General features: G+C 35.8%; 7 protein-coding genes across 9 annotated transcripts; 4 read left to right on the top strand and 3 right to left on the bottom strand.

The window, feature by feature from the left end:
- Positions 1–7,901: 7,901 nt before the first annotated feature.
- LOC104090444 (uncharacterized protein At3g28850-like) lies at positions 7,902–9,581 on the top strand. The gene has a single exon (XM_009595542.4). It carries the CDS (start codon positions 8,176–8,178, stop codon positions 9,316–9,318), a length of 1,143 nt encoding a protein of 380 aa, XP_009593837.1. The 5' UTR covers positions 7,902–8,175; the 3' UTR covers positions 9,319–9,581.
- A 3,612-nt stretch (positions 9,582–13,193) lies between these two features.
- LOC104090443 (uncharacterized) lies at positions 13,194–27,932 on the top strand. Its single transcript, XM_009595540.4, has 10 exons — positions 13,194–13,334; positions 13,451–13,604; positions 16,699–16,759; positions 16,879–17,011; positions 17,252–17,375; positions 17,807–17,863; positions 17,975–18,071; positions 19,970–20,177; positions 27,316–27,376; positions 27,481–27,932. The coding sequence occupies exons 1-10, from the start codon at positions 13,246–13,248 to the stop codon at positions 27,553–27,555; spliced, it is 1,059 nt and encodes a 352-aa protein (XP_009593835.2). The 5' UTR covers positions 13,194–13,245; the 3' UTR covers positions 27,556–27,932.
- A 2,165-nt stretch (positions 27,933–30,097) lies between these two features.
- On the top strand, positions 30,098–35,209 carry LOC104118650 (uncharacterized). Of its 3 annotated transcripts, XR_011407992.1 has the most exons (3): positions 32,201–33,493; positions 33,612–34,617; positions 34,704–35,209. XR_011407992.1 is itself a non-coding variant. In XM_070175252.1 (2 exons), exons 1-2 carry the CDS (start codon positions 33,112–33,114, stop codon positions 33,887–33,889), a joined length of 660 nt encoding a protein of 219 aa, XP_070031353.1. In that variant the 5' UTR covers positions 32,201–33,111; the 3' UTR covers positions 33,890–35,209. The 3 variants fall into 3 exon arrangements, 1 of the variants encoding a protein (XP_070031353.1); XR_011407993.1 differs by lacking the exon at positions 32,201–33,493 and adding an exon at positions 30,098–30,849 and having other exon boundaries at positions 33,612–35,209; XM_070175252.1 differs by having other exon boundaries at positions 33,612–35,209.
- A 6,261-nt stretch (positions 35,210–41,470) lies between these two features.
- Positions 41,471–42,342, bottom strand: LOC138893054 (uncharacterized). The gene is made up of 2 exons (XM_070176823.1): positions 41,909–42,342; positions 41,471–41,813 (listed from the first exon to the last, which is right to left on the bottom strand). The coding sequence occupies exons 1-2, from the start codon at positions 42,340–42,342 to the stop codon at positions 41,471–41,473; spliced, it is 777 nt and encodes a 258-aa protein (XP_070032924.1).
- A 2,930-nt stretch (positions 42,343–45,272) lies between these two features.
- On the bottom strand, positions 45,273–45,716 carry LOC117273057 (uncharacterized). Its single transcript, XM_033652151.1, has one exon. The coding sequence runs from the start codon at positions 45,714–45,716 to the stop codon at positions 45,273–45,275; it is 444 nt and encodes a 147-aa protein (XP_033508042.1).
- Positions 45,717–47,722: 2,006 nt separating this feature from the next.
- Positions 47,723–52,416, bottom strand: LOC104118651 (uncharacterized). The gene is made up of 4 exons (XM_009629952.4): positions 51,844–52,416; positions 50,069–50,230; positions 49,299–49,979; positions 47,723–49,111 (listed from the first exon to the last, which is right to left on the bottom strand). The coding sequence occupies exons 1-4, from the start codon at positions 52,183–52,185 to the stop codon at positions 47,996–47,998; spliced, it is 2,301 nt and encodes a 766-aa protein (XP_009628247.1). The 5' UTR covers positions 52,186–52,416; the 3' UTR covers positions 47,723–47,995.
- A 9,451-nt stretch (positions 52,417–61,867) lies between these two features.
- On the top strand, positions 61,868–62,452 carry LOC104118654 (uncharacterized). Its single transcript, XM_009629955.1, has one exon. It carries the CDS (start codon positions 61,868–61,870, stop codon positions 62,450–62,452), a length of 585 nt encoding a protein of 194 aa, XP_009628250.1.
- The last annotated feature ends 8,970 nt before the right edge of the window (positions 62,453–71,422 follow it).

Genomic DNA, 71,422 nt, shown 5'->3' with positions numbered 1-71,422 from the left:
TTTTTTCTATAATCAGACATGCTCACACAACTCATAATATATCATAATACAATACAGTACACCTAAGAAACCAATCATCATACTATAGTTTAGGGGTACATAGGTCGGGTTAGTTCGGATTTTTCAATTATCACATCAAATCAATGGTGTCGGGTTTTTAAATTTATAAATCAAACCAAACCAACAAAGTCGGGTTTTTCAATCTCGTTTTTTCTCAGGTTTTTCGGATTTTTTTCCGGTAAAGTCTTCATAGCATAAAATATATAACTTGTACTCCAAATATTTCTTAAGTCCTAGTAAAATACAATTATATAATGTATTTTCCAAGAAACTAACACAATAATATGAGATAAGTCATAGCATTATACTAAAATATTCAATAACAAAGATAAAATAATAAAATTATATAAAATAAATATTGCTAATTAATAAGCGATAATGAAAATTAACATAATCTAAAAATACTATATAGGTCATGCTAAAATAAGTATAGCTAATAAGTACTAATATTAATTACATAACTAAGCACTAAAGAAAAAGATAAACTAAATTATGCATTTTCATTATAAACCAATATAAAACTAAAATGATTATCCAACACTATCGTCATTCCTAGTATTGAATTGAATTTCTTTTGTTAGCATTAGTATTAATTTGAACTTTGTTTGAGTTACTACATTTATGGGATTTAAAATTTATTTACCATTCAAGAATGTTAAGTCTAAACTTGAAATAATACATTAAAAGATAAAACTGTGAAAAAGTTTTAAAAATATTTATAAATTACATTACAATATATATTTGCATGTATAAATATTTTTAAAACTTATATAAATGTACTATCGGGTTGGTTTGTTTTCGGTTTGACTTTTTTTAGTTAAAACCAAACCAAACCAATTATGGTCGGGTTTTATTTTCCAATACCAAACCAGACCACATCGAGTTTTTTTTCCAATTTAACTCAGATTATCGGTTTGATACGATTTATCGGTTTTCCTTGTACACCCCTACTATAGTTGCATTTAGATTGAGACATGACTATAAATCAATGACTATGTAGTGATGAAGAAGAAAGTGCCACTATATACTTAACTTGATGTCTTAAAATCAAAGTAAAAACACTAAGATAACACCAAATTCAAACCATCCAAAGATATAACTCCATTGTAGGTTACAAGATCAATCTTAACAGCAAATAAAGCTAATGAGAGAGAGACCAGGAAAACAATATTTGGTTCTAGTGAAAGAGGTGAATTCAGGATTTAAATTTTATGGGTTCGAAATTTTAGAATAGGAATCTCAAGGGGTTAATTTCACTGAAGATTATCCAACTTATCATTTATTTCACAAAAGTCATTTATCTATTTTTCGTCACTTAAAAGTCATTCAACTTTACGTTTGTAACTTAAAAGTCATTCTAATTCAAAACCTATAAAATATCCAATAAAAAATATGACATGGCATTACATTTAATTAAAAAAATCTAAAAATAATGCCACATAAGCTTAAATAGATCATATCTAAGCTAGACCCATTTCTTCCTCAGCCCGATTTCTGTCGGTTTTTTTGAATATTAGTTTTAACTTATTTTATATGAAAAACCGACCGATTTCAATCGGTTTCTTAAAAAATAAATTTTGCAGGCTTCTAAAATAGTTTCCCGCATTTTCGCCAAAAAAAAAAAACCGACCGAAATCTGTCGGTTTCGTAAAAAAAATTAAAAATTAAAATATTTTGGAAAACCGACCGACCTCAATCTCACATAACATATAAATGTACCACTTATAGACAAGAACAACAAGCTAATAAGAACTTATTTTCACAAAAATACGGGAAATTATTTTAGAATCCCGCGAAATTTACTTTTTAAGAAACCGACCGAAATCGGTCGTTTTTTCTTATAAAGTAAATTAAAACTAATATTCAAAAAATCGACCGAAATCGAGCTGAGGAAGAAATGGGTCTAACTTAGATATGGTCTATTTAAGCTTAGGTGGCATTATTGTTAGATTTTTTTAATTAAATGTAATGCCATGTCATATTTTTTATTGGATATTTTATAGGTTTTGAACTAGAATGATTTTTAAGTTACAAATGTAAAATTGAGTGATTTTTAAGTGATGAAAAATAGATAAGTGACTTTTGTGAAATAAATGATAAGTTTGATGACCATATGTGGAATTAACCCGAATCTCAAGTACTAACAATTAGGTTTGGAATTTGATATATTTATTCATATTTTATGGATTTCTTAACATATACATAGATCTAACTTTAATTAGCTACTGAGTTTGCTGAATCCATACATTACACTCTATATCGGTCCCTGCCAACAAAAGGTGGCAGGCTAACTCGGGGGAGGCGAAGGCGAATTAGGCGATGGTGCGGAGTTGGATGAGTAGTTTTGAAGGACAGTGACACCCAATTTCTGGCCTAAAGCACAGTAGTTTAAGATGCTACACATATAGTAAAAAACCCCTGGCTCCATCAAAGTAATGTTGGCTGGACCATCTGTGTAAACCTTGTAAGGGTGATTAGCAGTGCAAAGTCCGTATTCTCTTCTTGATACTTGCATCACATTGTAAAGTTCTGGATCAAAGTCAAAATCTGCATGCCCCAAATAATAGAAACATAAGATAAACAAATTCAGTACTACTCCATATTTAACAACAGCGAACAACAAAAAATCTAGTATAATCCCACAAGTGGGATCTGGGAAGGATAGTGTATACGCAGACCTTACCCCTACCTTGTGAAGGTAGAGATGTTGTTCTCGATAGTTACTCGGCTCAAGAAAAAATAAAAAAGGAAACAGCAAACAACAAGTAGTGACAATAGCAAGACAAGATGATAAGGAAAACGAAGCGGAAAAAATAACGGATAGCTAGTAGTAAGGATCTAAGTATAAGAAAATATGAGAATAATTCTAATACTACAAATCCAGTAATATTCGTCTATGAATTAATTATATCTTCACAAAATAAAAAAAGCATTCTGTAAACTAAGAGTTAAAAAATTGAGGATTACACAGAGTATCTCCAGGGAAGAAAACTTGGGAAGAAGACCAGTTGGTGTAGAAGTTATTCATAGGAGGGATAGTCCAAATAGAGTCCCCTACTAAATATTGCATAGCGTATGATTGATGCAATAATAGTGCAAATGTTATCAAATAATGGTAATTTCGCATTTCCATTGATATTTTTCTTGGGGAAAAAGAGAAGAAAGATGAGAAGATGATGGTAAATATTGATGATGTAGCGGTTGCGAGGTTATGTAGTGGGGATTAAGAAAATGAGAAGTTTGAGTGAACGTAACTGTTTGTGCTACACTTGAAAAGTCAATACATAGTCCCAAAATACATAAACATACATCTTAAAGAAGTCCCTTCAATTTGAATGTATTAAAAATAGAGAAAAAAGCCGAATATAAAAAGGCAGACATAAGCTTATTTCCTGAATTTTTATCCAAACAAACAACTAAGTAGACGTTTGGACATAAAAATTATAATTTAAAAAATAATAGCATTTGGAGTTAAGTTAAAAATTAATATTTGGTCATGCATTTCACTTGAAAAATTATTGCAGTTTTGTGAATACGGAAAAAGAGTTTGATTTTTGAAAAACTCATTTTCGAATTTTTTTCAAAAACTTATAAAATTTCACGGACAAACATATTTTTGATAAAAAAAATTCTGAAAAAAAAATCTATGGACAAATGGTCCTAAGTAGAATAGAAAGCTAACTTGTAACATGAGTTTAATGTTGGCAAAGAGTAAAGCAATTTAAAAATAAAAGATGAGGGTCATGTAGTGGAGGAGATAAGAATTACATCTAGGGAATTCAAAAAATACTCTTGTGTGTATAGGACATTCAATAATTTATATATATAGACAAATAAAAGAATTGCCACCTACGTATATAATATAATATTATGACGAAGAGAATTTAGTTGAATTCCTTTGGTAAACACGGTTGTGTCACTGACCAATGCATTCATTTTGGAACCAATTACGTTTTCATTTCTAAAGACAATGAATTAAGATGTTAAAAGTCCTTCCTAAAAGGTTTATTTGCATTTATGCTTTTATGAGTAATTTATAAATTCAAAAGTTGGTAGCTTCCATTTTTGACAGATTGATAGCTTCATATCTCTTTTCTGTTTTATATTGTAATAGCGAACGAAAAATGATGGTCACTCCCTATCAGGGGTCATTACTTTAATAAAAGAGGCTAAAATTAAAAGGCAGCAAAGTCCCCTCAAGTAGTATTATGACCGTTATCACAGCCTCCAACAAAGTCAAATGATCTTGCCATATACTTGCCAGCTAGGGAAGTCACTCCAAGTTTCCAATTTTTATTTTTTTTTTTCTTCTCAAAAATATTTTTTTTTTCTTAACTTGAGATGTTTAGCCAAGCTTTTTTGGGAGAAAAAAGTATTTTTGGGAAGAAGTTGAAGTAATTTCTGAGAAGTAGAAAAAAATAGTTTCTTCCCAAAAGTAGAAACACAAGCAGTTTTGACTTATCTTCTTACCAAAAATACCCTTAACAAAATATAGTATATACCAAAATAACTGTTAAACCTAATACTTAGGATATTAATGTATAAATATTTCTTATTATTTTTAGGATAACTTTCTAATATATAGTGACTTAATTTAGGGGTGGATGCTTTTATATTTGTTGAATGAATTTTAATATATTTAACTTATATTAAAAGAATTAAGTACTTTTAAATTTTATTTTCATATTTTACTTAAATAAAATGAAGAAATTTAATTATTGCCTCTAATAACAAATTTTTAAGATTATTTATTTACTTATAATATTAACTATTAAGTAAATCTATTCATGTCCTTATTCGTAATTTGATACTTAAAAGTACTTTCTGAAAAGCTTGGCCAAACACAAATTATTGCTCAAAAGTGCTTTTCAGAGTGATTAACCAAACACAAAATGCTTCTCTCCAAATGTACTTTTTTCAAAAGCACTTATCAAAATAAACTGATTTCTCCAGCTTGGCCAAACAAGCTATAATTTAGATTTACGTCACGACGTCCATATAAGGAAAACCGTTTTTTCCGGAATTGTCCATCACATCCCTCATCGATAGAGAAGACATAATGGCGGATCTGTATGCAGGGGCGGCTCAATGATATTTGTGGCCTAAAGCCAAACTTCAATAAGGGCCCCTAAGATTTTTGTTATAGAAGAAAACTCATAATTTTATTTGAATTTATTTTTCTAGCTTTTTGAAATGCGAAGTTATTAATAATTTGTTTATAATCGGTTTCTTCTAATAATTATTTTCAATTGATAAAGAATATGTTTACTAATCAATATCAATAGATCTCTCAACTTTGTATCTATACTAGTCCATTGACTAGGATCATATATGTTCCTAGGAGTATAATTATCCAACTTATTTAGAACTTCTTGTTTTTCTTGAGGATATATGTTAGGTTTCTCATCAGCTTCTCCTCCTTCCTCTTCTTCTTGAATTTTATTATTATCTATCTCAATTATATTAGCGATTTGTTCATCTATCATAAAATCTTTCACATTTTTTGATTTAAAATTTTTACTATTCGCTACAAATTTATCAAGTGCTCCTTTTGGGATTGTATTAGAGTTTCAATCCTTTTCCTTTTTTGACGTTTTGAACGTCGAGATTCATATTTTCTAGTTGACATATTAAAACTCTAATAAATAACTAAAAAGACAATATATACTTACAAAGAAAATATATCCAAAAAATTAAAAAGTAGATGTAAATAATAAAATATAGAACAATCATAAGCTTTTGCTACTTCAAAATTCTTGATGTAACGCCAAAATACTTGAGAACAAATAAAACATATGGTACTTGTGTTCTGCTATTTTATTTTGTGATAGTGACTCAATGAGATTGGAATGTAGAGAAGGCCAAAGGGACAATAGAAGAGTAAAATTTACTCCATCTGTTTCGATTTAGATGACACACTTTTCTTATTAGTCCGTTCCAAAAAGAATGGCACGTTTCTATAATTGGAAATAATTCAACTTTAAATTCTTCATTTTACCCATTATACCCTTAATGAGAAGCTTTTATAACCACACAAATGTCATGGCCCCACAAAACTTTTACCTCTTAAACTTTTAAAATCACAAGTTTCAAAAATCCTTTTTTTTGGTCTTAAACTCCGTACCGAGTCAAACTACCTCATCTAAATTGAAACAGAGGGACTTTTGCAGAGAAAGATAAAAAGAGATAAAAAGAATGTAGGCCCATTTATAATAATGATGGTACATAAATGGTAAAAATTGCATGGGGCGCCCTATTTGGTCGCATCTTTTTAACTTATACCCGTTTTATTTTTCCGTTTGCATCCATACCCATTTATTTTTGTTAAAAGCGTTTTAAAAAGATGATTTTGCCCTTTTATTATAAAAGACTATTGATAAACTGCAGGACAAAAATTTAAGCATGTTTAGGCTGAAGTTTTAGCAAATAAATTAAAAAAATTCAGCTTGTTTAGCCTGAAGTTTCGGATAAAACTCAGGACAAAATTGTAGACTGCGTTACAAAACTTCAGCATGTTTTGGTATGAAATTTTAGCAAATGAACTAAATAGCTTAAGCATGCATTAACAAAAACTCTTTAGAAAATTACATACTGCAAGACAAAAACTTAAGCATGTTTAGTCTGAAGTTTTAGCAAATGAACTGAATAATTTCAGCATGTTTTGTCTTAAATTTAGCAAATGAACTAAATAACTTCAGCATGTTTTGTCTGAAGTTTTAGCAAATGAACTAAATAACTTTAGCATGCATTAGCAAAAACTCATTAGAAAATTACATACTACAAGTAAAAAACTTAAGCATGTTTAGTCTAAAGTTTTAGCAAATGAACTAAAAAATGTAAGCATATTTAGTGTAAAGTTTTAGCAAATGAGCTAAATAACTTAAGCATGTTTAGTCTGAAGTTTTAGCAAATGAACTAAATAACTTAAGCATGTTTAGTTTGAAGTTTTTGTAAACGAACTAAATAACTTCAACATGTTTAGACTGAAGTTTCAGATAAAATTCATGACAAAACTATAGACTGTAGGATAAATAACTTCAGCATGCATTAGCATGAAGTTTTAGTTTCAATGTGAAACAACTTCATGCTATATTAGCATGAAGTTTTAGCTTCAACATGAAACAACTTCATGCTTCAATTGTTCTCCAGCGGCCCCCTTTCCTTGAAACTTTAATTTTTTTTCCTTTTCAAATACTTAATATTGTTAAAAAAAAAAAAAATAGACAAATACATTAACTGTTAGAAAATTTTTGGGCCCCTACAAATAAGGGACCCTAAGCAACGGCTTTACTTGCTTGGCCATTAGGCCGGCCCTGTCTGTATGGAGACTTCTGGGTGCTTAAGCACTCATTGCTTTTGACTAGATTTAGTAGATTTACATAGGTAATTAACAAAATAATTTAGATTAATATTGAGTGAGCACCCACAATTAAAATTATTCCCTCTTCTTTTAAAAAATTTATCCACTCATGACTTTTAAATCTTGGATTCACCATTGAGAAGATACTATTGTTAATATGGGAAGACGTAATTCTATTTGTTTCCTACCTAATTAAATACTTCGAAATAGCCTATTCTTTACATACTTACACCAATTTATAAGTGTTGTCTTCACTAATTGAGGCGAGTAAGTTTAAATTTTCGTTTTTCTTTCTTGATAACGAATTCTTATTACTTGTATGAACGTTGAACCTTTTTATTCTAGTATACAAATTGTCCCTTTTAAATTGCTTACGAATAATATGAGATGTCACTGTTTAACAGAGTATAAAGTAAGTGAATAAAGACAGAGCACAACACAAAATAACACATGTAATATAGTGGACATTATTTAGCATAGGACTAGGTGTCAAGGGTGCATAATTTGCTACCGTGCACCCTAAATCAGGATAATAATTCCTCCCCTCAATTAATTTTCAAATTTAAAAAGTACCACTCAACAGTTTCTAGCCGTTAAGACCAAAGCATCATCTTTCTCCTATCCCTCTCACTCCCCCCCTGGGGCTATCAGCAAGACAAGATTTTCACTTACCAAAATCAAGATTTTTGCTTCCCAATTTCACTCATTCTTATCCCCAAAATCTTTCTCCAAAGCCCATTTTCAGATTTCAAGAAATGAGGGCTATGAAGGGAAAGCTACTCAAGAAATTGAAGACAATAAAAACAATTGGGTATTTGAAGCCAGAAAGAATCCTCCATTCAAATGCATCAGATGGGTATATTCAGTACACTTCACCACCTCATTCAAATTCTCAATCCCACTTTCACTCTCCACTAACCCCAATTCAGGTCAATGAAAATCCCAAAAAGAATATTCAAAACAATGTACATGAACAAGACCCTGAGATTATTGATGTTTGTGAGCTAATGAAAGATCTTGATGATCAAGAAATGGAGCTCGACGACGAAATGGACGATAAAGAGAACATTAGACCTGATTTAAAGGTGAAAAAGTCTGAACCTTTGAAAGAAAATGTGGAGAATTTCAGCTCATTGAAGTCAAAGGTTGAGACTTTTGATGAGAAAGTTGCTCCTTTTTCAGAACTTGATGTGTTGAATTTTAGGCGGCCGGATTTGGATTCAGGTACTCTTTTTGATCCCAAACTTCTAGCTGCATTTGAGGAAGCAGTAATGGTAGTAAAAGCTCAAGAAGCAGAAAGAAAAGCCAAGAATGAGGAAAAGATTTTCAAACCTTTAGAAGAAAAAGAATTAGAAGAAGACGAAGAAGAAAATGAACCGCCTTTAAAAACACGAAAAATTGAGGAAATTATAGACCCCTTATTGGAATTTGAAGAGAAATGTCCCCCTGGAGGATGTGATTCAGTAATTCTTTACACAACAGGCCTTAGAGGGATACGAAAAACGTTTGAGGAATGTCATAGTATTCGATTTTTGTTAGAGAATTTTCGTGTTATATTTTTCGAGAGAGATATTTCTATGCATTCGGAGTTTAAGGAAGAATTATGGAGAATTTTGGATGGGAAAGTTGTGCCGCCGAGGCTGTTTATTAAGGGAAGATATATTGGTGGAGCTGAAGAAGTATTGACATTACATGAACAAGGGAAGTTTAGGCCATTACTTGAAGGAATTCCAATTGATCAATTTCAATGTCCATGTGAAGGTTGTGTTGGAATGAGGTTTATTGTGTGTTTTAAGTGTAATGGGAGTCAGAAAATTGTGGTTGAAGATGGGGTTGAGGCAATGAAATGCCCTGAATGTAATGAGAATGGATTGATTGTGTGCCCTTATTGTTGTTGAATAGTAATTCAATTGATTGTTTGTTCCTTTTTGTATTCCTCATATTTTGAGGGTGTAACATTCTTTTGTCTTTGTGTTTTGAGTTGAAATGTTATTTTCCATTACATATTTTGGTAGAAAGATTACTACCATCTCCAAGTGGGAAAAATAATATTTGGTTTCTTGCCTTGTGTGTTCTCTTTCTGAGATTTTTGGGGCATGTTTGGTGTTTGGAATGAAAAATGAAGCCTATTCGTTAATTGTGTAAAAAAAGAGACTATGTCTGATAGGAGTATTACTGGTAATTGCTAAGGTGCTTTATGAAGTATGCTCATTTCCAGCTCTGTTTCCAACCTTTCATTTCGTATATTATTTTCGATACCTCTTGTTTAATCTTGATATAAGTACAAACCTTCTCCCATTGATAGTTGGACTATTCAATGAGGTTCTTGTAGTTTTCATAATCGAAAGAATATTTTTCTCACGATTGGGTTGATGTTAGATTGTGGCAACAATTCTCAATATTTGAGATGTGGAAACTAAGTTTGTGGCCATCTTGTTTGGGGGAACCGAAATATTTTGCCTAAACAGATCAGTAAAAGGGAAGTGAAATTGGCCAGTAGATACCTTTAGAGTTTAGAATCAAGTAGGGGTTGCCCTTTAGAAATAAAAATTGCAAAAAAGTCACACTTAAAATTCAAAGCTATGGCATAAAGAAGTATTTGAGTCATTTATGCCACTATACTAAAAGCTTTTCTTATGTCCAGATGATTAAAAAATGTAGAAAGACAATTTATTTAGACATAGGTAAAGACAAATATCTATCTGTGCTTGTTTGTTTTTTATTGGCACAGTTAGAGAAGGACCACGTGTTTAACTTTATATATACATAGCACAAGAAAGAGAAAGACTGAACGTTAATGACGTTCCATGATTCTTGTTTTTGCATCGAACCTAGCTTTTCTATCTCTTGTTTTATCTTTCAAACATACCTTTTACAACAAAAGTTTGAATATTCTAGTAAAAATAAAAGAAAAAGGAACTCATTTCGTGATTAATGTTATAACAAAATACACTGAATGTGTGATCTTTAATCACGCCTTTGGTTGTTTTTTTTTCAAATTATACTGAAGGTGCAATCTTAAGTAGTGCTTTCAATATATCAAAAAGTTGCATTTTGCTGTTTCGAGCTTGAACTTTCTCCTGTTTCGTTTTTATTTTATTTGGTCTTTGCTTTATTTATTATTTTTCTTGCTCTTTTTTTGTTTGGACACGCTCTCTTCTTATTCTCAATTTTGTTTCAATAGCCTGGTGCCAACAATAACAAACAAAAAAATTTAAACCCAAAAAAAAAAGAAGGGAAAAGATCTAAAGGTGCCCATGCCGTATTCAATTTGTCTTATAAATATCTTTCGTTAATTTATTGGCTCATAAAATTTCTCATTGTTATTTTTTGTCCTAATTTTACCCCTAACTCTAACGGCCTTCTATATTGGTTTGAGGAGGCTTTTAGTTTAAAATAAAGGTACAAATTTATAACAATAACAACCTAGTGAAATCTCACAAGTGGGGTCTGGGAGGGTAGGATATATGCAGCCTTACCCCTACTCTGGGAGGGCAGAGAGACTGTTTCCGATAGACCCTCGGCTAAAGAAGATGGAAGAAGCGTTGATAGTAATTCATAGCAAGACCATATATTAGGAGACTAAATTAAAGAGAGCAATAAATAATATGAAAGAAGTACCTATAGCAAGTAATAGCAAGACAATCTATTCCGGCCCTTCCTCGGACATCGCGCATAGCGAGAGTTTAGTGCACCGGATTGTCCATACCTATAGCAAGTAATAGCAAGACAATATATTTAGAGAAACTAAATCCGAAGTCTAATAGCAATAGAGAATATGAAAGGAGCACTGATAGTAAACTAAGGAAGTACTGGTGACAAGTAATAACAGAATAAGATATGCAAAAAGAGCAAACTCAGGGTAAAAGGCTACCATACTAACACTAACACTAACGAACTACCGAAGACAAAGGGAAACAGATGATTACCTACTAACTTTCTATCTTAATCCTCAACCTCCACATCCTCCTATTTAGGGGCATGTCCTCGGTTAGCTCAAGCTACCCCATATCTCGCCTGATCACCTCTCCCCAAGACTTTTTTGACCTATCTCTACCCTTTCTCTTACCCCCAAGGCCAACCTCTCACACCTCATGACTGGGGCATTTGTGCTTCTCCTCTTAACATGCCCGAGCCATCTCAACCTCGCGTCTCGCATCTTTTCCTCCACATGGGCCACTCCCACCTTGTCCCGAAAAACTTCATTCCTAATTCTATCTAATCTAGTATGCCCACACATCCATCTCAACATCCTCATTTCAGCTACTTCCATCTGTTGGACATGAGAGTTCTTGACTGGCCAGCACTCTGCCCCATACAACATAGTCGGTCTAACCACTACCTTGTATAACTTACCCTTAAGTCTCAACGGCACATTCTTATCGCACAAGACACCGGAAGCGAGCCTCCACTTCATCCACCCTACCTTGATACAATGTGTGACATCCTCATCAATCTCCCCATCATTTTGAATTATAGACTCCATATACTTGAAACTCTCGTTAACACCACTGCGCGTCTCATCAATCAGAAGTATGTTATCTGCAAATAATATGCACCAAGGCAACTCCCCTTGAAAGGTACAAATTTACCCTTTAAATATACGAAATAAGCTAATTTTACGTCGGTCAAATGTGCTAAAAGAGCTTAAATACCCTCATATTTACTAACTTTTGAAGAATTGAGGCTAATTGACCTCTAGTCTTAATGTTTAGCACCAAGAATTAGCATGTGACTCATAATCCCACAAAATTTTAATTTTTCTTTTTATATTCTCATTCTCTTGTCCTATTGTCCAATCCTCGAAAACCAAACTAAGAGCCCGCTTGGATTAGCTGATTTGAAGTAGCTGATAAGCATTAGGTGCTGAAATGTACTTTTAAGTGTCGAAACTGATTTAATAAATAACCAGTTATATGTTTAGATACAAGTGCTGAAATTGATAATAAGGTGCTGCAGTATTTGATAAAAAAAATGTTGATAAGCTCTTTTTCTGTTAAAATGACTTAAATAACCTTAGAATTGTTTACACTTATAAGGGCGTAATTTCTTCAAAATTTTAGATTCTAGATCGATTCAAATACAAAATATTATATTTGTCATTTTATTTTAAATACAACTGTGCTTTAATAAGTTAATTTTTATTATAAATATAATTTATTTCATAATAAGCATATAATCACAAGTTATAATAATTAATAAATTGACAAGAGTTTCTCAGAAAAATAAACCTAAATAGGATAAAATATTTGAAGAGAAACAAACATTGTTTTCATCACCACAACACTTAGAAAGCAATACACCAAAAAATTAATATGTCCTTATTTATTACATACAGCTCAAAGATTAATACACAATTACATTGATACAAATATGCAAAGGAATATAGGATTTGCGTATCTTAAATAGTCAATGAGAATTGCAGACTTGAAGAGGTGGGGGGTTTAGGTTGAAAAAATACTTGAGTCAGAGATTATCAATGTATGAGTTTTGTTCTAAAAAGGAATATTTTAAGGATAAAATAGTAAAAATTTTGGTCAAATTTAAAGTGCTTATAAGCTAAAAATTTATAAGTTGGGGGTGATCAGGTTATGACTTTTGACTTATTTTTGACTTATAATCATTTGACTTATAATTAATTTTAATTTTAACAAACACGTGAGATAAGCCAAAAAAGTGTTTATAAGCTAATTTGACCTTTTATAAGCTCCCGCAAGCACCCTCTAATTGACAAAAAAGATTAAAAAAGAGTGACATAAAAGGCATTCTACAAAAGCAAGAACAACAACGCAAGTATTACAGACTGAACCTCTCAGTCGCTCCCTATGGGTTATCGGCTTCATCATTATAATCACATTCTCCCCATTTATTATAACCCTTTTCCTCGCCTCTTCTCTTTTCGCTTCAATTTCAGGTAAATTCTTTTACATTCACATATATACACCTTATGTTTATCACTACAATGTTAAACATACGAAATGCATGTAACCAATTTTTTCTTAAAATTGATGACTCTTTTTAATTAAACAGAGTGTGGTGTTGCAGCCAGAGTGGTAAAAATCAGGCACAAATGGAGCAAGTAGTTGTTAATGGTTCAGAGTCACATTTAGTTGTTGTGGATAATCCTAATTTGTTGCAAAAGAAAATGTCTGCAATTCGCCTTGCCGGTCCTGCAAAGCTCCAGGTTTTGTTCCGAGTTTTTATTTTTGTTGGGTGACGAATTTTAATTGAGAACAATGCATTTATTCAGCTTCAGTCCCCAAATGTCTTTCGTTACATATGTTTGTTCACATTACTTTTAGTTTGTAAAAAAAAAAAAAACTATTTAGAAATAATTTAAATTTGAATTTTCTATTTTACCCTTAGCGAGACGATGTATAACCACACAAATATTTATGACATGTTTTATACCACAAGTTTTAAAAGCCGTTCTTACTCAGTCAAACTGCATGACATAAAATGGGACAAGAGGAGTATCATTTTTTTGGGGATAATTGCACTTTTGGGTCCTTTAGTTATTGGTAAATTCTGATTTTGGTCCTTGTGATATTTTACTGATCATATTTAACCTTGAATTGGTTAAGGTGTGTGTTTTCGCTCCTTTTACGTAGTAGATATGTTATATTTAGATTCTTTTGAGACCGATATTACCTTTAAAATAGAGTAACAATACAAATTTAACATAATGCATAGTTAATTAAATAGGTTAACAGTTAATGATTTTCGGAATCTGTGAAGATTCACTACCAGAAGGATCAATATTGCACATTTCGATTAATTGAAGGTTAAATGTGTCTAACCAGATCAATATTGCACATTTCGATCGTTCAGGGACTAAAAGTACAAATACAATGACGTCTGAATTTAAGACATTGCTTGTTAATCCGATCAATGCACTTTTTCATAACTTGTATGATAAAATGTTTTCCCTTGAAGAAAGTTGTTATCTATGGAGCATTGCTGTTAATCTTGGGTATATATGTAGAATTTCCTCAATAACTTATTATTTTCTTGGTTAAAGCTTCATTCTTTATCTTGTGCGCGAGGATGAAGTAGCCTAACATTTCCTGCTTCTTGGCTGCGATGTTAAATTTGTGATTGGGTAAACTTGTAAGTGGTTAGTTGAAAGTTGAAACTGTACTGACATTTACCAATCTCTAGGCCCTTATATAAACTACAAGGAAAGTGCGCATCTGAAATATTGGTTGCTTGCAAGCAGGATATACTTTTAGAAGTGAAATCTAATAGGCTACAACAACAACAACAAAAAACCTAGTGTAATCCCACAGGTGGAGTCTGGGGAGCGTAATGTGTACGCAGACCTTACCTTGTAAAGGTAGACATCCTGTTTCGGATAGACCCTCGGTTCAAGGAATAATGAAAATAGAGTAACAAACAATAGTAACAACAATGCAATAGGAGCAAATGGATCAACATGTAATAATAAAGAATCATGAATAAGAGAAATACAAAAATAGTACTAGTACCACTGGTAAGACTAAGAGACACTAGCGACTACCTGTTACCCTTCCACTCTAATTCTCGATCTCCACCCTTTCCTATTGAGGGTCATGTCCTCGGTAAGCTAAAGCAATAACATGTCCTTCCTAATCACCTCACCCCAGTACTTCTCAAGCGTACCCTTACCCTTCCTAAGACCCGCCATGGTCAACCTCTCAAACATCCTGACGGGGACATCTACGTCTCTCCTCTGCACGTGCCCGAACCATCTTAGCCTCGATTCCCGCAATTTGTCCTCCACCGAGGCAACACCCACCCTTTCCCTAATAACTTCGTTCCTAATTTATCTTTCCTGGTAAGTTCACACATCCATCTCAACATTCTCATTTCAACTACCTTCATCTTCTGGACATGGGTTTCTTGACGGGCCAACACTCCGCTCTATACAACATAGTCGGTCTAACCGCCACTCTGTAGAACTTGCCCTTAAGTCTTGGTGGCACATTCTTATCACACAGAATCCCAGAAGCGAACCTCTATTTCATCCACCCCGCAGCAATCCGATGAGTAACATACTCGTCAATCTCCTCGTTGCCTTGGATCGCAGACCCACGATATTTGAAACTATCCTTTCTGGGGGATGACTTGTGTATCAATTTTCACTTCCACTTTTGCTTCAGGCATCCCATCACTGAACTTGCACTCCAAGTACTCTATTTTCGACCTGCTCAACTTGAAACCTTTAGACTCCAACGTCTGTCTCCAAACCTTCAACCTAGCATTAACCCCGCCTCGCGTCTCGTCAATCAATACTATGTCATCAGCAAATAGCATACACCATGGCACCTCTCCTTGTGTGCGTTGCGTCAACACATCCAACGCCAGGGCAAACAAAAACGGGCTAAGAGCCAATCCCTGATGTAACCCCATCCCCACTCGGAAATGTTCCGAGTCACCACCCGCAGTCCTCGTCCGAGTCTTAGCTCTCTCGTATATATCCTTAATCACTCTAATGTACGCTACCGGAACGCCGATAAGGCGCTAACCTCCAAACATCTCCACATAACCTCCCTCGGAACTTTGTCATAGGCTTTCTCTAGGTCTGAAATTTAATATGCTGGATTTTATAAATCATGGCATGCTTCCTGAAAAGTTCTGTTATTGAGGATCAACTATAACCACCTTTCCCAAAGTTTCTATCTGAATTTTAACTTCTTTTAAGTGGTCAAAATTATTTAAGATTTGGTTAATTAAGGGCTACATGTGACGAGCTTATTGCCTCTGGTACTTCCTGGACGTGCTTGCTTAATTGCATTTGGAAAACAGAGGTTAGATCTGATATCAAAGTAAACACTTTTATGGTCTTGAGTTTGAACTGATACTGTTTGTCGACTTGATCTTGGTACTGGTCCGTCTAGATCAAAGTAGGAGCAGATAATTATATAGGTAATTGTAATAGAATGGAGATGAGAAACACGAGGATGCGTTAGGGTGCAGGACATACAATTATTAGTCCTGGTTATTCCAGCCTAGTGCTATATCAATCTTTTCTTGTGCGCTGTTTAAAAACAAAATTATGGATGAATCTTATATAGAATCTACTTTTCAGCTCCATATGGTTTGGTAGGACGCTACAACGGTTGGCTCCATGTTTTGTATGACCTAAGTCCAGAACCATGAGCATTTGTTAATGGAAATTACTTCTCTTAGATACAGACATACAGTCTCAAACATGTGTGTGCACACATACCCATGCACATTTCACCTTGTTCTAATTGCTTTTTCCGTTTACGTACTAAACTATTTCAACATCCTAGGTAATTGCAGATTTTGATGCCACATTGACAAAATACTGGATCGATGGTTGTCGAGGCCAAAGTATGTTATCCACTTCATACAACATTGTCCTATTATGATAGATTGGCTGGAACAGACTGCATATTCAATAGCATACAATTCGATATATGTTCCTTGGCTCAGGAAAACAAATTTTGTAGGCAGTCATAACCTTTTACAGCAGGAGGATCCTGAGTACAATGTCAAGAGGCAGAAGTTATATGATTACTATCATCCCTTAGAATTTGATCCAGCTATTCCCCTTGATAAGAAAGCAAAGCTCATGGTAGAGTGGTATGTGTTATGAATTTGTACAGCTATAATCGGGTTAGACTCATATGATATATTGCATTTTCTTGAGTTTTTGACAAGTGAAATGTGAAATACATAAATTTGAAGTTTCAAGGATAATATTTATATTCTTGTAGATTGTACGAGTACCATGGCCTATGTGTTAATGCAATTCAAATCGGTGAATTTTAAAGGGATTGTAGTACATGGCCTATGTGTTAATGTCCAACTTATTTTCTGCAGGTGGGAAAAAACACATGCTCTTCTCATTGAAGGAGGCCTTACATACAATGCAATTCAAAATTCAGTGGCTAAAGCCACAATTGCATTCCGAGACGGTGTAACTGAACTTTTTGAACTTTTAGAGGTACAGTATAGCCACTATCAGCTGTTGTTTTCTGAGACTTCTTGAGATGATGTTTGATGAATGTCAATGCAACATATATGATCCATTGGGATTTTCTCGTGTGATTTGAAATTTCTATTAGAAAGAAAGATGATGGGTTAGTTCAACGAAGAGCTAAAGTATAGATTATAGGACCAATCTAAGATGTTAAGAACCTTATAGGAAATGCTTTTATTTCTGTTTTTGTTTTTTGTTTTTCGACCTTTGAAAGTCCTAGAATATCAGGCTTAACCACAGTTCAAATTTTGTTTTAGAGAAACAAAAAGTTGAATGCTGATGCCGAAGTTGTTAGTCAATTATCCTAGAATAGCTCTTCTCAGAAGAGTTTCCTTTTGACCCTCTACTCTTTCCTGTGATTGCTTCATAATGACTTGGATCTGTTTGATATGCAGGAAAAAGGTGTACCTGTTCTTATATTCTCTGCAGGTTTAGCTGACATAATAGAGGAGGTTAGTTCTTCAGGCTTGTCAGTGGTCTTGATGCATAACAGGTGGATGCGATTGTGTCACATTTGTCCAATTTAGCTTTAGATACGAAGTCTCATCTTCTTGATTTGGCAGGTGCTGAAGCAGAAAGTTCATAGATCTTTCAAGAACGTTAGAATTGTCTCCAACAAGATGGTGTTTGACGAAAATGGTCGCCTACAGTCATTTAAAGGTATCACCTATCGCCATTAGAGGTGTTCTTTTTGCTTACTTTAAAGAGTGCTTTAAGCAGTTTCTGCTGATGTTTTGATTCATAATAAATCTGCATGGGCTACCAAATTTTACCTATTCCTCAAAGTTTGCGAATTGCCTTCAGGTTGTAAGTTTAAGCTTCAATGGAGGCATAAGCTGCTCTAGTTATGCCTCCTTGGAGGAACAAGTAGATAAAGAGTTTTATTTTCTTATATTCTGACAATATAAAGAATATAAAGTATTTAAGCTATCAGGTTATTTAACGACCAACCACATTTGATTTTCTGTAGTGTGGATTAGTAACTTAAAAAAGAGGGTAGTTAGTTGTTACTACGGATCAATTAGTCACTTTTTTACATTGTTGGTGTATATAAGACCTTATCAAAAAGAATAAATCTAAAATTGGTCTATATAAGTTAAATTCACTACTTAAAAGTAACACACTTGCAGTAATGTAGAATGAAAAATACCTTTGTCATTTATGTTTAGTAAAATATCTTGAAACATCTGAGTTTACTTGTAAAAAATAGCTTTCTCCTTTTTATCTTTATCAAATTCTTGAATATAGAGACATTTGAATATAAAAATTTATAGTTCAAAATATTATTAGTTATACTGTTTTGACTCAAAACAAATGCCACGGTTATCCAAAAAAAATGCGGGTCAAACAGTCTAATTTTTGGATTTTTGGATACATGGATATCCTTTAAAAATAAAACAGTCTAAATAAAGTACTACAGTCTGACCTTCTTGAAGATTTAAAATATTTAAAGAAATATTTTAACTCTTCGTCAAGAAAAGTGCAGTAATTGTGTCATAAAATTGGGATAAGGGTGGTAAAGTTCTCTCTTTAAGGAAAAAAATTATTTGTTGCGTCCTTGCATTTTTAATGTATTTAATAAGATTAAAATAATAAATAGCTAAATTATTACAAAATGATGATATTCCAATATATTTCTCTATAATGACAATTATTTGATAGTTCCATCTGACTAAACCATGGTAGATAAAGTGATTCTGTACTTGTGCCGGTAGGAAGCAACATGTAACCTGGTGAATTAGAGGAGGTGTGCACGAGTTGGCCTAGATAGCAGAGTTTTTAAGAAATGAAAAAAGGAAGATAGTCCATATTCTTATACTGGATTACTACAACACTATCTTTAGTTTATTTTGTACCTACAATTATTAAAACATAATTTCACTGACAAATAAACTTAAACCATTTATTATATTTTTTCCCAATCAAATAGATAAAGAAGATATCAGTTGTAATTAAGATTTTGGTATTGCTACACTTGGTTGGGATAAGTGTAAATTTAGAGTCTCACAAGAGTCAGAGAGCTCTTAATTTGCCTTAAACCACATTACTCCAATATCACTATGAAATATGTCCAAATACAGCAGACTATACAGAGGATTCAAATCAGCGACCTCAAGTAGATTGGTACATTAAGACAGTTGATTGACTAATTTGATTGATTGAAACAAATAAGGACGAATTCTTTTATGATTTTTTCGAATTTTATTTTTTCCAATAAATGCGAGTTTGTCCTCCATAGTTTTGGGCATTTATAAGGCAAATGTAAATATGGAAATCTAAATCATGAAAACACATGAACACTAAAAGACTACATAATTAAGACTCTTCTATGTAGTATAGATTAGTTTAGGAGTGGAGTTCAAGCTCTGTAACGAATTGATTAATAGCTGATCATTGGCTGAACATCTTGATCCTAGTAGTTACTGGTAGATACTAAGCTTCTACACATATTTGGTCTGCGGAGGCATATCAAGCAAAGTAAATTGCATGGATATTTCTTGTATTGTTGGTCATTTACATCCTTTTTCTAAAATTAAGAACACTAACTGAACCTGCAGGTAAGACAATCCATGTACTCAACAAGAATGAGCATGCACTTGACATGGCTGCACCACTTCACGATCACTGCGATGACCTGAATGGACTGGGCGATGAGAAATCTTCATTAAAGAAGAGAACTAATGTGCTACTCCTTGGTGACCACATTGGAGATTTGGGAATGTCAGATGGCTTGGATTATGAAACAAGAATATCTGTGGGTTTTCTGTAAGTATCTCATCATGTTTTCTTATTCATCAAATTCGAAAAAAAACTAACAGAGATATCAGATAACAGAGAACATTACACTGCTCATAGAATGAATATATATATAAGAATTAACACAGTTGCCAATACCTCAAACCAATTAAATAAGCTAGAGAGAGAAGTAGAAAGTTTGAGAATGTGTGAGAGCCAATGTCTCACGTCATGACCTCAAGTTGGTGCATGCGATATCCAAGCTTATTGATTGTAATTATAATTGTTGTAACCCCATAGTTAGAGAAATTAGGTGCTCACGTCCCATAATCGAAGTAGGAATGTGTCACGACCCAAAATCCGACTAGTCGTGATGACACCTAACCCAACCCGCTAGGTAAGCCAATTATCAACTATCCAATTCCAATGAATTTAATAAGACAATTAATTAAAAGAAAATACATGAAACCAATACATTTCCCCAACAACTGGTAGCACAAATCATGAGCTTCTAAGAATAAAGTTTACAAAGGTGGTATGAAATAAATACATCATCTGTTTGAAAGGTACATAAATAGAGTTTTATGAATCTAAGGCTACCATGAACAAGAGGCAGTTGTGACTGGATCGCATGTACATCTTCAATGCTAGTTCTCGCCATGTACAACATCAACATCCAAAATCTGCACGCAAGGTGCAGAAGTGTAGTATGAGTACAACCGACCCCATGTACTCAATAAGTAACAAACCTAACCTTAGGTTGAAAGTAGTGACGAGCTTGTACCAAGGTCAGGGTCCCGCTCCGATAACCAACAACAGTTCATAACAACATGAAGCGAGTAATACAAGAAGTAATTCAAAGAATAAACGCTCAGCTACATCATGATTTCTGAAAATAATTCTGCCTTTCCAGTGTATCAGTGAAAATCCAAATCGTTTACCAAAAATATAAGTAAGTTTGAAAACATTAATTTTTCCCAAAAATCCTTTCAACAATGATAAGATGTTTTATTTTCTTTCCAGATAACCAGTGATAAAATGCATCACTATGCCCATATGCCAATATGTGTGAGAAGTCATGAATGACGTGATACCGTACAACATGAGGAAAATGCATCTCTATGCCTGTATGCCAAATGTGCATGTCAATGCGATGCAACTCGGTGATAAAATCATATGCATACTCTCAGAGTATCATTTCACTCCGTCCTCCCAATCACTCAGTCCTCCCAGTCACTCAGTCCTCACAGTCACTCAATCCTCCCAAATCACTCGCCATTCGCGCTCAGCACTCGTACTCGGCACTCGCGCTCAACACTCGTACTCGGCACTCGGTAGGTACCTGCGCTCACTGGGGGTGTGTACAGACTTCGGAGGGGCTCCTTCAGCCCAAGCGCTATAATCTGCACGGACAACTCACGTGCTGCACGGACAACTCATGCGCTGCACGGACAACTCACGTGCTATAGTATCAATATCTGTATCCGCACGGACAACTCACGTGCTATAGTATCAATATCTGTATCCTCACGGACAACTCACGTGCTATAATAAGCCAATCTGGCCTGCTGCGGCGTGCAACCCGATCCCATAATAATAAAGTATATAAAGCCAATATGGCCTGCTGCGGCGAGCAGTCCAATCCCATAATTATCCTCACAATCAGGCCCTCGGCCTCACTCAGTCATCCATCTCTCCAGTCTCTCGGGCTCACAATGTCACAAAACTAGACCAAAAATGATGATATGATGAATCAATAAATAGCAATAGAGACAGAGAGATGATATGAAATGAATGAACATGAGTGAGTATGAATTTACAATTTAAACAAATAAATTACACCAATATGACCTCTGTGGGTCCCAATAATACTGGCACATAGCCTCAACATGATTTTTAATATGATCCTCAGCTCAATTTCTTTAGCACATAAAACTACATAGAAAATGCCAAGATTATTTGACTACAAAATTCCGCGGAAACAATTATGTCACAATTTCCATGGTGCACGCCCACAGGCCTGTCACCTAGCATGTGCGTCACCTCCCAATAATTCACATAATACATATATTCAGGGTTCATACCCTCAGCTCCAAGATTAGAAGAGTTACTTACCTCGAACAAGACGAATCCAATGTCGAGCAAGCTAAACAATGCTCCAGAAATCCCATTCTGCACGTACCAACTTCTGAACGGCTCGAATCTAGCCACAATTAATTCGATTCAGTCAATACCAATTATTGTAATCAATTCCATAAAGAAATACTAATAAAAATCCGAAATTAACTCAAAAATTACCCGTGGGGCCCACATCTCAGAATCCGACGAAACTCACAAAATCCGACAACCCATCCAATTACAAATTCAACCATACTAATTTCACTCAAATCCGACTCCAAATCAATGTTCAAAACTCGAAATTAAACCAAGAGAGTTTTCTAAAATTTTCAACTTAATTCACCCATTAAATGATGGATTCAAAGGCATAATCATGGAAATTAATCAAAAATGGATAAGAATCACTTACCCAAAACACCCACGCAAGAATCTCTCCAAAAATCGCCTTCTACCGAGCTCCCAATTTGATTCTGTGTTATGAACTCAAAACTCCCGTTTTGGAACTTTTAATTCTGCCCAGAAATGCCTTCATCGCGTTCGCGACCATAGCTTCGCGTTTGCGAAGCACAAAAATGTGCTACCAAGATTCCTTCTTCGTGTTCGCGATCTCCTCATCGCGTTCGCGAAGCCTTCTGACCTCTGCCCTTCCCGTTCGCGAGACACGAGCCGCATTCGAGAAGGCTCAACGCCAGGCAGGCCCCCAACTCCCTTTCCTCTCCGCGTTCGCGTCCGCCCACTCGCATTCGCGTAGGCTTTCCCCGACTCCCTTTTCGCGTTCGTGTCTCCTTCATCGTGTTCGCGATGGGAAAATCCCAGGAGCCCAAAATCCTTCTTCGCGAACGCGTGAGACCCTTCGCGTTCGCGAAGATCAACACCAGACACCAGTTCCAGCAGTTGCAAAACAAGGAAAAATGATCCGAAACCATCCCAGAACTCCCCAGAGCCCCCGGGACCTCAACCAAACATACCATCAAGTCCCAAAACATCATACGAACTTAGCCGAACCCTCAAATCACCTCAAACAACACTAAAACCACGAATCATACCCCAATTCAAGCTTAATGAACTTTGAAATTTCAAATTTCTACAAACGACGTCGGAACCTATCAAGTCAAGTCCGATTGACCTCAAATTTTGCACACAAGTCATAAATGACATAACAGACCTATTAAAATTTTCAGAATCGGATTTCGACCCCGATATAAAAAAGTCAACCCCCTGGTCAAACTTCCCAAAAATTCGACTTTCGCCATTTCAAGCCTAATTCCACTACAGATCTCCAAATAATTTTTCAGACACGCTCCTAAGTCCAAAATCACCATACGGAGCTATTAGAATCATCATAATTCGAATCCGAGATCGTTTACACATAAATCGACATCCGGTCGACCCTTCCAACTTAAAGCTTTCCATTAAGAGACTAAGTGTCTCAATTCATTCCGAAATCTCTCCGGACCCGAACTAATTACCCCGGCAAGTCATACAACAACAATAAAGCATAAATTGAGCACTAAATGGGGAACATGACTGTAATACTCAAAACGACCGTCCGGGTCGTTACAGAATGGTGCCACTATCAATAAAATTTGCAATCTTTTTCAGTCATAAGGCTTTGAACCTTCCAAGATAAGCTTCCATTGAAGATTTCTTCAAATTTGTCAAGTCATTAACAATAAGATGAAATGAGTTGATACTGATGACATACAAAGGTTTGTTCCAACAACAAACAGTTAGCCCAACTCTCTAAATGGATAAAAGCTGAAGTAAAGAACTTGTGACCGGAAGAAATACACTGGTGAGCATCAGTTCTCTCTGACGCACTTTTTTATTCTCTGAAATCGTGAAGAGTTCTAGTTAGATGGTTGACAACTCCTTGTCCTATGTATCATTTTTCAATGGTAAAGAAAGGACTTACCCCATTGCATGAAGTGCTCCCTTGCTAACTAGTTTGGGGTAGGAGAGATTGAAGGCATATAGTACGAAGCCTTCCCCTTGCATTTGTGGCTTACAAGGTTTTACCCTTCGAATTTGTGGCTTACAAGTTACCAAAGGAGCAATTTTACTATAGTGCAAAGGCTCGCCCTCAATTATAATTCGATTGATCAGACCGCAAAGTAGTAATTTGTAACAAATTACTCTTTTTTGTGATAACTGAGAAATATATTATATCCAAATTCAGAACTTGATGGATACTTTACCCTTCTCCACTTAAATACAAGACCTGATTCATTCATAACAGGATTCAAACTTGTAACTCACGCCTACCACACATCCCATGTTGTACTACCTTTGCCATTGAATCAAAGGTCTGGGCACAATTTCCAACAGATTTTTTTAGTCGCGCTTGCAAGATTACCATAGATATGAGGATATGTGTAATAGTACCAAGAAGCCATCGGTAAGGTGGGGATAGCAAGAGTGGATTGGAGTGACTGATTTGCCTAACCTATTATGAACTGATAAAATTACCCCTTCATAAGAAAAGCAAAAATATCAAATTGCTTATTGATGTTTTTCTAATTCAATGTACAGTAGATTCTTCTTCCTCCTTTTTTTCCTTTTAGATGGAAAAGTCCACTCTCAAACCCCCCTACTTATTAGCCAATGGTGGCTCTTATTCAGCTTTGCTCTTGGAGGTTGAGGACCTTTACCCCTAGGATGTCCATCCCTTGATTTCGATGGGTAGTAGTTCTATTGTGGAAAAGATTCCTACCGTGATGTATTTAGCATCTGAATATGTGTGATTGCAAAATATGACTTCTTAACTAAGCCAAAATATTTGGTCCTTTCATGCATATCCATTGTGGAATCATCTTCTTTTTGAATAAAATATATGTTTACAGATGAATTGGGTTGTTTTATCCTAAACACTACTCAATAAAAGCTTCCAGTGTCTGTCTTTCAATTTGCAGCTTGGGTCCATACCATAAGCTCCTATATCGGTTTCAACTTTCTTGAGTATTTGTTGCGACCAAACACACACGCAAGTATACGTGGTTATCAAGTAATAAAGTAGTGAGTAGAGTATCGTTCCCACATAAACTTATGATTAACTTTTGACTGATTCAAACTCAAACAAATTATCTATTCAAGAGATTTTTCTCAAAATGAGTAGGCAATTAATTAATAACCAAAGAAAATATCAAACAGTTAATTAAACTAGAGATCAACTAAAATACGTAGGCAATTGCGAATAACAAGCAATAGGAGAGGAAATTCCGGGGTCATAGGCTAGCTAACATTCTTGTTGCGTTCTCGGCTTAAACTGACTAATTGATTTATCTGGTTTGTTGATTGACAAGGTTAATGTTGCTCGTAAGAATCTGTCGAGTTCTTACTCGCCTATTCAACTTAACTTAATGCCTATATGTCTATGGAATTAGAAAAAAAGTGTATTTGGTGCACCCTTAGCAGTGAAGTCGGGCTAAGGCACCCGCCTTAGCATCCGCACATCAGAGATGAAGGAACAGGGGGTGGAGCATGCGATGCTGAGAAGCTGAGGCGGATGCGAAGCATCCACCCCAGCATCAATCCCTGAAGCTGAGCCGGAAAAGGAAAACTTTGGCTCACGACTTTTGTACGCAATATATAAGCAAAAAACGCCTCTTTTAGGTCATCTAACACACGAGGAAGCAAAGAAAAGCCATCATAAGGTTTGGAAACCACGAAATGTTGACGTTTGAAGTTTGAATTAACGAGTTTGATTTTATCATATTGGGTTGTTTATTTAATTCTGTTTTAAATTATTTTGCTGCGTAGCTAACAGTGGAATACTATTTATGAATCTAGAGTTGAACTCAAAAGTATGAATTCTAGATTGTATATAGGATTAAATAGAGCAAGTTTTTGAACCCGGACATCGGGGAACGGATTCGCAATTAGGATAGAAATATATAATTGTCTTGCTTGGTTGGAAACACATGAAGCGTAAATGCGTTCTTGTTAGTCTTAATTCCATAGACATATAGGCATTAAGTTAACTTGAATAGACGAGTAAGAACTCGACAGATTCTTTCGAGCAACATTAACCCTGTTAATCAACAAACCAGATAAATCAATTAGTTAGTTTAAGCCGAGAACGCAACAAGATTGTTAGCTAGCCTATGACCCTGGAATATCCTCTCTTATTGCTTGTTATTCACAATTGCCTACGTATTTTAGTTGATCTCTAGTTTAATTAACTGTTTGATATTTTCTTTGGTTATTAATTAATTGCATACTCATTTTGATAATTTGTTTGAGTTTGAATCAGTCAAAAGTTAATCATATGTCTCCGTGGGAACGATGAACGATACTCTACTCACTACTTTATTACTTGACGACCACGTATACTTACGTTTGTGTTTGGTCGCAACAAGTTTTTCTTCTCCTTATTTCAACCTGTGATGTTGTAATCAAGGGTGGAAGGGTACTTCAGCCTAATTTAGGCGTCAAACCGTACTTGTAATCTTTTCATAGGTCAATAAGCTTCCAAATTATACTTTTCATTATTTTGGAAACAAGAGAAAATTGTTAATTTGTGGATTTTGTAGAGTTTGTAATATTAGGAGATTGTTCACTGATTGCCTGCTGAAGTTCGAATAGATATACTTTCCCAAAGTCTTTGACCTAATGGTTTGCCAAGATATTTTCTTACAACGGGAACTTCTACCGGAGTTTCATATTAAAAATTTTTGTAACGTTGTTTCTTCTTTGTCAGAAATTGCCGACATGTTTCAGCTATACTTAATATTGGATTAACAATGCAAATCCTCAAAATGTTATCTTTTCTTGATATATGCTGTCCAGTTTCCATCTTCTATGTCTAATGCAAATGGTGAAAATCCCCTCTTTGTGCATAGAGGCAAGAGCTAATAAAAATAGTGCAGAACTCAAAGCATAATGAAGTTTGCTCCTATGGAGTTTCACAAAGCATGAGCACAAGACCAGACTTACAGCTGTGTGACATTTTAGTCATGTTGATTTAATGTCTTATTATCTTAGACCAAGTTGCATATGATGGCAGACTTTAATGTGCTATAGTCGCTAAACTTACTAGAGATTGTTGCAGGAATGACAAAGTAGAAAACTCTCTAGAAAGCTACCAAAAAGCTTTTGATATTCTGTATCTGGTAAGAAATTCTTTGATGAACTTTAAGTTTGATCATTCTGCTATTATAAATTGCTTGTCATTTCCCTTGTCCTGTGTCCTATCACCTTTTTTCCTAAATTGTAGAATGATTCATCAATGCACGGAGTAGTCAAGCTAGCGTCTCATCTCTGTTCAATGGAAAGCAATTGTGTCTCCTAATATCGTGTCTTGGATTGGCATAAAGCACGAATGGCTGCTACATTTATCGTGTCAAGAAAATTTTCATTAAAGAGAATAGGAAGGGAAATGCATAGTAACTCTCCTAATATCAACAGCTTCTCAACATCTGTTGTCACATGAAGAAGGTTTTAATGGTTTCTCATCTTTTACCTTATTATATTTTTACACCTCAGGGATTTTCTATTGGAATAATAAGCTACAATTTTGTATTATTTTAGACCTTGCACTCTTTTTACATATGTTGGTTCCAGAGGCGGATCCAGGATTTAGAGGCTCCGGGTGCCACAAATTTTGAACATATCCATGTTACAGTTTACATTATTTAAATAAAGTATAAATTTAATCGGTTTGGTTTATTTGGATTTCGGTTCGCGTTATTCATCTTTAGGGTTAATATAGACAAATCGATCGAGCAAAAAATATATGTAATAATTATAATAAGTTGAAAAAAAGCATAAGATTCAACTGGAGTATGCATTTTGTACAAGAAAAAGGCTTGTTATCAATTTATATTTGGATACTCAAGGCAAAAACTTATACTAATAAGTCTAAATATTAAAATAGAAGTAAGCTTATAGGCATTATTCAATTTACTATTTTTTATAAAAATTAAGCTCACTCGATGTTATATACAATTGTCCTACTTTAGAGTATTTTGATAACAAAATAAACTTTCATTCTTGATTAGAACCATAACTTATTCAAGGATTTCTATTTATAGTTTTTGGTTTCGGCAATTAGATTTACGGAGTTGTACTCCTGGAGAAAAGATTTTTTTTTTATCATCTATTCATAAATCACGGAGGAGTTGGGAAAGCGCAATAGTGGGAATTTTTTTTCCACGAGGAAAAAATAGATTTGTGAAAGATTTTTTTTTATATTTAATGTTTAAAGTAAAAAAAGGAGAAAAGAAATTTTAAAACGAACTAATAAAACCAAAGAAGAAACAAAGGAATTTGTATCGGTTAAATGCATCGAAGAAAGGCTTCTAAAAAATTTGTGCCAAGCTAGACTTGATCTCCCGCCGCAGGGGTGGAAATGACAGTGCCTTTCCAATGGCACCTTGTATTTTTTCCTTATATATATACATGCATCTATATATACTATTGTATAGTCTCGGCCAAACCTTGCGGGTGGCGTACCACCTCATCCCTTACACATAGATCCGCCCTTGGTTGGTTCCAAATGAAATGAAAGGTTATTGTATACGGTCAAAATCGGTTTCGACCTTCGTATGATTGGTGAAGATGGACCGAAGAGCGTCTTCATAATATCGAGATGAGATTTGAAGAAGGCACGAACGAGCTTCGAGTTTCGGGGTCAGATTAAATACCGAGCTCGATGTCATTATCGAGCTTGAGCCCAAATCGCGCTGTAATGAGAAGCGATGGTATCAAGCTTCAGAGCCAGAGACCAACCGACACCGAGCGCGAGTCAATACCGAACCCCGAGTTAATATCGAGCTCGAACCCACATCGAGCTCTCCGATCAAGATCGAGCCAAGAGACAAGAGCCGTTACAGCCGCACTAAGAAAGGGAATCTCGGCGGAAATTAGGGAAAGCTGATTTATCATGGGTTCCCCACTATGTATTTTTTATTATGCCCATAGTAGGATCCCTCCACTATAAGAGGGATGACTATTATTCCTGCAAAAGGATCAAGTCATTAATACACTGTAACTCAAATACTGTTAAGATATTCCCATATTAAAAGATTATCCTTTTTAGTTACCTACATAATTTTATTTTGCTTGTTCATAAATCATCTCATTTCAACTCGGTTTGTATCCTTTCTTTATAGTCAATATTTGATATTTCTACTTACTCTTATAATTTGTGTCAAGTTATATCACTTACCTTTAGAACTACGTACAAATTCAACTCTATCCGTTTTCGGGTAAACAATTATATTTTTTGTAACTGAATTGATAAATATTTCACTGTCTTGAGTTTATGTATCATGTTTGCAAATTTTTTTTTTTTTTTTGTTGTTGGTATCTTTCGCGTTTTTAAATATGGATTGTAGGAGATACATCATATTCTCTTTAGGCTAATTATTCACATAAAGATAATTATACGGCCCCTAACGTACTATATCTAGTGGAGCCAACAATAAGGTCTCGGAATACGTGAAATACATAAGGAACCAATTGGAAGAGGCTTGGGTGGGGGATAATTAAGGGGAAAAAATGAAACTATACAGCCTCTCTCAAAATTGTAGCATATAATTTTTTTTATATATATATATATATATATATATATATTTTTTATATGTTATATACAAAAAATATACGTAAAAGGCCTAAAAATGCTACTCAACTAACAGAAATGGCCTATCTATGCCATCCGTTAAAAGGTTGATCCATTCATGCCACTAATGTTATACTTTTGGCCCATTCATGCCACTCAACTAACAGAAATGACCTATCTATGCAATCCGTTTAAAGATTGATCCATTCGTGCCACTAACGTTATACTTTTGGCCTATTCATGCCATTCAAGTAACATAAATTACCTATCTACTCATTCCGTTTATAAAATCCAACCATCTTTCATCCTAAGATTAATTCTGTCTTTTTCCTCTCTTCGTGTCATCTCCGTTAAATTTCCTCCACTCACAAAGAGGACACCATTTTCTACTCTTTTGCCACCGTCTTCTTCCCCACACACCACCATAGTTAACCACCTACAGACCCGAAAAGTGAGGTACCTTCACCGGAGTTGAACTTGGACGTATTCATAAGCCATGAAAGTTAACTTTCAGGATATTAATAAAGCATTTGGCTTACTTCAAGAAAGGAAAATGTTGTCTTGTACCATTTGGATGGATAAATAATCCTTTTTTATTTCTCTTTACTGCAAAGGAAAAAAAATATGTTATAGAACTCCTTTTTCTGATATCTGAAGATTCAATACTTAGACACTAGTCCTTTGTATTATTAGAGGAAAAAACTTAGTTAGTTCCTTAAATATGCCTATAAGAGTATTTTTATCCCTTATCTATATCACTAAATATAAAATATCCCTTATCTTTATAAAAGTGGACAAATATAGAGTTAAAATAAACACTGTTAAACTAAAAACTGAAAAGGGAAAATCCCTAATTCCTTCTCTTTGCTTTGGCGCCAACACCGTTCTTCCAATTACCTCTCTTTGCTTTGGCGCCAAAATCATTCTTCTAAAATCAAAACTTTGCCATTGTCGATCTTTATTCTCCATCGCCAGCCATGTATATCAAAAGGAATGGTGAAATAGAAGCAAGCCCATCTTATGGTGAGAATCTATTTTACCAACTAGTTTTCAGAATCTTTGCTTTATAAGTTTTTACCTTGATTCTTGTTTTTGTTTGTTAATTCGTATCAAAGTAGGCTGAATTTGGGTACTTTATATTTTTTTAATCTTATTTCTACATAGGAAAACTAAATCTTGTTAGATTATAAGTTGCTTTTTTATTTTTTTTCTGCTTGCCTTTACAGAAGTTTAATTAGAACTTCTTTGTTTATTTTTTGAGTTGCTTTTATATTCAGTTCTGCTCGCTTCAAATTATTTTGGTTTGAAACTCCTATTAAAAATATATTTTTTATTGTTGACATACTCTGTAATTGCGGCATCATGTTTCAGCATTAAGGGCTTGTCGTTGCGTTGGCAGTCGCCATCGGAACAGCTTGGTTTTCGTTTTCAGTCATCATCTTTTCTGTAAAAGAATGACACAAACAAACGTTTAATACACGTTTTCAAACTGGAGTAAAAATCACGTAGATTTTAATATCCAACAAAACGCCACGAAGGCTTAACTCTCCAAAACGGGAGTACACAAACCACAAAGGTTTTAGTTTGCAGAATAATTAGAATACTACAAATACAGAAATAAATATTAAATTCCTTAAGATTGTTGTTTCCCGTCAATATAGCTGTATTTGTAAATAATAATTCTAATTCTGCAAAATATAAATTTACGTAATAAAACAGTAAATAATTCGAGCCCACTGAATTCACAGTGTTTCCTTAAGGAATTTAATCCCCTCCTAGTACCCAAGGTAATGGATTATTTCCTCCCAGGATAGAACGAATAACACACTGGTGTAGCGGTACTTCAAACCCCAGTGTTTCAGCGAACACAAAGTTCGGTAGCAAATCACACTTACAGTTGCTTTGTTTGAAGTTAAAAACAATGCAGAACGAAGGAGTATATACTCAGAAGAACGTATGGAAGTTCTGAGAGGAAGGAGTGCAATGTATAGCCAATTGTATGTTGAGTTCTTGGTAATTTCAGTTGAGTTCCGAGTGTTTCACTTCAACATTTGCTGCTCCTATTTATAGCAACCAAGAGGGAGTGCAAGCCAAACGTCCACCCTTCATGGTGGAGCAAGCATTACATTCATGGTGGAGCAAGCACTTCATGGTGGAGCAAGCACTTCATGGTGGGAAGACCATTATCCGGCTGCCAATGATCAAATACACGGATTGGAAAATATCCGTTACAAATACGAAGCCGAAGCCGTAGCCGTAGCCGTAGCCGTAGCCGAGCCGAGCGAGCGACGACGACGACGGCGCGAGGCTTGCTTTCTTCTTAACTCTTTAAGAGCTACAAGAAGAGCAATTATATATATACCCACCAAAAATGTCTTCCACTTCCAATATGGGACAATGTCTCATTGTTAAGAGGGGAAACTTAAAATTTTACTCAAAATTTCATTTTCCCTCCATTTCCCATTCACCCTCATTTTAAGAATATTACATCTTAAATTAAAACCTCAACAATAATGAAGGTCAAACAATCAACATTCAAAATATGCAACAAACTATTGGAATTACTGAGAAACTGGCTGAAACGTCAAACTCGTCTAGTTGTGATGAGTTTGATGATTCTAAAAATGAAATATCAGATTTCAATCCAATGCTTGATAAGGGAGTTACTGGAAAACAACGTGTTGAAGGTGGTAGAGAGCGTATTAGTGCCGAGGTTCAAAAGAAGTTGTCAAATGAAGAAGGGGATTCTGATTGCATGAATTCTTCGGACACTTTAAGCTTGGATAGTGATTCAGACTATGAGAGTTTTGATTTTCCCAAGTACAATCCTAAAACTGATGAGAAGAATCCCGTACTTGCTCTTGAATATACATTTGAAAACAAAAAAGAGTTTAAATATGCTGTGGAAACTCACGAAATAAAAGCTGAAAAGTATATCAAGTGGCGCAAAAATGACAAGATAAGAATAAGAGGTAAGTGCATACATCCGGCTTGTGAGTGGAAAATTATGGCATCAAGAATGTACAGGGACATGAATTTCAAATAAAAACTTACAACCCTGAGCATAGTTGTAAAAATTGGCATCACTGTAATTAGACGATCACATCTTCTTTTATTGCGAGGAGATATCTGGATACCATCAGTTCAAACAGGGATTTGAATGTTTCTAAATTCAGAGATACAATTAGTCGGAAACTTAAAGCTCATGTTAGTTTACCTCAAGCTAGAAGGGCTAAAAGAAAGGCCATTGCATTGCTTGATGGTGATACTAAAGATCAATTTGCTATGTTGTGGGACTACATCGATGAGCTTGAAAGGACAAATCCAGGTAGTTCGATTCATGTGAAATTAACAGAAAATGAAATAGCTAACAAGCCATATATATTTCAGAGAATTTATATATGCTTTGCTGCTTGTAAGGAAGGCTTCAATCCCGGTTGTAGAAAGATAGTTGGTGTAGATGGTTATTGGTTAAAGAGCCCGATGTATGGAACTCAATTGTTAGCGGCAGTTGGACTTGATGCTAATAATAACATATTCCCAATAGCATATGCAATTGTTGAAAAGGAAACACATGATACATGGTCATGGTTTTTGAACTACTTGTCTGTTGATTTGGAGATTGGTGATCATGGTGGTTGGACCTTCATGTCAGATAAGCAAAAAGGTCTTCTTGAAGCATTTATATTCAGTTTATTCGATTAGATTGCTTAAATATTCAATTTTTGCTTGCTTCAACATTTTAGTTTGAAATTCTTACTAAAAATATGATATTTTTATTGAAGGTCTTCTTGAAGCATTTAACGATGTGTTGCCATTCGTCAGTCATAGATTCTGCGTGAGATACCTCTATGGTAATTTCAGGAGGGCTATCTTTAGTGGTTTCTCTATAAGGAATGTGCTTTGGGCTGCTGCAAAGGCTACGACGGTGAAGTTCTTTCATGATCGCATGTCTGACCTTTTAAACTTAGATGCAGATGCTGTTTCTTGGTTAAATACAAACCACCAAGTGAATGGTCTAGATTTCACTTCAATCCAAATGCTAAGTGTGATATCTTGTTGAATAACATGTGTGAATCCTTTAATAGCATGATACTTGAGGCCCGAGACAAGGCCATTATAACATTGTTAGAGAAATTAAGATACTTATTGATGGCTCGGATACAAGCTAACATGGATAAAGGAGAAAAATGGAATTCGGGTGATGTTTGCCCTAGGATCAAGGATATTTTACACAAAAATGAGTCTGCAGCAGCTGCGTTTATTCCTCAAAAATCAAATAAGTGGAATTATGAAATCCTTGGAGAGAGCATGGATGATAATTGGGAAGTGGACCTACATAACAGAACATGTAGTTGTAGGAAGTGGACTATAACCGGATATCCTTGCAAGCATGCCATTTCGGCAATTTGGGCTAAAAATGATGAGGTAATTAACTACGTCGATGACTGCTACATGGTGGAAACATATAGGAGAATTTATGAACATGCTATTCTTCCAATTAATGGATAACAATTGTGGCCTAAATCTAGTAAGATTCCTCCTTTGCCTCCAAAGAATGTGAAACAAAAGAGAGGAAGAAAGCAAAAATTGAGGAGAAAGGAATTTGGGGAAGCTGGAGCGAGTAGAACAAGGATGAAAAGGAAGCAAACAACTATTGAATGTAGCATTTGTCATAAGCCTGGTCACAACAAGAGAACTTGCAAGTTTAGCTATGTGGAGAGAGAAACTGACCTAAATGAACCAGTCTTTTGGCAATCAACTACATCATCACATCCTGAAAAATTGCCGGTATAATATTTGAATCTGATGTAATTTTTAAATCGCCTTTCTATTTACAAGTTAAAAGTTAAACAAATGTTTTCTCTATTTTGTAGGTTAGAATAGGAGAAGTAAATGAGGTAAAAGTTGGATGTTCTTCGAATTACTTTTGCTGCTATTTTTGGATGATGTTTAACTCATGGCTGCTGCTATTTTTCTTTTTTTTTTTGGAAGCCGAATTACTCAAATAAGTTCCATTTACATGTTACACATTAAACCATATTTCTATATTTTGTGGGTTAGAACAGGAGAAGTAGAACAGGGCAGTTCTCACTACTATTGAAGACATTCTACTGTTGGAATTCTTAGCTGCTGTGTCGTGGACATTGTTCTAGTCATATTTCATGCTGTTTAGGAATCGTTGAAGACCTTGAAGCATGGATGTTGTTGTTTGGTCATATTTTTTGTTGTTTCTAGTCACAATGGAAGTGATTCTTGTTAAATGTTTTTACTTTTCAGATGTTTGAACATCATATACAATATGTCGTTCATGTTTTGAGCAAATTGCTATAACTATGTTTCAATACTTTAATGCATCATATAATTTTAGAACTGATTACAAATTGCAGAAATTTTCGTTGTGCAGAAAACTTTTCATATTGCAGAATTTTTTAGATTTGCAGAAATTTCGTTGTGTAGAAATTTTTTGTATTGCAGAATTTTTCAAGTTGCAGTCCATAGTTAGGTTCGCAATGGAGCAGAATTCCTCGAGTATGATAGGAAATTTGGGGGGAAAAGGGGTCGACGGTTGATGAGAAAGAGAGAGAGTTCGTTAATTTTAACTGGGTTTTGACGGGGTAAAGCTCCGTTGTTTTTAACCCAAACGGAGGCTCATATCCGTTAGTTTTGCAAACCAAATTAAGGGGTAGACTAAATTTGTCCACTTTTACAAAGATAAGGGATATTTTATATTCAATGGTATAGATAAGAGATAAAAATAATCCTATAGGCATAGTTAAGGGATTTTCTAAGTCTTTACCTCGTATTATTATAATGTAAATTTTATGGATCCAGTTTTAATGGTATGTATTAAGGGTCGATTGGTTATCAGGATAGATGATACTAATCCCGAGATATAATTTGAAATTGTATTTATTTCATGTTTGATTATAGGTATTAACTAATACTAATATAAATTTATACCAAAACGGTGGGATTAACTATCATATATAAAAGGTGAAATAGCTAATCCCAGCCTATAAAATAAACGACCTCTAATAAGTATATTATATATATGGTTGAGAGGCTTTTTGGATGAAGGTTCTTCGCGGTGGAATGAGTTGGGGTGTTTTTTATTCGATAAACATACAAATTAATATACCTTATATATACGATTAATACTCATCACGTATTAAATAAAAATATTGCAAGAAATTATAATATCCATTCCTGATATATACACATATATAACATAGTCATATACACATTACTACTCGCTTTATTCAACAATATACGGCAAAGTGAAATATAAAATTAAAAGGCAAAGTATAGAGAGAGGTGGCATATCCTAAAGTAATAATTGTTGTAAACTAATCATATATTATTCTTGGAATTGCTGAAATTTTAACTGAAACATCTAAGGTTCAACAGTGCGTCGTACATGTAGTAACTTGAAATGCTTAAAATACCATGGAAGTTATTGTCATTTATAAGCAAAAAACGAAGGTGACGGAAGGTTAGGATCCACCAAACTATATAGAGAATCTGTTTCTCTATCAGTTCCCACAAAGCACATACAATAAGAGATAAGTAAATGACACGATATAGTTTTACGTGGAAAACTCCCACCTCACGGGATTAAAAACCACGACCTACACTCGTAAGATTTCAACTTCACTAACCGTGCAACTTCAGATTACAACCTATTGTAACCTAGGAATTAAACTCTTAATCCATCACTCACTTGTAATAACTCTATTACAAGCCTCTTTGTAATAACTCTATTACAAAGCTCACAACTCGACTAACTTTATCCAAGATACAAACACAAGGTTTATGGTTTTACAATTGCTTTCCTACACAATGCTTCTAACTAAGCTAAGTAGGAATACAAAAGTACAACACAACTAAGGACGTATAATAACACAATGCTGGAAATTGATCCTTTGTTCTGTTTATTCTTTGTTCTTGAAGCCTGGAAGTCACTTGCAAGATGGCAACACACTTGAGAGGAAACTCACTTAATTTTCAGATGTGCAAGTGTGTGTTTTTTCTTTGCTTCATGTTAATAGTCTCCAAGTGATGCCACTTGGATGATGCAACCAAGTATCCAGTACAAGGCATTCCCCATAAAGTGAATGTTGCACTTTTTGCACTGTTGCGTGTGTGCAGAGGAACAATTGTATCGAATTTACAACTGTGGGGAGTTGACTGGTACAGTCACCAAGGGAACCTATGTCCATTTGTTCCCTATGTCGTTTCATTGACTCTAGTTGTTGGAACTTGTGCCCGACTTGAGACTTGTTGTTCTTGAGCACTTTGAGGATGTGTAACATGTTCCCGATCTGGTTCTTATCATAAAGTTTGTTAGATCATCAAAACACAAAAAAGACACATAACTTAACAATTTCCGTCTTTTTGATGATGACAAACTTATAATTGAAGTTCCCCCTAGGAACCAGATCACCGTACAAATATTTCCTGTATTCCCCCTGAGAGAACCTGTTTCTCCTTCTTCCCCCTCTCAATCTTCTTAATCATCCCCCTTTTGGCGTCATAAAAAAGGGTAATCACAAGTAATAGGCAAAAAAGAAGAAGTCCAATATGGTAAACTCATGCCACATGTGTGCACACAAACATGGCTAAAAACAGAGCATAAGAGTATAACATGCATAGCAAAAAGACGAGATGCTCATTAATTGTGAAGGAAAGGAGAACAGAAATAGTAGTACCATTGTTACACAATCATTCACAAAAAAAAAAACTTAAAAGTACCCGCCACAAAAATAACAAAAAGAAGACCAAGGTAGGACATACAACATTTAACTGGACACTAAAAAAGGAACTACTTAAAGGAGCACTAGAAGGAGGATGTAGGGATGAGGAGGCAAGGGTTCTGAGGAGAATATCCATTCGAGCATTTGCAGACACTTGTTCGTTAAGCAGCCGCTCCTTCAGGTCCTCAACCTATTTTCTGATATTTGCATTTTCCTCGGTCAGGCGAGCAACCTCCGTGCCTTGTGCACTACTGGAACTAGGTGCTTCCTGGGCCTGACTAAGCTGTCCCTTAAGAATGGAATTCCGTGCCTTCAACCTCCTTATCTCCTCATTTGAAGCATTCTGGGCATCAATCAATTGAGAGATATTGGAATTGCTGCCAATCCTCCCTTTCTTATCAATGCACTCACATTCCTCCAAGGTAGTCTTTGAGAAAGTCTGCTTGTGAGTTCTCACTATTGCTTTCCCAAGGGGACTTTGAAAAAGTTAAAAACCTTAGTGAGCAAGAACCCATAGGGAAAACCATGATTACCATCCTTGAAGTCAGCCACTTTCTTCATATGCTCTATCATGAGACCATGCATATTGATAGTGGTGTAGGCATCTAGTACTTCCATGAGGAATAAGTCTTCTTTTGAAGTAATGAAACACCTTTCCACACGGGGAATCATGACCTTATTCACTATCTCAAACAAAAGTTGATACACTGGAATGAGAGCCTTCTTGTGCACCCGTTCCCCTTGTTGCACAACATCATCCTTCAGAATAGCACTTCTGAAATTGGGAGAACAAGTCTCCTAAATGGATGAGATCCTTTCAGTAAGCACTCCCAAAATGTTCCCCAACACAGTCTCGTCTATCACAAAATCTACTCTGTTGACCTTCAAGCAGTTGTTATCATCTTCCACTGTGAACATGTATGCGTAGAAACTACGCACCTCTTCCTCATACACCTTGGGGATCGCATTGGTGAACAAGTGTGTCCACTTTTGAAACTCACAAATATCAATCAGTTTATGCATCCCTGTCATGTCAAGAATGTCAGGGGCAAATGTTCTACCCCACAGTACCCTCTGTTTTCTCTGCTTTCATCCATGGCCACACTTACGTTGGCCTTCTTGGAGGAACCGGGTTCCTCGTTGTCACCAACCTTTTTTTTCACAGACTTTCTCACATTTTTCTCTTTCTTTACAGACTTCTCAGACAATTTCTCACCAGACTTCTCAAACAAATTTTCACCAGACTTGTCTACCTCAACATTTTCCACTTCCACAGCTTTCACAGATGGCTCTCTCCTGTGTTTTGGAATCACAAGTTTCTTAGAGGACTTACAAATTCAGGAAGTAAGTTCCACATTCACCTCTTCATCGTCAACACCAACAACAAGTGTTGGAGGCATTTATTTCTCATTCACCAGCTTTCCCCTTTTCACCAACTTCCTTTTTTTTTTTTCTCTTCTTTGTTTTTCTTTAGAATATATTCAAGGGCTTCCTTCTTTTGCAGCCTGGTAGTAGGTCTTTTAGGAGTGAGCTCTTTGGGAACTGCCCTTCTACTCCTAGCTGCAAAGAAGATTGCTACAGGCACATTGTCATAGTCATCCTCACTGTTTTCATATTCCTTTTTATATATAGATCTCATCTCAGGAAAGACAATGGTTAACGACTCAGCATCAAAGTGAGGAGAAGGAAAAGGATCAGTATTAACCTGGGGCTCTTTTGAGGATGAATGAGTTTCATCCCAAGTTAGAGCAGAGGACTCCTCTTGGGCTGAGGGATCAGGTCCCTCATTTTGTTCTATCGTAGTACTGACATATGTTAAATTTTCAAAGGGCACCAGTTCCCTACCCTTACCCTTATGACTTTCACCTTCCCCCTTAGACCCAACGGTCTTATTTTCACGCTCATACCTACCAACCAAACCTCCATCTACAACGATTAGTAACATGTTCTCAATGGCTTCTTGTTCATTCACCCCTAAGGTAGAATCAGAGGATACAAGAGGAACATTACCTGTAGGATTGACAATATTCAGATCAAAGCTTGAAACGGGCGATGTTGAGTCTTCACTACTACGAACCACACTTTGTTGGGATTCAGAACTCTCGCCAACTTTCTGACTAGAAACTTTCTGACCCTCGTCTCCGTCTATTGTTTCGCCTTCTGCCATTTTTTCGGCGAGGCAAAAGGAGAGGTTGCAACAACGAATCTTTTGGGGTTCTGAGTCTTACGACTGCAGTGAGAACCAGAACTCGATTGGGTTGGAAAGGAAGTGGTAGGTGGTTGTTGGTATGGTATGGGGTTTTGCCTTGGGTGACAAAGGGGACTCAGACTTTCGCTCATGTGCTTTGTGAGACAAAGACACAGTGAAAACTACATTGGAGACATTTGAAACTTTTGGATCTTAAGACATAGTGAAGATTTGAAGTGAGGACACGAGAGTAAGCGTGCTTACTTTAAGAGTGAAAAGGAAATTTTTGGCTTTGATGTGGATAGTAAGGAAAGAGACAACATTTTAGGGGTTATTTAGAGGAAGTGAGGGACCGGTTACAAAATGGGTATGAATCACTGGGTAGACAGGTCATTTGGTAACATGTGTGATGTTTGAGTTCTAAAGATATGAGAGAGAAAGACTGAATTTTTTAACGATGTGGCACTTTTATAGCCGTTAAAAATGTGCATGAAAGTACAAGGGAACTACTAACTTGAGTCAAGGGAATCGGGTTCCCTGACTTAGTTTTGTAAATATGAGCCTCATCTTTTTACCAAGATGCAATGTCATTAGCTGCTTGTTTGCTCTGTAGTTGCCATGCATGTCTACCTGTTACAGTATAGAGATGAGTTAGAACTTGCCAGAAAATACTTTTGAGTTGTTTTACCCGTTCATTCTTTCATAGCCAATCATTGAAGGACCTGGTGCTCAGTTTAATTTTACCAACCCAAATGCCAATCGATTCTTTTCAAAGTGCTCTCTGCTCAGTGCTTTGGTGAATATGTCTGCTACTTGGTTTTCTATTTTGCAGAACTTCATGCAGATAAGACCCTTTTCAACATTGTCTTTGAGAAAATGATGTCGTACGTCAATGTGCTTTGTTCTTTTATGCTGAACCAGGTTCTTTGCCATGATATCATACATTAATGGCACGCAATCCAAAAATACACCAAAGTCCTCCAATTGCTGCTTGATCCACAATAAGAGGCAGCTACCACATACTCAGTTTATACAGTTGAAAGAGCCACAAAGTTTTGTTTCCTTGTACCCCATGAAATCAAACATGATCCCATAAAATATGCTAAATGTACTTTTTGTATCAACCAGATAACCAACATAATCAGAATCGGCATACCCAATTAAGTCAAAATTTTCCCCTGAAGGATAGTAGAGATCCAAGTCCTGCGTTTCTTTAAGATATCTTAGAATCCTCTTGGCAACTTTAAGATGAGATTCCTTTGGACTGGATTGAAATCTAGCACACAATTCCACACTGAATACAATATCATGTCTATTAGCTGTGAGATACAAGAGTGAACCAATGATGCTTCTGTACATGGTTTCGTTCACAAGAGAACCGGGTTCATCCAAGTCCAAACGGGTGGCAGTGGCAATAGGAGTGTCAATGGTTTTTGAAATTTCCATATCAAATCTCTTCAGGAGATCTCTAATGTACTTTTGCTGGCTTATCATCGTTCCCTTAGGGGTTTGCTTAACTTGAAAACCTAAGAAAAAAATTTAATCCCTCCATCATGCTCATTTCAAACTCGCTTCCCATAAGCTTTGCAAATTCCTCACACAAGGAGTCATTTGTTGCACCAAAAATAATATCGTCAACATAAACTTGCACAATGAGCAGGTTCCTTCCCCGTTTCTTCAGAAATAGGGTGTTGTCAATTTATCCTCTTGTAAAGCTATTTTCAAGAAGAAACTTGGACAATATTTCATACCATGCACGAGGGGCTTGCTTCAGTCCATATAAAGCCTTGTCAAGTTTGAATACATGTTCAGGATGCTCATGACACTCAAACCTAGGTGGTTGCTTGACAAAGACTTCCTCCTTTAAATATTCATTCAGAAATGCACTTTTGACATCCATTTGGAACAATTTAAATTCCATATGAGATGCAAAAGCAATGAGAATTCTGATTGCCTCCATTCGAGCAACTGGAGCAAAAGTTTCATCATAGTCGATCCCTTCTTCTTGATTGTAGCCTTGAACTACTAACCTAGCCTTGCTCCTTGTTGTATTCCCAAATTTATCAAGCTTGTTTCTGAACACCCACCTGGTTCTTATGACCGTTCTATCTGAGGGTCGAGGGACCATGTGCCATACACGATTCCTCTCAAATTGATGAAGTTCATCTTGCATAGCAGTAATCTAGTAAGAATCTTTCGCTGCTTCCTTGATATTTTTAGGCTCAATTTGAGAAAGAAAAGCTGAGAAGGCAAACGAGTTTCTGTCTTTGATCTGGTTTGAATTCCTGAATCAAGAGGAGTGATCATAATTTGGAGAGGATGTGAACATTTGTACTTCCAGTTAGACACCTGAATCTCATTGTGGGAAGATCCAGGTTCCTCAGAATGGGATCCATTATTGACATCTATGGATGTGTGAGTACCACTTCTCTGCTCAGCATCAACAGTTCCTTGCACGACATCAACAACTATATCTTCTGCTTTAGTTGTTGTGATGGAGGAACCAGGTTCTTCTGCATCAGCTGAGGGTTCTGTTTTATTTTCTTCGTTGAATTTCTTGACTTGGCTCATCAATTATGCCTTTCCATTTGCCATATCAATGACTTCTCCAGGAACCTTCAACCGCTCTCTATCTTGATCAATATTATCATGTGATTTTTTCCCACATAGGTGGTGTGATTCATGAAAGATTACATGTATTCTTTCTTCAATACATTGAGTCCTTTTGTTGTAGACCTTGTATGCTTTGCTTTGTGAGAAATATCCAAGAAAGATCCCTTCATCACTTTTGGCGTCAAATTTTCCCAAAGCCTCCTTATCATTATTGAGAACGAAGCATTTGCATCCAAACGTTCTTAGGTGAGTTAGCTTGGGCTTTCTTCCGTTCAGCAATTCATATGGAGTTTTGTTTAGGAGGGACATGATCATGCACCTGTTCACCAAGTAGCAAGCAGTGTTGACTGCCTCTGCCCAGAAGCCTTTTGCTACGCCACTGTCAATTAGTATAGTTCTTGCAATGTCTTCAAGAGTCCTATTTTTCCTATCCACAATACCATTTTGTTGGGGTGTTCTGGGAGCTAAACAATTGTGACTTATTCCATTTTTAGCACAGAATTCGTCGAATTTTGCATTGTCGAACTCTGTGCCATGATCAGACCTTATACTTATAACATTATGTCTCATCTTCACTTGAATATGCTTGACAAATGCAACAAAGACTAGAAAGGTTTCATCCTTAGTTCTGAGAAACAAGGTCCATGTGAATCTGGAGTAGTCTTCAACTATGATAAAGATGTATTTCTTTCCTCCTCTACTTGGCACCCTCATAGGTCCACATAGATCAATATGGAGAAGATCAAGTGGCCTTGAGGTGCTCACTTCATTCTTGGTCTTGAAAGAGGACCTGACTTGCTTTCCTCTTACACAAGCATCACACACCTTGTGATCTTTGAACCTTGACTTGGGCAGCCCACAAACCAGGTCCTTATTGTCCAACTTGTTCAGCAATGAAAAGCTTGCATGTCCCAATATTTTGTTCCACAACTCAGTATCATCATCAACAACACTCAGGCGTGTAAGATCACCATTGTACAAGGACTCAAAATCAACAACATAGATGTTTTTAAATCTTTTTGCCAACAGAACCACTTCACGAGTCACGAGATTTGTTACTGTGCAGGTTTTTGATAAAAAATCAACTTTGTTTTCTTTGTCGCAAATTTGAGAGACACTCAGTAGGCTATATTTCAAGTCATTCACATAGTACACATTCTCAATTGAGTGAGTGAGCGCCTTCCCAATTCTTCCTACTCCCAGAATGTATCCTTTTTTTCCATTGCCAAAGGACACACTCCCTCCTTGCAGGGCTTTGAGTGAAGAAAAATCATTAATACTTCTAGTCATATGCTTAGAGCAACCACTATCCATATACAATTATTGGCTGCTTCCTTTCACAAGAAAATCAAGGATTAGACTTAGGAACCCAAACAAGTTTGGGTCCCTTGTAGTGAGGAAAATGGCGAATTGAATTTCTTTTCGTCCAAGCAAGCAATACACGTTTTTAATGGAGGAACCAAGTTCCTTAGCAGTAGTTACATTTTCAACAAAAATCTTATTTTTCTGTTGGGACTGAATTCTAGCCTTATAATTTCCTTTAAGGTGTCCAAAGTTGCCACAGTGAGTGCAAAGCCAGTTATCAGGGACAATAACATACTTGCTATGCGGATTGTATGAAGCACTTTCCTTTTGGAACCTAACTCCTTGCATGTTCCCAACATTGCTTGTATACATGGCAGTGATTGTATCAGAGGACCAAGTCCACTTTAGAGATTTTTTTAGGTCATTTTCAACTCTACCTAGATCTTCTTGAAGTTGTCTGTTTCTTTCAAGTTCAATACACAGACTAGATTTCACAGAGTTGAGTTCATTTTCAATCTTAATATGTGCCTCACCTGCAACTTCCTTTTACTTTTGGATGTTCCCAGAATTGTTTCCCCTTTTTAGTTCCTCAATTGTTTCTTTTAGATCCACAACTACTACCAACAAGTCATCTCTCTCATGTTCTACGTTTTCAATTTTTTCAATCAGAACATCTTTTTCTTTCTTTAGAACCTCGATGGTTTCTTATAGGTCAACCACTACAACTACCAGATCATCTCTCTCATGTTCTACCTCTCCTAGTTCCACAGTTAACGCATTTTTATCATTTATAAGACTATGATAAGCATCAATTAGAACATTTGCCAAATATATAAACTTCTTCTGAGAGTAAGACTTCACATTTCTTTGAACGTCTAGAAGGTTTACCTCATCATCATCAGCATCTTCATCATTGTCAGATTTTGCCATCAGGGCAAAATATAGTCATATTCAACTGCTTCACTTTCAACTGTCATCATGGAGGTGTCACCTTGTTCATCATCTTCTCCATATTCATTGAGAGAATCTCCCCATGTAGCAAGAGCTTGTTTCACAATATTGTCAGCGACATCTTTTCTCTTAAATCTTTTGTCAGGAACCAGGTTCCTCTTAACTGCTTTGTCTGTATTGTGCTTGTACTGGTCTTACTTGAGGAGAGAATAGTCCTTGATGAAGTGTCATGGCTTCCCACATTTATGACATAAGTCACAACCTCTTGGCTTGCTGGAGCTGCCCCTTTTTGGAATGCCTCCATTCATGCGAACCATTTTCTGAAATCAATTCGTCAAGTAGTCCATGTCAGCATCCTCACCACTTGAGTCATTGTTGTCTGCCTTTTTCTCCTTTTTGGGATATGTTCTTTCATGGTCCTTTTTCTTCTTCATTTCATAAGTCTTCAGATTACCAATGAGTTCATCAATGGTCAATTTTTGCAGATCCTTTGCCTCCATGATAGCATTTACTTTGCTTTCCCAGGAACCAGGTAATACACTGAGTCTTTTCCTGACAAGTTTGTGTCTTGGAATGATCTCTCCTAGAGAGTGAAGCTCGTTGATGATAGAGGTGAATCGAGTGTGCATGTCCTAAATGGACTCATCATCCTTCATCCTGAAGAGTTCATACTCAGTGGTGAGCATGTTAATTTTTGACTGCTTGACTTGAGTTGTTCCCTCATGTGCTGTTTGGAGAGCTTCCCAGATCTCCTTTGTAGATTGACAGGCAGAGATTCTATTGTACTCGTCTGGTCCAATACCACAGACGAGGATCTTTATTGCTCTGAAGTTCTTTTCTATGGCTTGTCGGTCAGCATCGTTGTACTCCTTCCTTGTCTTTGGAACTGTCACTGCTGGCTCGCCAATAGTTTTCATGGGGACGAAGGGTCCATTGCAGATAACATCCCAGAGCTCTGAATCTTCAGCCATGATAAAATCATGCATCCTTGTTTTCCACCATCCGTAGTATTGTCCATTGAATCTTGGTAGTCTGTAGGTTGATTGACCTTCTTCAAAGTTTGGTGGAACAACCATTTGGATCCTTTCTAGGTGTTAGGCCTGATAGAAAGAACCTGCTATGATTCCAATTGATGAAAGCTTAGGGTCCACCAAACTATATAGAGAACCTGGTTCTCTATCAGTCCCACCGAACACATACAATAAGAGATAAGTAAATGACACAGCAGAGTTTTACGTGGAAAACTCCCACCTCACGGGATTAAAAACCACGACCTACACTCGTAAGATTTCAACTTCACTAACCGTGCAACTTCAGATTACAACCTATTGTAACCTAGGAATTAAACTCTTAATCCATCACTCACTTGTAATAACTCTATTACAAGCCTCTTTGTAATAACTCTATTACAAAGCTCACAACTCGACTAACTTTATCCAAGATACAAACACAAGGTTTATGGTTTTACAATTGCTTTCCTACACAATGCTTCTAACTAAGCTAAGTAGGAATACAAAAGTACAACACAACTAAGGACGTATAATAACACAATGCTGGAAATTGATCCTTTGTTCGGTTTATTCTTTGTTCTTGAAGCCTGGAAGTCACTTGCAAGATGGCAACACACTTGAGAGGAAACTCACTTAATTTTCAGATGTGCAAGTGTGTGTTTTTTCTTTGCTTCATGTTAATAGTCTCCAAGTGATGCCACTTGGATGATGCAACCAAGTATCCAGTACAAGGCATTCCCCATAAAGTGAATGTTGCACTTTTTGCACTGTTGCGTGTGTGCAGAGGAACAATTGTATCGAATTTACAACTGTGGGGAGTTGACTGGTACAGTCACCAAGGGAACCTATGTCCATTTGTTCCCTATGTCGTTTCATTGACTCTAGTTGTTGGAACTTGTGCCCGACTTGAGACTTGTTGTTCTTGAGCACTTTGAGGATGTGTAACATGTTCCCGATCTGGTTCTTATCATAAAGTTTGTTAGATCATCAAAACCCAAAAAGACACATAACTTATCAGAATGGAAAGGATTGGGGTGATTTGTGGATTATTAATTAGTATGACTATTTTAATGGGATTGGGATTCTTGTGGGTAAGTTTTCTACCATAGAATTTTCTGTCACCTGTTATTTTGGTTTTGCTGTTAAAAATTTGTAACGTTTTCTTCAACCTTGTATGCAGAAAATTGCCCTTCATTATTAGTGTCGAAATGTATGACTTGGCCCAACTAATCTGAAGACAGGCTGAACACCTTCACCTAAAGAGATAAAGCATTTATGACCAAAAGATATATACTCTGAAAAGGAATCTCAACCATCACATCACTAACGATGTACACTTTTGTATATTCCAAGGCCGATCCGTGTGGTGCTAAGGAAGTGCACTATGCAAGGGTTTGGTTAAGATAAGTCAGATTCCACCAAGTATAAATGGAACCTAATCATACATGTCATCTAATTATATCTTCGTAGTCGATGAGCAACATGTGGACATTCATATATCACCTCTTCTTGATCCGTAGGAACGGAGGAGGCTAGGTTAGCGAAAAGATGATTATTTGTTCAAGAACGTAAAGTGTCCTTACTTTTTAAGGATGAGTCATGTAAACCTTTTCTATATCTCAAGGGTCATTCCACCAAGTACAAATAGAACCTAATCATACATGTCCTCCCCTTATATCATACATGTCCTCCCCTTATATCTTCATAGTGGAGGTGCAGCAGGTGAATATTCCTATACTACCTCTAACTCTAGCTGAGATAGGACCACATTGTTAGCATTGGACTTTTGGTGTATTCATAGTCCAGCCTAGCTAGTTTATACGCCACAACAAATGTTCTATGCACCCTAGAATGATTTCATTTTAAATGATATGAAAGGAGTTAAGTTGAAGCTACCAATTCATGTGCACAAGTCAACATAATAGATTAATAGTGCTGCCAGTTCTGTATGCTAGACAGCAACAAGTACTTGTACAAAACTCTTGACAATGCTTTTGTGTAGCTTGTATTATATAATCCAGCGGTATGTACTAGTCCAGAGCAGCATCAAGAACTAATAGACAAATGAAAAGTTAAGAGCAGTATAGAAATCATATATTTATTTATGTCCTCCCCTCTTTGAGAGAAAGAGTATTATACTCATGGACATTTCCATAGTCATTTACATCGCCACCTCTCTATATAAGTGACACGAAAGCGTTAATAAGAAGAGCCACTGAGCCAGTTGCAATCATTTATGAAAGAAAGGATATTAGACATGCCCTTCATTCCTAAATTAGATGTAGAAACACAAAAAGAAGGATTAGAGATGTTAAGTATATATACTCGGATTTACTAATCAGCGCTTACTCTGACTCTGACGATGGTAATGCCAAGCTGTTAGCAGTCAGTTCTTCCAGAGGTGCCTCCAACTCAGTGTTAAAGCTTTTTGTATAATGGAACTCAATTTGCAACCTCTGATGAAGGGGTGTAGATGCCATCAACCCCTTCTTCACATCAACTTGTAATTCTCTAATGGGAATTGCCGCCAAAAAACTCTTAATGTACTCTTTACACGCCTCTTTACCTTTGCAAACAACGCTCGATTCCTCCTCATTTTCAGGTACTTTGTCGCTGCAGATGATGGCTGATTCTCCCGTCTTCTCATTGGGGTTATTTGTGGTGACAATGATTTTCCCTTCATTAGTAGTAGTCTCCTTCATATCAGGTTGCTCCTTTTTACTGCTAGCCAGTTTATCATCGGGCTGTTGACTCGGGCTAGGTAGCCGCAAAATAGTAGTGTCTTTGTCAAATTTGAGGATGAAAGCCTGGTTGCAGCCCTCATAAAGCCTCTCACCAAGTGTGTCGATGATATAGTATGCATCTTGTTCGACCTTGAGGATGAAGAAGTGGTCATTCCAACTCACAATGTAAACGAAGGGTTCGCCATGACTGGCATTGCCTTGAACGGATTTAGAAATCTCATCCCAGATGTTGTCAAAGGACATGGCATCTTTGAGAAAATCGAATCCCTCATCTTCAATTCCTTCTGGATGAAAAAAACCAATGAATGATTTTTCTGGGACTACTAAGAGCGGGCGTACTTTAGCCTGGACCACTGTTTCGAGATCAAAATGCTTATCTGGGAAACGCTCCCTGTACGTCTCATTTTCACAGAGATTCCTCCACTCTAGTGAACCTTCACGGATAAGACTGTCAAATTGGGACTTGATTGGCATTTCTTCCGTGTTGGAATGAAACCAATCAGCAATGACCGCAACCAAGGCTGTGCAAGCACTTTCACCTGCAGCTCGTTCATTTCGTTGATCAATTGAAGCAAAGAAGACTCCAGTCTGCAGCTTCATCTGCCCATCACGGCTTACTATCTCTTTTTTCTCCCAACTACCAACAGCAAAACTGTCATCTCCAAACTCGGAGACTGCAAATCGATTTGCAGTTGAACCATCCTCAGATTTACTCCACTGCAAGAATTGGGGAGGTATTGTTAAAAGAGAGAAAAACTTGCGACAATTAGAAGGAAAATGATTTTGGGACAAGAACTATGGCGTATAGACTAAATAGTGAAGAATAGCATTCCACTGAACAATATCATTTGGATACTGGAAAGATCTAAAGATAAAAATGAAAACAAGAGAAGATTAAACATACCCCTGAAGAAGACTCATCAGAGGAACTAAGTTGTCGGCGATCAAAATCTATATCATCCCCACCTTCCTCTCCATAATATTTCTTCAACAACGGCTCCCCCTTGGTTTTCGGAGATCTGAAGCTTAACTTTCTCTTCCTCCAAGGGAGAATTCTGCGTTTTGAACTCTGCTGTGATAATTGATTAGGTCTTGCTCCAGCTGCATCCTCAGCGTACGCATGCCCTGCATCAGATTTGTGATGGCTATAATATACCAAATCCTCATCTTCACTGCCACTTGTGTTTGAGTAATATGATCCACCGGCATGGTTTGCATATGCAAGTGTTTCATAACTGAAAGACTTCCGCAGTGTCGTATCCTCTTTTACTTCCTCCGATTCAGCTTCTTCTGAATCACCAAATGAATCTGTGTCAACTGGGTCAGTGAGATCAGTATCATCACTTTTAACCGAGTTCCTTCCATCACTGCCCTCCTCTTCATGCAACACCTTCTTTCGCCGCATAGCAGATAATCCTTTGAAAAGTTTAACTTTCTGTAGACCTGCTTTCAAAGCAGAAATTTCATTTCTGTCTGTCGACAAAACCTCTGCAGGGGAAGGAGATACTGGAGCAGACATGACAAACTTTGGCATCGTTTCTAAGGCTTCATGAGCATTCCCCAATTCAACAAGGTTGAGAGACAACTGCCATACATATCAACTATTTTAACCAAAAAAAGAAGATTGATGTAGAATAAAGAACAAAGTAGATCAAGCAAATTTGTTTTGCTTACACAAAGTGAAAGGTTTCTCTTGATACCGCCACTATAGGCTTCCAAGGGAATGATTACTTCACCGTCTTCTTCTTTTTCCCTAGCAGCTGATGCAAAGTCTGCAATGTTCAATGACGCAGTAGCAACTATGGGGACTTTATTGTTTGGTCTTCTATTTGTAACCTGATTTAAAAGAAGTATGAATAAGTACTGTCAAGAAACTTACAAACAGAATCACAAGTACGGAATTGATACAATGAGATAAGGAGGAAAAAGTAATTAAGAAATTCAAACGACTAGTTAAGATAAAAGTTAGTACTGGAACAACAACAACATACTGATTTCTCACAAGTGGGTTCTAGGGAGGATAGTGTGTGCGCACACCCTAGGAGGGCAGTGAAGTTGTTTTCCGTAGATCCCCGGACAGTTAGTACTGGAAAAAGAAATAAAACCCCAAGAGGAGGTAGCAAATGACTTGTTTAAGAAAAACAACATAGGCCCCAAAGCGAGGGAAGGAACAAGCAACTAAACAATGTGATCCTCCTAGGTCATATACCCGAGAGACCTACTATTCTTCCTTCTTTCTCTTTTGTTGCCACCTTTTTTGGGTTGAATCCAACTTCCTTCTTAATTAGGAAAGAAAAAGATGCCAAAAACCTTTTTTGGGTTGAATCCAACTAAAGAAAGGCATATTCTCCAAAGACCTCATTAATCATTTGCCAAAATAGTAAAGAAATATACAGAATATGCCAGTATTATATATTTCCATAATCTACAGCCACAAATGTAGAAAAGTTAATACTGATATGAATAGAAAACAGTAGGTCTCACCATCTCTATTACATCACTAACAAAACACACTACAAGCTACTAAGGTAGGTCCATCAAAAGGTAATCATTAAATCCCATAAAGCTTAATTAGCCTTTTGACTCTCAGGGCATGTCAAAATAGTAACTTCATTATTTTAGCTAAATCTCAAGGCTATTCATGGTTAAAGAAAATTAACTTTTCAGACAGAAAAGTGTCGTCGGTTACTGTAATGTTAAAGGAAGAGCATCAAGGGGAAATTCACAGTTTATTGACTTTGTTTACTCCTATGTTTGTAATCAAAACAAAAGAAAAAAACAGTTTGGTGCTGAATTTCATCAGGGATCTCTTGCTAGCATGTTATTAAAGAGGCTAACACAAATACCCTTGATATATACTTACTAATTTAAGGAAATTCAGGAAATTACTCATTCAAACAAATACAACAACAAAAAAAGGTGGGGTATGTGGAGCATAATATGTACGCAGACCTTACCCCTACCTTCTGAAATTCTGAAAGTAGAGAGACGGTTTTCGATAAACTCTCGGCTTATCCAGACAAATCAAGATTCTAAGTCTGCTAGTTCCAGTAAAATACATGATATGATCAAAATTCATGAAACCATAATTTAAAAGACAATGATCAAGAAAGGCTTAATTCCTTCTAATTCCTACACATTTAAGACAAGAAAGACCCCAAATTCATAGTCAATAAAAAGTCAAACTTTCACATCAGATAGTCAATGCCTTTGATCACTTCTCAATAATTTGCCAATGAAACAGAATTCTCAGTATCAGCAGTGGCTCTCAAATCCCCATGAATTGGATTAAGAAATTGAGTTCTTATCTCATAAAACATTCCAAGATTAATTTTTTAATCTCTATTTTTTGTTTCTCAAAACATCCAAATAACCCATGATACAACAATCACCAAAATCATTAATATTCATAAAGAAAAAATCAGAGGTAAAAGCAAGCAATAACTCACATTAAACACAGTAAAAGAAACCTCCCAAGGATGAAATTCACTCTCTTTGGATAGAGAAAAATTGCATAGGCTCTGAAACTCTTCATTCCAACGAACAACACCAACATCATCATCCTTCAAAGACTCTTCCTTTGTGAAATTCTTCTTTACACTTTTCCTCTTTAGAGAACTCAAACTCAGAGAATTATTACCCTTTGAACCTTTCCACTTTATTTCAACAGCCAATCTTTGAAAATCAGGTGAAAAGTTTAGACCTTTAAGACAGTTAACTGTGATCTTGGCCTCAAATTTCTTTGTAGATAGTGGTGGCCATGGCATCCACTTCATCATCTTCACACCCATCTTTTCTTTTCTTTTTTCCCTTTGAATTCACAAAATTCCAACACAAAACAAACAAATACTCAAAAGGGTCCTCAAAAAATACAAAAAAGATTATATCTTTGAAAGATTTGGGCCTAAAAATGGGAGATTTTAAAGAATTTTGAAAGTTAGTTTGGAATCAGAATATGAAAAGAGAGAGAGAGATGAAAGAAGAAGCATTGTTTTTGAGTTATGTAGAACCACTCTGTCTTTTAGAGAGAGAGAGAGAGAGAGAGAGAGAGAGAGGCCGGTAATGTATAAACACCTAAGGAGTAACGTCTCTATTTCTACTAGGATTTCAAGAGTGTTTGTCCCACACTATTGCTCATTTGTTCCTCTTTTCTTAATTTTTCATGTTTGTGGATTGGATTAACTATTAAGAATATCCATTGCTAATTTCAAGATTACTTAAAAGGTATAAACATAATAAAATCTAATCTTTTTAAGATAACATTTTCCAAAGAAATCTAACCAGATTCCATGTCCCATATTTTTAGGATAAAGGCTAAACTATAGTAACAAATATTTAGGTACAAAGGTACATTGAACCTTCTTGAATTGCAGATATTATTTGCGTTAGGCATCTTGGGTTTTCTAGAGGGATTTTAAAAGTTAATTTTTTTATTGGATCTGGAAAATGAAAAGGAAAATTAAGAATTTATAGAATTAATAAAGTAAATTTCATTAAGATGCGGATACACAATTTCAAAAGGATGGTGCACTATTATGAAAAGGTGAATTTAGAATTTAGATTTGACTGATTTAACTTTAATCACTTATTATGGGTTCACGCACATAAATTTAATTAATTTTAAAAAAATATAATATTGTTATCGAAGTATGGGTTCACGTTACACGTATTCCTCAACTTGGATACACATTCCATTTAATGCTCTTTAACTTTTTAAATTTTCAAGTACAAGGTACTTGAATAACTTTTGCTTAATATTATATTATATATCTATATACTGAATTATTAAACTCGTACTAGTATATTAAATTGGGACTCGTCATTAGTAATTTAAATTTGTCTTTTCTATTTACTACTAGTATTACACTGTAATTACAACTAGAAACTAGGTGGAAAAAGGCTAAAGCGTTAGCGTGCAAGAACTGATAAAAAACCAACAACTTGTTTTTAATAGTAGTCTAAAGAATGTAAAACAAAAAAGATTAACAATAAAGAGAGGAAGACTGTAATAACAAAATAAGTTCCCATTATAAATAGTTGTTGTGGTTTACAACTGTCACTAGCCATAGGAATCTATTTGGTCCAACTGAAAATGGAAATTTGTCGAAAGTCTTCGATTTGTCCATCAAAATTAATGCATTCTATTTTGGTTCTACCTTTTTAGGTAGAAATTGTATTATTAGAACATACTTCACTCGTCTCAAATTATTGTAATTTTAAAAATAATTGTATCAAATTATTTATCATTTTAGAAGTTCAAGATAAAATTAATTATTTTTTTTCTTATTTTACCTTTAATAGTAATTGTTCTTAAAGATGGAGATATCTCATAAATAGAGTAAAAATTCGATGAAAAAAGATTATATCTTAAGACATAAATAATGGTAGAAAAGTTTAAAACCTTTTAAAATTAATATTTTCTTGGAGAAACACGACAAATAATTTGAAACGAAAAGAGTATGGAATATAAACATGTATATCCATATGTGATGCACAAATAAATACATACATTAATGTGTACATATATATTGGAATTTGAATTTCAATTTACTATGTTTTATAATAAATGCCTTAAATATTACTTCTCACATTTCTCATATTTCAATTTTCGAGATTCAAACTAATAGGAAAAAAATTATAATAGTTCTTTGTTTCTGAATATCTAGTTATCCAATTTGATTTAATTTCAAAATTGGTCAAACGATCATCTATAAATGAAAAGTGAGATAAATTTGGATAAAGAGAGTACTTATTCAGAAATTTATGTTGCTGCAATAATGAATCATGTGCACAAAATCTAGTCGATTTAAGTATTATTATAACTATGGTAGTTAATTATAGTATCAAATATTGCAAGTCACATCAGATTCCAGAATCTAATCTTATAAAAGATTTTTAATTTCTCAGGTGAATAGAAGCTGAAAAATCGAACTTTATAAAAGATAAATTCGAAATTTCTTAAATATCTTATGGGTTATCTACTTATAAAGCAAATATTAAAATTACCTAATCAATTCTTTCTAGTTATGTGTTGCTTTTATGTACTTTAGTTGGACATTTTTTTGTACTTGGAAACATTTGTTATTCGTAATTACTTTCTATGTCCTAATTCGTTTTATGCCGTTACAACTATTTAAATAGTCAAACACTTCTTATGTATACAATTTGTAATTTCTCAATATATATATTTTTTTCTTGAAAACTAAAAAGTATCTAATTCAGATTATTAGATTAAGGTATCCCTCCACTCGTACAGAGAGATTGAGAGACTGGCATTCTAGTAGGAAAAGTGTATCGCACGATGTTTTCCTTATTTTATTTATATTTCTTTTTTTCTTTTTTTTTATATTCGAGCGTCTACACAGCAAAGTCTTTCATGACTTACTAATCGCTGAACAAAGATAGTTGGACCCGCTGAAAGCCGGACTCAACCACGAGGTAGATTAAAAGAGAATCTATAACGAAAAATTTCTTTCTCATGAGTCATGATAGAGGGATAGTCTCGAAAGTGAAAGCTTATCTCAAGTCAATATTGGATCAAGGGGATGTAGCATTGAAATTTGAAAACTCATGGCAAATTTGAAGATTACTTCAAATTTTTATATAATAAGATCTAATCCTTTTAAGATAAGCTTTCAATGAAATCTAACCAGATTCTTGTGTCCTGGAGTTGTTTGGGTTTTAGTTCTTTTTCGCACAAGATTTATCGAAAGCCTATGAGACTTTAAAATTTATTTACATAAGAATTTCAGATATGATGTGTCGAATTTGTCTTTACATTTTACTATATTAAACAATAGTTTAATGTGTCCGATTGATAACGTGCCGAATTTGTTTGTAGTATAATTACATAATTTAATAAGGGATTGCTTTAAAATTAATAATTAAACAGTAAACATTCTTCTAGTAGTAATAATTAATGGGTTGCCAAAAGTGCTTTAAAAAAACTTTTTTTTCAAAGTTAGGTGCTTGGCCATGCTTTAAAGAGAAAAAAAATACTTTTGAATAGAAACAGGAATTGTTTTTGACAAACTGAAAAAAGTTATTTCTCTCAAAAAATAGTTGTTCTTAAATTTTTCTCCAGACAAAAATACACTTACTAGTGTGGCACCAAAATAACCCTACATTATTTAACCTAATATTTAGCTATTCTAAACGCAGTTCACCTAATGTATAAGTATTTTTTAGGATATTTTTTATATTTAGTAACTTTTGGGGTGAGTAATATTATATTTGTTAAATAAATTAGCCAACACAAATAATTTTTCTCTAAAAGATATTTTTTCGAAAAATACTATTGCAAAAGAATAGTTTTTAAAATAAGCTAATTTCAGGAGTTTCAAGTTTGGGTCGAACACAGGCTAAACCATTGCTATGTTGGATATAGAAAAATTGTGTATATATTTTTTCTTCTGTTTTAATGGATAAAATTGGACAAGTTATATGATAAATACAAAATGGATGTTGGTTTAGGTAAGTCCAGCAAAGCAGCACTTGATTCAAATAAATAATACACACAAAGTTGTTTAATCTTATGGTGCATCTGTATTACTATTTATATGTTACATTGTCTACGTAAGAAAAAGAAAAAAGAATACGTATGGAAACTGGAATTAATACGACTCGTGCTAATTAGGTAGCCTTGCCCCTTGACACTTCTGTTTAACACTGAATATGTCAAAAAGCAAACTCACTTTTTCATGCTTTTGCAATCCGTCAAGCAATAGAAGCCAAAAATAGCTGCACATAAAAATTAGGAAATACTTAAATTGACGGTCATTCTACTTTTATTTTATTATACCGAAATTATTAAATTAGTTTTTTACATTACTAGTAAATGACTCAATTACGACCGATAATTTTCGACTGAAAAAAGAGGCTGGACCTTTATGATTGTTTCAGTAGCAAAAACAATTATTTATTTTTTGCTTAAAATATATATTTCGACTTTGTTATGATGATTTTGGTCGCTAATTTTGGCACAAAATTACGGGAATTAAATTTCCGACTGATTCAGTCGGACAGTAAAAATCAAAATTTCGGAGTTTGATTAGCTTTACTTTTTTCGATTGAATCGGTCGAAAAAAATTAAAATAAAAAACTATATTTTTAATATTCCGACTGATTTGATCGAAAAATATTGTGAATTCCAAAGCCTGACCTGTCAGTACTTTTACCGACCAAATCGGTCAGAATCTTTTTTAAAATTCTATATTATTTTATGTTTCCGACCGAATCGGTCGAAAATCAATTTTAAAAAACCCTCCTCACCTCTCTTCTATTCTCTTCCTCTTTTCTTTTTCATTTTTCCTCCGCCTCCCGCCTCCCACTTCCGCCCCATCAGAAAATTTTATCTTCTCCACACTTTCACCATCTCCCTTCTTCACGGTATAACTCTTTCTCCTCTCCTCTTCTTTTTTCTCGTGCTTGCGGCGGAACTATGGCGGAATCCTAACTAAATTTTTAGAGTTAAAACGGGTCAGCCCAACCCAAGCCTCTTGGGCTTTAAAAATTTGGTGGGCTAGGACGGGCCGATCCGCCATATGAATGAGTCTTAAAATGGCTAGCCCAACCAAGCCCTAAGTGGGTCGCGGGCTAGGGCGAGCCGGCCCTTCAATTATTTTTAGAAAAAAGAATTTCTTTAAATCCTTAAATATTTTTTCGTGACGTAGTCGCTTAATCATGTAAACAACTTCTGTTTGCTTAGAGCGTACAAAAAGTTTGATATTTGACGAGGAATCTCGTAATTTAAATGCAAATTCTCTATAACTCTAGCTTTTCTTTTTTAAAGTTACATGAATATTTTCTTAATACTTTTCTTTCATTTTCCTCAGATTCAGAGATTGCTTCAATAAGTTTATATGCTGAGATTTTTTAATTTAGGATTAACATCATTTGCTGATTTCATCATTATAGTGCATAAAATTTTTAAAATTTCTAAAATTTGCTAGTGGTTATTTTTTTTTTTTTTTTGTGTATTTAAAATTGATCTTTTTCTATACTAAAGAGCATTTTAAATATTAGTAGTATATTAAAGTAATCCAAACTGATCATTGGTCACTTAAAGTAATATTTTCTTTTGAAAAAAGATTATTATTGGCCACCTAAAACTTTTCGAGTTCGTTATTAGTTAAGCAAAAGAAAAACTAATTTTGTCATATTACATGCATGTCAAAAATCTAAATTCTAGTTGATATGGAAGGGTAAATGAGCAATCTAGGGTTGGGGAATGAGAATTATTGTTAATAGTTTTTTAGTTTTTATTTTTTTAAAATATTAAATATTTAATAGTTAATTAATTTAAATTTAATTAATTTTTGGCCCACGGGCCGGCCCAAGCCTAGCCTCGGTCAAGCCTCAAGGGCCAGCGGGCTGACTTGGGCCGGGCTTATAAGCCTCAGTTTTAAATGGGCTCAAAAAATCCTAACCCAACTCCACCCATATAGCGGGCTAGGTTGGGATGGTCTCACGGGCCAAGCCCATTTTGACGGCTCTATCCATAAGCTTTGGGTTGTAGCGGCCATCACCATCTTCACCTCGTCCAACTATAGATTTTTCCATAGCAAGGTTAGTTGTAATTGTTTGAGAATTTTTCTATGGCTTGATTCCTAGGAAAATTAGTTGAATTATTAGAAATTAGTTGGTAAATTATTAAATTGTTCTTGTAGATTAGTTGAATTATTATTATATTTGTTTTACTTAAATTGCACAGATGTCTTCTAAGGGTAAAGAACCGAAACAATCTAAGAAGAATTTTTTTTTTTGCCATCTACGAGTGATCACATTCCTTCACATATGCCTAGTATGAATCCTCCTCCTAGTTTTTCTCGTCCTTCTCAATCGACGACTTCATTATCACCTGAGTTTTTCAGAGTCCCCCCCTCCCCCAGCTAGCACAACATAGTATTACTCTGTGCCGACCCAGGGTGGTTCAGCCTCCACTACCATTAATTTTATGCTCACGCCTACTTTGCTACCTTTGAGTCATTGTGTCCCTGGTAGTCAGCATGATGGCTCACTATTGATTCCATCCCAGTGTGGGCATTACAGTCAGCATGATGGTTCGTCTTTTATGCCTCCATCATCATCCACTCCATTATCATCTACTCCTATTATTTCTAGACTAGATATTTGAGGATCTCAGACGGTTGCATCCCCATCTACTAGTACTGCTTCAGTTGCTCCATCACAAAGACTATATGCTGGTGGGACTGTAGAGTACGATTATTTGCATCAATTGATTATCGTACCCATGGGAACAGGTAAGTAATTCTTTAATTTTTAATTATTAGAATAAAGGTCTACATATATTTAACGAATATTTATTTTACATATAATGCTGGTTTTTTCCATCCCTTTAGGCCACACATATGGTTGTGGAATCTATGAAGTCATTATTTCATGATCCGTGGAATTCCTGGAGAGAGATATCATACCAAATCAGAGTGAATATGTGGCTTCAATTTAAGGTATGAATAAACATAATTTATATAATATTTATTGTGTTCTTCTAACTTTTATTTTAATTGCAGACTAAGTGTATATGGCAGACTCGACATAAAATTCAGGTGAATGCTAATTTCTAAAAGAGAGCTCAGAAAATGATTAAAGATACTCATTTTGATGCTCGGAGAGGTGGGAGCAAGCGAGAATGGTTGCGTGAAGATGTTTGGCTTCAACTATTGGAGAAGTGGAATACCGTTGAATGGAACCGGAACAGTGAAAAAGAGAAGGCAAACAGAGTAAGAGTGGGGTGGCTCGTTGCACACCGGAGGTTCAATCGGTTTTGTGGCCCATCGATCGAGATTGGTAATTTATTTATAAAATTTTACTTAGCTTTACTTATATTTGAATCAAGTAATAAACTCATATTTTATATTTTGAAAGGAAAAGGCACATGGGGGAAATGTGTCTCATGTTATTGTCTTTGAGGAGACACATAAGAAGAAGAAGAAGAAGAAGAAGAAGAAGAAGGAGGAGGAGGATGGTACAAGAGAAGTATGGGTCGAACCGCGTGCATCAGAGACGTATGTAACATTCTAAATTCAATACTATCTTTATTCTTGGTTAAGATTAATTCATTTATATAATGCTTATCATCTACATTTCAGGAAGGGTATCAAAGAAGAATAGAGTAGTGGCAACAAACTCAGCCCGATTCTCAATCGACGCCTGAAGATATGACTTTGATATGGACACATGCAACCAATAGAGTAAATAAGATATAAAATGTCTTAGTAATATGCATTTTAATATTATTTTGCACAAGTTGTATGTTTCTTCTCTTGCTCATTTAATTTTTTTTTATTTCTCATGAAAATAAATAAAGGTAGAGTCTATGGACTTGGAGTGCAGCCGTCGTCTAGTCGTCCAGCCATATTATTTAGTGGTGATTCTGCTTCACCCGAAGAAATTGAGACTATGCGGACGCAAATCAATGAATTTCTCAACAATGGAACAATGCTCAAGAAATAATAAGTATGATACAGACGTTCATAGAAAAATATGAAAAATAACGTACAATGGAAGAATCTAATAACGAGGAGACAAAAACCGATGAGAATCAGTAGTAATTTGGAATGTGTAAAATGATATTTAGACTTGATTGGTTGTTGCAAAACTTTGTTTGTTTAAGGCTTGGTTGCATGTCATTTTGGTTGAAAGCTTTAGATTTTGATGTGGTTTAATAGAAAATACACTTGTTAAATGGTTTTGTTATGTTTAAAAATGTTTGATTCTTGTTGTTTTTGGTTCAATTGACAGAGAATTTAAGATATTGGTTGTTGTATATTGGTTGTTTGATTTGGCAGGGGGTGTTATTCTGCTGTATTTTACCAAATTTTGCGACTGATTTTCGACCAAACTGGTCGGAAAATAGACCTCGAAATTCCCAATTTTGAGATTGAAATGGTCGGATAATTTAATTAATTATTTTCTTAATTTCTTATTATTCGACTGATTAGGTTCGAACATTTACATAAAATAATAAATAATAATTTAAGTTACCAACCAAATCGTGACTCGACATAGGCTCTTGGTGATGGACGTCGGCATCACGATAAAGAGGAAGAAGAAGGTGGTTTAGGGTCGTCCGAGGATTAGGTGGTGTGCCTTGACGAAGAATGAAACTCAGGGGATGCAAGTGGTATGTGGACGATGACGGCGAACTGTATAAGGGAAGCGGCGAAAGAGGTGTTTGGGGACTCTAAGGGTTACTTGGGCGGTCACAGGGCAACTGGTGGTGGAATATCGAGGTCCAGGGAAAGATGAAAGAAACAAATCGGCGCACCGTAGGTTAGTGGAGAGTACAGACGATGAGGAGAGGCGAGGAACAAAGATATTTATAAGGAAGCTAGGAAGGTAGCGAAGTTAGCGGTCACGGAAGCTAAGAATGCAGTGTTTGGTCGCCTGTACGAAGAACTAGGAGACAAAGGCGGTGATAAGATGTTGTTCCGGCTAGCCAAGGCGAGAGAGAGGACGGCTCATGATTTAGACCAAGTGAGTTGAATCAAAGACGAGGAATGCAGAGCGTTGATGGAAGACGCTCAGATTAAGCGGAGATGACAGACGTACTTTCATAAGCTGCTGAATGACGAAGGGGACAAAGACATTGTGCTAGGTGAATTGGAAGACTCCGAGAGTCACCGAGATTTTAGCTATCGCAGGCGCATTAAGGTCGAGGAGGTCGTGGGGACTATGCGTAAGATGAGGAGGGGTATAGCGACGGGCCAGACAAAATTCCGGTAGAATTTGGGAGGTTTATGGTTAGAGCAGGATTGAAGTGATTAATTAGGTTGTTTAATGTTATTTTCAGGATGAAGGAGATGCCATAGGAATGGAGGTGGAGTACGATGATTCCGCTATACAAGAACAAAGGCGATATCCATAATTGTAAAAATTATAAGGGCATCAAGTTACTGAGTCATATTATGAAAGTGTGAAAGAGGGCAGTGGAAGTAAGGGTGACGAGGCTGGTGTCGATATCCGAGGACCAGTTTGGGTTCATGACTGGTCATTCTACCACGGAAGCTTTCCATCTTATTCGGAGGTTGGTTGAACTATAGATAGATAGGAAGAAGGATTTGCATATGGTATTTATTAACCTGGAAAAAACATATGACAAGGTCCCTAGGAAGGAAGTTATTTAAGAGATGTCTGGAGGTGAAAGGTGTTCCGGTGGCTTATATTATGGTGATTAAGGACATGTATGATATAGCTAAGACTCGGGTTAGGATAGTAAGGGGCGACTCGGAGTATTTTTCGATTGTTATGTGGTTACACCAAGGATATGCGCTCAGCCCGTTGTTATTTGCTCTAGCGATGGATGCATTGACACACCATATTCAAGGGGAGGTGCCATGGTGTATGTTATTAGCTAATGATATAGTTCTGATTGATAAGACGTGAGGCGGTGTTAACGAGAGGTTGGAGGTTTGGAGACGTACCCTTGAGTCTAAAGGTTTCAAGTTGATCATGACTAAGACAGAATACTTGAAGTGCAAGTTCAGTAGCGTGTCGAGAGAAGCGGGCATGGAAGTGGGGCTTGGCTCTCAAGTCATCCCCAAGAAAGGGAGCTTCAAGTACCTAGGATCGGTTATCCAGGGGGATGGGGAGATTGGCGAGGATGTCTCGCACCGTATAGGGGTGGGGTGGATGAAATGGAGGCTAGCGTTTGGCGTCTTGTGTGATAGGAAGGTTCCTCAAGAACTTAAAGGTAAGTTCTATAGACCGGTGATTAGGTCGGCCATGTTGTATGGTTCAAAGTGTTGGCCAGCTAAGCATTCCCGTATCCAGAAGATGAAAAATGTAGAAATAAGGATGTTGAGATGGATGTCCGGGCACACTCGACTGGATAAGATTAGGAATGAAGATATCCGGGTGAAGGTGAGTGTATCTCCCACGGAAGACAAGATGCGGGAATCTAGGCTTAGATGGTTCGAGCACGTGCAGAGGAGAAGCCTGGATGCCCCGGTTATGAGGTGTGAACGGCTGGCTTTGACGGGTATCAGGAGAGGTAGAGGACGACCTAAGAAATATAGGGGAGAGGTGATCAGGTAGGACACGGTGCAACTGCAGATTTCCAAGGTCATGGCCCTTGATAGGAAGTTATAGAGGTCGAGCATTAGGGTTGTAGGTTAGGAGATAAGAGACTAGTCTGATAGTGTTTTATTTTAGCCTGCTAGTGGCTCCGATTTTGTCCTTAGTACTTCATTAGGGTTGTAGGTTAGGTTGTAGGAAGCTAGTCTAGAAGTGTTTTGTCTTAGAATGTTAGTAGCTCTTGTTGTGTCCATATTATTCCATCGCGTTTGTAGTACTGTGCCATTATTACTGTTTAGTTTATTACTTTTCTCTATATTTTCTGGTTATTACATTGCTGGTGTTATCTTTCTGGATTCCTTTATTGTTACTGCTACACTGTCTCATTTTCATCCTAATGTGCCAAGAGTCTATCGGAAACAGCCTCTCTACTCCTGTGAAGTAGGGGTAAGGTTTGCGTATATACTACCCTCCCCAGACCCATTTGTGGAATTTAACTGGGTTGTTGTTGTTGTTGTTATTAACTGTGCGACAGATTCGATCGCAAAATTACCGACCAAAGTGGTCGCAAATCTTCATTTTATCCGGTCAACTACACATTCCCCATTGCGACCAAAATGGTCGGAATTTTGCGACCGATTCTGTCACAAATATTGTGCAACCATCATTTTTCGGACCACTTGAGGAATAAGAGATTTTTGACTGATTTCCGACGAATTTGGTGGTCGGAAATTTGACATTTTCTAGTAAAAAAATTGCTTTACTTTAATTTAGTATCACCAAAGTTATTTTTGTAATAAAAAGATCACTTAAGTTTGTGTTTAAAGGGAATGTTAATGTTTTCATAATATGTACTAATGAGAAATTGAGTGACTTTTTATTGAAAGATTATTTAAAGGATAATATATTGATAATTTTAATGTAATAAAGTAAAAATTAAGTGATCTGCGATGGAGTTTGTGTTGGAACAATTTTTCAATATTTGTCGAGACTCTTGAGTTTTTCTTTTCGGTTTTTTAGTTTTTGTGTTTTTGAGGGCTAGTCCTTAATGTTAATTATGTAGTGTTTTTTGCTTTATTTTTCATGACTTTATGTTTACGACCCCTAACTTGATCCTTTCATTAGTTTCCAAGTTCTAGTTGTTTCATAGTTGGAGATCAGGCTGAGAAATTGTCCAACACCTATCAACAAGACCATTTTATATATAGCTCTTAATACATACACACTTTTAGAAATATGAAGATTGAATTCACATATAGTGGGGTTGAGAGCTAGCACAATTGGTGAGCTTCATGTCTTTCAAATTGAGGTGGAAAGTTCAAACCTATCAGTAACGTATCCCTTTCCTCTCTCCCCAATTCTCCTCTCCCGGATAAAAAAAAAATTAAAAAGAAGAAAAAATCAGTAGTGATACTGCATTTTTATCATACTTTGTAATATAAAAAGTGGAAAAACAAACGCAAATCCTAGAACAATGTGAAATTGACTTTTGCCTACGTGAGAAAAATATATTAATTTGGGGGCCATTCCCTAAAGGAAAGCGACTAAATAGACTATATATTCAGTGAGAGACTTCTGATGATTTCCTTCATTTATTTCATGGGAGTTTTTCAGTCAACTTGCAGATAAACAGATAGCTATCACAGACTTGGGACTACACTAGTGTGAAATTAATTTTAATGTCGATTTCATTTACGTTTGATGAGAGAAAAACAATGGCAACTGCCCTAGATGGTGTCAAAAAATAGTTTTCTTAAGAGAATATCTCCAAGTATATGGGATAAAGAGCAATAGGAGCTTGCTAATTTTTGCTTTCCACAGTGCATTGTGGTCTATTGATAATCAATTCGACTTTTCCGATATAACGATTAACAAATGAGAAATTACAAGGGCTTCTCTGGTTACTGTTGGGTTTAAAAGATTGGTGAATGGGAAATAGAGGAAAGAAAATGGAGGGAAAGTGAGCTCTCTTTTGCTTTGGAAAAAACAAGTGTCCCTCATTGGTGGGAAAAAGAAAAAGAAATATATGTATTTATATTGAGAAAACACTTCCTTTGGTGTTAAATGGGTTGAAAAGAAAGTAATCATCGCGTCGTTGTCGGCTTCGGCTTCGGTTTCGGTCAAAAATCGATCGATTGATTAATCTTTTTGAACAAGATTTCTTTCAATTATCTAATTAATTAATTAACGAAAATTCAACCCGGAATAATGCAGAACCCGCGACCCGATCTGTTTCTTTCCCCGACCAGAAAATGGCTATAAATATGCCTTGATCCCTGAATCTTTCCTTACGAAATTTTCTGAGCTTCTTCTCCTTCTTCTGCACAATTAAAATTCCAATGTAGTTTATAGTCTTCGATCAGTTTGCTATTTCACCGGCGTTTTTGGTACCAACACTATGATGAGTTAAATCGTTCTATCCTGAGAGGATAATATTTCAGCACCTCGGGTACTTGAGGGGAATAATTTTCTTAAGGACACACTGTGCATTTAAGTGGGCTCGATTTTATTCCGAAATTATATTTGAGATTCAACTTCATTATTTCAACATTTTGTTGCTACTAATTTTTTATTTCTTCTTTTGTTTCAAAAAATTTACTGTTTCATTATTTATTATAGTAATACAAATTGTCTAACAATCTTAAGGAAATTATTTTTTATATTGTAATCTGTATTCTATTTTTGGAGATTAAAACCTGTGTGGTTTTCTACCCTTTCTGAATTTTTCTATTTCCGATTTGAAGATATAAAAACTTCATCGAAGTATTAAAATTCAGAAACGATTTGAAAAACATAAAAATTTCATCGTTTTCTGTGAAACTTTATATAAAAACTTCGATTTTTATTTATTAACTGTACTGCTTATCATTAATTACAATATTGTTTACTGTTCTATTTTTTTTTGCTATTAATTGAACTCTTATGTTGTTGACAGTGAGAAATGGTAATTGATAATGAAAATCCTTCTGCGACTGTTGTGGCAATGACGATAGCCTCGTCAAGCCGAACTGTTGTGCCACCGGCCGAGAAACCGGGGAAAGTTTTTGGAGCCAACTTCAAAGGATACCAGCAAATGGTGTTCTTCTGGCTTACCACGCTTGGTATGCAGAAGTTCACCAGTGAAGATCCTCCAATGCCTGCCGCCGACATGCCAGATAATGAGAAATTTATGATTGTTGATACGTGAAAATAGATAGACTTTATTTGCAAAAGTTACATCCTAAGTGCTTTGGAGGATGACTTGTACAATGTCTACAGTGCTATGAAAGCTTTAAAAGAATTATGGGACGCACTTGAGAAGAAGTACAAGACTGAAGATGCATGCTTGAAAAAATTTTGTGGTTGCCATGTTTCTAGACTATATAATGATAGACAGCAGAACCATTGGAACCCAAGTTCAAGAGCTTCAACTTATTTTTCACGACCTTATTGCTGAAGGTATGGTAGTGAATGAAGCATTTCAAGTGGCTATAATGATTGAAAAATTGCCTCCATCGTGGAGAGATTTCAAAAACTATCTAACGCACAAGCGCAAAGAAATGAAGTTGGAAGATCTTGTGATTCGTATCAAGATTGAGAAAGATGACAAAACAGCCGAGAAGAAGTCTCGTGGAAATTCAACGATTATGGGAGCTAATATAGTTGAGGAGACTGCTCAAAAAATTTAGAAGAGGAAGAGGTTCTGGACAGACTAAGGAGCATAACAAGAAAAAGTTCAAGGGCAACTGCTACAATTGCGAAAAAGCTGATCATAAAGCCCCTGATTGTCGTCTCTCGAAAAAGGATAAGAAAAAGGGACATGCCAACATAATGTAGAAGAATGATGATATTGATGATCTGTGTGCAATGCTTTCGCAATGCAACCTAGTTGGAAATCCGAATGAGTGGTGGATTGACTCTGAAGCCACTCGACATGTTTGTGCCGTCAAAGAAGCATTTGCGACGTACTCTACTGTTAGTTCCAAAGAAGAGCTTTCCATAAAAAATATCGCAACAGCAAAAATTGAGGGATATGGGAAGATATTCATGAAGATGACTTCTGGCATGGTGTTAATGCTCAACAGCGTTCTTCATGTTCCTACAAATGAAAAAAAATTAGCTTCAACTTCTTTACTTGTTAAGAATGGATTCAAATGTGTATTTATATCTAACAAAGTTGTTGTAAGCAAGAATGGAATGCATGTTAGAAAGGGTTACCTCACAGAGGGCCTTTCAAACTCAATGTAATGGTTGTTGACGGTAGTAATAAAATTTCAGCTTCTTCTTATTTATTGGAGTCAAATGATTTATGGCATATTCGTTTAGGATATGTCAATTACTAAACCTTGCGGAGGATAATTAATTTAGAAGTATTGCCTAAATTCGAGTGTAATAAATCAAAATGTCAAATATGTATTGAATCTAAGTTTATAAAACATCCTTATAAGTCTGTTGAAAGAAATTCAAATCCTTTAGACTTAATTCATACTGACATTTGTGATATGAAATCAACACCATCTCGAGATGGAAAAAAGTATTTTATAACTTTTATTGAAATTTTTACTCGATATTGTTATGTTTATTTGCTTAATAGTAAGGATGAAGCAATTGAAGCATTTAAGAAATACAAGAATGAAGTGGAGAATCAATTAAATAAAAAGATTAAAATGATTAGAAGTGATAAGGGTGTAGAATATGAATCTCTGTTTGCAGAAATATGTTCGGAATATGGAATTATCCATCAAACTACTGCGCCCTACACACCTCAATCCAAAGGAATTGCGGAAAGGAAAAATCGGACATTAAAGGAAATAATGAATTCTTTACTAATAAGTTCCGGAGTACCGCAGAGTTTGTGGGGGGAAGCTATCCTTACAGCTAACCGAATACTCAACAGAGTACACCACATCAAAATGCAATATATTCTATATGAAAAATGGAAAGGAAGAAAACCCAACTTGAAATTTCAAAGTGTGGGGGTGTTTAGCAAAGGTACAAATACCTTTACCCAAAAGATAAAAATTGGAACAAAAACTGTGGATTGTGTTTTCATTGGATATATTACAAACAGTAAAGCATGTCAGTTTTTGGTTCATAAATATGATAATCATGAAATTCATGTTAATATGGTAATTGAATCAGATAATACTGAATTCTTTGAAAGCATCTATCCGTATAAAACTGAATGCGAGTCGTTAAGTGAAAGACCTAAACGACCACGGGAAGAACCAAAGTAAAATACTCCAAGTGAAGAGGATCTAAGGCATAGCAAACATCAAAGAACATCTACTTCCTTTGGACCAAATTTTGTGACATTCTTGTTTGAAAATGAGCCTTAAAATTTCAAAGCAACTATGTCATCTTTTCAGTATTTTGGAAAGAGACAGTTAATAATGAGATTCAATCAATTTTGGATAACCATACATGGTAATTGGTTGATCTTCCTCCGGAAAATAAGCCTTTAGGATCGAAATGGATCTTTAAACGGAAAATGAAAGCTGATGGTACTATTGACAAATATAAGGCAAGACTTGTTGTCAATGGTTATAGACAAAAGGAAGGCCTTGATTACTTTGACACTTACTCGCCAGTAACAAGTATAACATCTATTAGGGTGTTAGTGGCACTGGCGGTCGTGTATGGTCGTGAAATCCATCAAATGGATGTTAAAATAACTTTCTTAAATGGAGAATTGGAGGAAGAGATTTACATGGAACAATGTAACGATCCGACCAGTCGTTTTGAGCCCTAGCGTGGCGTTCGGAAGTTTGAGGCCTTGAGTAGCTTCACTTCATGTTTTATGACTTGTACGCGTAGTCGGAATCGAATTTCGGGAAGTTCAAAGTTGATTCAGATGAAAAATTCTAATTTCGGAAGCTTTAAGTCATAGGAATTGACCGTATGATGAATTGTATGAAGACGACTCAAGAATAGAGTTTTGATAGTTCCAATAGCTCCGTAGGGTAATTTTTGGTCTAAAAAGCGTGTCCGAATATTGATTTGGAGGTCCGTAGGTCATTTCGACGTTATTGGCGAAGTTGGAATTTGGATGATTGTTAGAAAGTTTGACCGGAAGTGGACTTTTTGATATCGGGGTCGAATTCTGATTCCGGAAATTTGAGTAGGTCCGTAATATCAATTATGACTTGAGTTCAAAATGTGAGGTCAATCGGACTTGATTTGATCGGTTTCAACGTCAAATGTAGAAGTTTGAGGTTTTAAAGTTCATTAGGCTTGAATCGATGCACAATTCATATTTTTAGCATTGTTTGATGTGATTTAAAGGCTCGACTAAGTTCGTATGATATTTTAGGACTGGTTGGTATATTTAGTCAAGGTCCCAGGGGCCTCGGGTGGATTTTGGATGGTTAACGGATCAAATTTGGACTTATGAGAATGACTGAAGGCACCGGTTCTAGTGCAATCGCACCTACGCAAGATACGCCACAGGTGCGAGCTCGCAGAAGTGAGCCATTGGGCGCAGATGCAGGGCTGGAGGAAGTGTCCTGTGGTCACAGATGTGAGGTGAAGGCCGCAGAAGCGGCCGCTTCTGCAGAGGAATGAGCGCAGAAGCGAAAAGGCCAGGAAGGCATGGTGATCGCAGAAACAAAGACCCTCCGCAGAAGCGGGAGCGCAGATGCAGTTGTACCTTCGCAGAAGTGCACGCGCATGCGCGCTTAGGGTGCCACAGAAGCGAGATTTTGTGGCCTAAGTAATGACTGCACCTGCGATGGAATTTACGTAGGTGCGGAGCCGCAGAAGCGAAATCACTGGGCAGAAAAGGGATAATTTTGAGGGTTTAATTCCATTTTCCATCTTTGAACCTAGAGAGCTCGGATTGAGGCGAATTTTCGAGGGTTTTCCAGAGAAAATATTTGAGTAAGGATTCTTGACTTGTTTTTGATTAATGTCCGCTAATCTATCAATTATTTCTTTATTTAATTAAGGATTTGGGTTGAAAAATTTAGGGAGAAATGGTGGAAGTTCTTAGACCGAAATTTTGGGGATTTAAAAGCGATTTGAGGTCGGACTTGAGTAATGTTTGTATGAGTGAATTCGATATCGAATGGGTGTTCGTATTTTGTGACTTTTACCTTATTCGGAGACGTGGGCCTGAGTCGACTTTTTGGGGCGATTTTTCAATTCTTTGTTGGAATCGTTGTTTCATTATTTAAATTAGTTTCTTGCAGTTGTATTTATAGTGTGTAATTGCTTTTGGCTAGATTTGGGCCGTTCGGAGCCGAAAAATCGAGGGAAAGGCATTATTATTGACTGATTGAGCTTGGTTTGAAGTAAGTGACTTATCTAACCTTAGGAGGGGGGGAGGGGGAATCACCTTAAGATTTGGTACTGTGGTAATAATATGTGATATGTGAGCACCGTGTATGCGAAGTGACGAGTGTGTACATGGGCTAAATGTGAAAATTTTGGTTCTTGCTGAGTAGTTTTTTTTAAAATTCCTTAACCGAATTGTATGAGCATGTGTAGCTATCATGTTTAGCCTAGTATCGCATGTCTACATGTCTTAACTTTTACTTGAAATTTATGCAACATGCTTAGTTGAATTACTTGCCTCCGTGATCTTGTATTCAGTCTTTAACTGTATGATTCCTTGTTGTAAATTCGTTGTTCCATAGGTTATGAGTTGTGTGTTTACTTTTGGGACTACGAGGTGGTACCTCAGGAGATCCCCCTATTGCATATTTACATTTGGGACTACGAGGCGATACCTTGGGAGCGCCCCTGCTGTTTACCTCTATTTGTTGTATCATTACCTTTCTGTAATTTCTCGTTGTTAAATTCTCAATCATTTCATTTTATCATTATATCTTCTACCTTGTTCCCTTTTATTCCAATAGGGCCCTAACCTGAGCTCGCCACTACTCTACCAAACTTAAACTTGGCACTTATTGGGTACCGTTGTGGTATACTCATACTACACTTCTGTATATCTTTTTGTGCATATCCAGATTCTTCCTACCAGTCCAGATACCAGTGAGATAGCCTGTGTGTGGAAACTTCAAGGTACATCTGCCAGCGTCCGCAGACCTCGGAGTCCCCCTCTATGATTGTTATGTTATTTTTTCTTATTCTCTTTAGACTCTAATGTATAAAGACACTTAGTATTTTCTCTTAGAAACTTGTGACTTGTGTCTACCGGATTTTGAGAGTTGTAATTATTTGAACGCAGTTCATATTTATATTTCATCTGTTGAGGTTTGAGTTCAGTTTATATTCAGTTATTCCAAAAATTATTAGGCTTACCTAGTCTTAGAGATTAGGTTCCATCACGACATCCTACGGAGGAAAATTAGGGTCGTGACAAACAACTTGAGGGTTTTGCGGTTTCAGGTAAAGAAAAGAAAGTGTGTAAACTGGTTAAGTCACTTTATGGACTTAAACAAGCACCCAAATAATGACATGCCAAATTTGACCAAACAATGTTGGCAGGTGGATTTAAAATCAACGAGTATGACAAATGTATTTACATTAAAAACACTCTAGGTCATGAAGTTATTGTTTGTTTATATGTTGATGACATGTTGATGATGAGCAAAAATATGGCAGATATAAATGCTACTAAGTGTATGCTATCTAGCAAATTCGATATGAAGGACTTAGGAGTTGCTGATATGATCTTAGGAATCAGAATTCACAAGACTCCACAAGGTCTAGCATTATCACAATCTCACTACATTGAAAAAGTACTTGACAAGTTCAAGTATTTGGATTTCAAGATGGCCAAGACTCCAATTGACGTGAGTTATGCACTTTAAAAGAATGAAGGTAAAAGTGACTCACAACTGGACTATGAAAGAGTATTGGGAAGTTTGATGTATATCATGAATTGTACACGACCAGATATATCATGTGTTATTAGCAAACTGAATCGGTTTACAAGTAATCCCAATCAAATACATTAGATGGCGATGAAACTAGTTTTGGGGTATCTGAAACATACCCAAGATTATGCTCTGTATTATAACAAATATTCCTCCGTGATCAGGGATA

The sequence above is a fragment of the Nicotiana tomentosiformis genome, chromosome 5 (assembly GCF_000390325.3).
Source record: "Nicotiana tomentosiformis chromosome 5, ASM39032v3, whole genome shotgun sequence".
Classification (NCBI taxonomy): Eukaryota; Viridiplantae; Streptophyta; class Magnoliopsida; order Solanales; family Solanaceae; genus Nicotiana; species Nicotiana tomentosiformis.
The sequence above is the reverse complement of the archived record's forward strand: the minus strand, read 5'-3'. Positions and strand labels throughout refer to the sequence as shown.

What these genes read in the sequence shown, in the direction of transcription:
- LOC104118654 (XM_009629955.1), top strand. Translation starts at nt 61,868, where the DNA reads ATGACTAAGACAGAATACTTGAAGTGCAAGTTCAGTAGCGTGTCGAGA.
- LOC104090444 (XM_009595542.4), top strand. Translation starts at nt 8,176, where the DNA reads ATGAGGGCTATGAAGGGAAAGCTACTCAAGAAATTGAAGACAATAAAA.
- LOC104090443 (XM_009595540.4), top strand. Translation starts at nt 13,246, where the DNA reads ATGGGTTATCGGCTTCATCATTATAATCACATTCTCCCCATTTATTAT. An exon ending in CCGGTCCTGCAAAGCTCCAG is followed by an intron (nt 13,605 to 16,698) that starts GTTTTGTTCCGA and finishes TCAACATCCTAG; the next exon opens with GTAATTGCAGATTTTGATGC. An exon ending in TAGCTGACATAATAGAGGAG is followed by an intron (nt 17,864 to 17,974) that starts GTTAGTTCTTCA and finishes TTGATTTGGCAG; the next exon opens with GTGCTGAAGCAGAAAGTTCA.
- LOC117273057 (XM_033652151.1), bottom strand. Translation starts at nt 45,716, where the DNA reads ATGGTTGTTCCACCAAACTTTGAAGAAGGTCAATCAACCTACAGACTA.
- LOC104118650 (XM_070175252.1), top strand. Translation starts at nt 33,112, where the DNA reads ATGTTGTGGGACTACATCGATGAGCTTGAAAGGACAAATCCAGGTAGT. An exon ending in CATGTCAGATAAGCAAAAAG is followed by an intron (nt 33,494 to 33,611) that starts GTCTTCTTGAAG and finishes TTTTTATTGAAG; the next exon opens with GTCTTCTTGAAGCATTTAAC.
- LOC138893054 (XM_070176823.1), bottom strand. Translation starts at nt 42,342, where the DNA reads ATGAGCCAAGTCAAGAAATTCAACGAAGAAAATAAAACAGAACCCTCA. An exon ending in ATCAATTTGAGAGGAATCGT is followed by an intron (nt 41,814 to 41,908) that starts GTATGGCACATG and finishes GAATACAACAAG; the next exon opens with GAGCAAGGCTAGGTTAGTAG.
- LOC104118651 (XM_009629952.4), bottom strand. Translation starts at nt 52,185, where the DNA reads ATGGGTGTGAAGATGATGAAGTGGATGCCATGGCCACCACTATCTACA. An exon ending in TTTCTTTTACTGTGTTTAAT is followed by an intron (nt 50,231 to 51,843) that starts GTGAGTTATTGC and finishes CTTTTAAATCAG; the next exon opens with GTTACAAATAGAAGACCAAA. An exon ending in AGAGAAACCTTTCACTTTGT is followed by an intron (nt 49,980 to 50,068) that starts GTAAGCAAAACA and finishes TATGTATGGCAG; the next exon opens with TTGTCTCTCAACCTTGTTGA.